The following is a 70,427-nucleotide window of genomic DNA, read 5'->3' as shown; positions in this document are numbered from 1 at the left end:
TGTCCCCACCACGGTAAAGGGAGCAAACCCCCCTGGCACCCCAACGGGGACAACAGCCCCTCCAGGTCCCAAAAGCCGGGGCACCAAGCAAGTCTTGGTGATGCCTGAGGACCCCCCAGGGCCAAAGAGGACACCCAGATGTGGCTGTTGGGAAGGACTTTGGCGATCTGAGGGGACAGGAGGAGCAGGGATGCTCCTGGTGCCCTGGGCTGTGGGTGAATGGGGAAAAGGGCTTACAGAGGGGCAGCACATCTGGGGACAGGGGCTGGTGTCACAGCCCAGCCAGGGGTTGTCACCCCTTTTTCCAGGGCCTTCTAGACCTTTTTCCAGGTCCTCTGAGAGCCCGAGAGCAGGAGCAAGTGAAGCCCTTCCTCCCACCCCAGGGAGCTTGCAGGTGAGGAAGGGTCCCATCCCATCCCACCCCTCCCTGGCAGGTCCCCAGAAGCCGGCAGGACACTCGGGGCCAGCATGGGGTGCATGAGCAGCACTGCACCCCAACCGGCCCGTGACCCCCAGGCGGGACGGTCCCCGCACGGGCTGCGGTGACACCGGGCTGCGGTGACACCGGGCTGCAGTGACATCTGCTGGGCTCCCGCTCCGGGAAACCCTCCAGCCCTGGGCTGGCTGCAGACCCTCCGGCACCGCACAGCCCCACACCACAACCAGGCCCCGCTCCTGCGCAGAGCCCAGGGGCTCCCGGCTCCGCTTTTCCAGCCCCATCCCTGCACCAGACCACCCTCAGCCTCTCCAGCTCCTGTTCAGACACCTCCACACCACGTCCTCCACCACCAGCTCCAGGGAAAGCCCCCAAACCACTGCAGCCAGGGGAGAGGCGCAGCACCCCTCCCCTCACCCAGGCTACCTGGGGAGGGGTCCCAGGTGGGGCCACGGTGCTCCAGAGAAGACCAAAGAGCTGAAACCCCTGCATTAAGGGAGAAAATGCACAAATTAGGAGTGGGGGTAGGGATGGGGGGGGGGGAGTTGTTTATCTAGAGCTGATTTTGATTTTCTTCTTTCAAATATCAGCAGGATGCTGAGCCTCGCCTCATTATGCAAATAGAAGCAATTAGAGCTCACCCAGGCTCTGCCCACGTGATGGGTTTATGGCACTCTCAGAAATCCTTCCTGCTACATGAGAGGAATAACAACAGCTCCCCTGCGCTGGCTCCAGCCCTGCCATGGCCAGGAACATGGGATGGTTTGGTAAGGGGAGCCCCAGAGCCAGGACAAGCCCCCTCATGACCACCCCCAGGGCTTTTGTGAAGCCCTTGGAGAAGGGCTTTCCCAAGGAAGAGTCTCCCACTCTTCCATGGAGACACCAACCCCGCCAGCAGCAAGTCCTCACTGGCTCCTGGGATGGGAGAGAAGGAAGGATGGAGGGTGAGAACATCACTGGGAGTGACTTGAAAGCCTTTTTCTCCACCAAGTCAGAAAGTCATCCCCAGCAGGGCATCATTATGCTTTGGGACTGGTGCCCGAGCAGACGTGCTTTGCTGGACACCAGCAGGAAGGAGCAAAGCAAAAAAATACCTAAATTCCCTGAACTGGGCTTAAAAAGCAAAGAAAACTCACCCAGACACACCAGCCCCAGTCCCACCTCAGCTGCAGCAGGATGCCATTACAGGGGCTGGTGGCGGGAGGTGCAGCGACTGCTCCGGTCCCCAGCAGGCACTTCACCTCCCCAGGGGCACGCACTGACCTGCAGGGACCAGACACAGGACTGTAAATCAGGCGCGACTCCCATAAATCCATCATCTTCTTCCTGATTTACATCAAGGTAGCTGGGGTGATTTATTCCCAGTACCTGCCTCAAGTTTCCCACCCCCAGAGAAGCATGTAAAAAAAAAAAGGCTCTTTGAATATCGATCTTTCTCCTAAATCTTTTTTTTTTCTTCTTTTGGATGCAAATGGAGATTGATGAGCCCAGGCAGGCAGCTCCTCACCTCTGAGGGCAATTCCTCTCTGTGTTCCCAGGAGGAGGGGTGAGCAGCAGCATGCCAGTGAGTCCCACTCTGCAGAGGCCATCACCCGTGGCCAAGGGAGAGCTCCCAGGGACCTGGTTCAGCCCGGAGGCACTAGGCTGAGGAGCAGGCTGAGAGACACCATCACAGACCGTTTTGTAGTGTTACCACATTTAAGCTAGCGAGCATCCCGCAGGACACCGCCAGCCTGCATCCCTGACCCCATCCCTGCACCGGCTGTGCTCTCCAGGGCTCACAGGTGGGAAGAGCACCCAGGGAGCCCTTTCCATCTCCCCCGACTAGAGCCGCTCAGGCTCACATGGTGAGTCAGTGTGCGATTGCCGTGGAGAGACATATTTCTGCAGCAACAGGATGGTTTGGGAGTAAGGCCCTCCTACCCACCCTAAAGGATGCGAGTACAACTTAAAGCTTTAGGAGCCACCCAGGCACCCAGCAGCATGGCTGGAGCTGACTTGGGGTACCCCCACATTGCCCACTGAAAGCGAGACGCTTGCTCAGGGCTTCTCCACGTGCTGAAAACGCTCAGTGGCACCATATGTGACACCAGACGCGAAGACCCTCCTTGGTGCTACCACCAGAGGATGGGGTCCGGCTCAGCCATCAGCTGCAGTGCTCCAGATCCAAGCTGCCTTTTTCTCAAGGACATGATGCTTTCCAGACCTTCTCCCTAAGGTGCAGACAGAGCCTGCGGGCAGGGATTGTAACAAGGGCACTGATCCTGTAGGCAGGATGCTTTGGAGGGACGCCTGCCTGCACAGGGTGCAAAACCCCGTCAGAAAGATGCCTTCACCTCCTGATGGGACTCGTGCCAGGGCTTGGCCACACCATGGGGAAGTGGGACGGCTCCAGCTCGGCCAAAAAAGATGGGTCAGGTCCCAACAACCCCGGGGCTTGGCACACAGACTCCTCTGCTCCACGCTTGTGGGTCCACAGAGGAGCCGAGGAAGCGCGCAGGGCAGGAGTCAGCTCCCCAGAGCCTGCACCGAGCGGTGCGGGCAGCAGGAGCCGCGGGCAGGCGGGCAGCGGGAGCCGGGAGCCACGGGGAAAGGGCTGAGTCAGCACCAGGAGAGTCACCCCCAGCCAGGCCATTTGGCAGGCAAAGGTTGGGAAGGAGCTTTTCTGCCGTAACAGGGCTGAGCAAATAATTCAGAGCAGATAAATAATTCACCAGGAGTTTAGCCTTCCTCTGGCAGCGGATTGTCTGTGAGCTGTTAGCAATTATCTCGTATTTATTTGTGATCCTGAATTTTTAGTTGAATTATTCAGACAAGACGTTGTTGGGCTGAGGAAAAGCCCAGGGAAAGGAGGCGATACCTGAAACGACAGGAAAAATAATCATCAGGATGAGTCTGTGGCTCGGGAAGACACGGTGTTGTTATGATTATTTAAGCATCTGTAGTGCAAGAAACACCCAGAGCTGCAACGGGCCCCGGAGGCGATGCAGAAGTGAGCGGATGGATGCAGAGGAGGCACCGGATTGTTGGATTTCCACCACTCGGCTTCACTTCCAGCCAAGAGCCCCTGGACATGCCTGTGTTTTCTGTTTCTTACCAACAAATTCATCTGCTGGGAGATTCATAGAAGTGGATGCTGAAGGAAAAACAGCACAAGCAAAATAAATTCACAATTCTGTTTGGATTAATACCTCCAAAATAGTTTTAACGACGTATCCCCTTGGTTCGTTCGGCAGCAGGACTGCTCGGTGGCTCTTCTCCAGCCACACAAGCCCATGTGGTGGGGACACTCACACGTCTTAACTCATTCGGAGTCATCAGCCCGAGGGCCTGGACCCTGCCTCCTGCTCACAGACCAGAGCCGGCTGGCAGTGACACACAGAGAGGGGCTTGGGAGGGAAAACCTCCCATATACTCCTTTCAAGCAAAAAACAAATTTTCTTGAGCAATGAAGGAAGAGGATTGCAGGGACACGGGGAATGAGAGGGGCAACAACCTCATGCTCCTGCTCCGGCTACTGGACCTGCTCCTGCTCCCAGAGGGGTTTCTCTTCCCTTGACCAGAGCAGAAGATCCTCCACAGCAGTGAGAGCACCAGCTTCTGGCCCTTGCCCAGGCAGTTCCATCTATTCTTCATTCCTAGAAGAGACTGATGAAGGAGAAGGCTCCAACCACACAAGGCAGCCTGCCACTTCTCCCAAGACACAGCCATGGTTGCTCAGCTAGCAGTCGGGCTGGAATCGCCTCTCTTCAACAACAGACAGCAATAACCCACCCCACTGCAAGCTACAGGACCCTAAAACTCCCAAATGCAGAGAAAAGCTTGGCAGGCGACTCCTGAAAACACCCAGACGTGCTGAAGAGTCTAATAATAAAAACAAATACAATCTCATAGCTGGATTTTTTTTAAGCCCATCTTGTGATTTTAAGGGTTTAACTCACGCTTACTGGCTCCTCAGGTCTAGTGACCCAGCACCCCAGGCCAGGTGAGTCTCCCGGCAGCATGACCAAGGGTCCTTGTCCCTCCCCGTGAGGGAGAGCACCTTTGGCAGAGCTGGCAACCACTTTCCTGCCTTCCCAGGGCCACTCCGGGCACCCCATAGTGCCCAGGGCCCAGAGCAAGGATGTCTCCCAGCTCCCTCGGAGGGTTGGTGTCCCAGCCCACGCTGCCACGGTCCCTGCTCACAGCACAAAGCATCTGCCCAAGCCAGGAGCTTCAGCAAACTCCCATCCTCCACCGACCAAGGCTTTGCAAGACTCCTGAATTAACAAAACTCTCGCTCCGTGAGCCAACTGCTATAGGCTCCAGATCAATGAAACAGGTAAAAAGAAGAAAAGCAAAAGAAATTTGCATGACTGTTCGCTGACAGATGTTTCATTACACAAAAGGAACACATCTCCGGCTGGGCTGAGATGCTCAGCAATAATAAGCATTTCTTCTATTTTCTCTTGAATTGCTGCTCATGCATGTAAAATTATTTAAAATAAAAAAAAAAAAAGAAAGAAAAAAGTGATCACCTAGGGAGATGCTAACTTGGAGGCACAGTCCCATGGAGAGGCGTACGGGGAATAAGGAGGTACCAGACCAATGCAAGCTGCTTCCTGGGCTGCCAGAGCCCACCCAAAGAAGGACAAAGCCCACAGCAAGGGTTTCCCTCTGCCTAGAAGGGACTTACCTGCAGGTGTCACATGCTGCCTTCCTCAACTTCTTGCTCCTCATCCTCACCTGGCTCCTGCCAGTTCCTGGGTGTTCAGACAAGTGCCCCTCAGCCTGCAGCTGTCTCCATCTCAGCTGGGACAGCCCCGACAGATGGTCTTGGTGAGTTAATCCATGCAATTTCACCCAAGTTTGATGGGGGAAAAATTTATTACATGCTGCAGACTGGCAGGGATGGCAGCACGCAGGCAGGAGCAGCAGCCAGCATCCCTGGCAGCAGGTGAGATGCAGCAGAGGTTTGGGCACAGGGAACGACCCTGGGGCTCAGGTTGGGAAGTCCAGGAGAGTTTTCTCCTCCCTGCTGAGGCTGCTCAGGTGTCTTCGTGGGGCGGGGGCTGGGTGGGAAGCCTGGAGGTAGAAAAAGCCATTGAGCACTGGGAAGGGGAGCCAGCAGCCAGGAAAGTGGGTGGGGACATTGGGGAGCCCCTGACCAGCTCACACCAAGCATCTCTTCAGGTATCAAGTGGGTCATTGGGTCATGCCTCTCCAATGCTTGCCTGGTCTCACTGTCCACTGCCTTGGCTGTATCCCCTTTCCCCAGGGTACTCTTTGAAGGAGAAAGAAGGCATCAGCATGGACTGATCTCAGTCGTGTTCCTTACCGGAGCCCGCTGTGGGAGGCGCAGGGGCATCCATCTTTCCTGGTGTGTCATCCCATATGATAGCCACCAGCTCCTGAGATCAAATTCTACCAAACCAAGTGGGTGTCCAGAGCTCAGTGTCCTACGTGTCTACTGCCGACAAAGGGGGAAAGCCCAAAGCACATGGTCAACCCGTGCACCCAGCAGGAGCTTCTGGGCAGGTGGCAGGAGGAGGCTTTCCTAACAGCAAGAAGGATAACCATTTCCAAAGACTCCTCTTTACACCGTCCTGTACAGATCAGACTCGCTATGGGTCCTTCCTGCTTACCAACTCTTCATTCCTCCACCACCCAAACATGATCCACCTCTTCTCCTGCAAAACTACCATCCCTCCTCTTCCTCTCTCCCATTGCACCTGCAGCGGCTCCTGGCACTGACCAGTGCTGCGACATCAGCCTGGGGAGCCTGAGCTCAGGGTCTGAACATCTTCACCCAAACCCTGCCTGGAAGGTTGGCTGTTTAGCTCCAGCACTGGCTCTCTGAAGGTCTCTGGCTGCTGCAAAGGCTGCCCAGGAGGGAGGACAAAGCAGCATCACAAGCTGTGGTAGTGGGGACATCTGCCTGGGGAACGGGTCAGGGACAAGACCCAAAGCAACCACAGAAGCAACTTCGTCACCCACCCCACCACCTGAGCCAGAGGCAGCCCGGCTCAGCCCTTTCCTGGGGCTGGGGTACCCTCTGCAGACTCCTCCAGGGTGGAGGCTCCCATCGATGCCAGCGGGTCCCAGGGGATCTGCTCAGCTGCCTGAATGCAGCTGGGGTGGGGGTTGGCACCCAGCAGCTCTTCTGCTGAGTGCAGGAGCTGCAACCAGGCACTGGCAAATAAATACACCATCCTGGAAGGAGCCTGCATTGTATGGGAGATCAGGCCATGGCCACAGGGAGACCTGCCCCACCCTACCCCATCCCATCCCATCCCACGGGAGCCAGCTTGCCAGGAATGCCCTGCATCAGCACTTTGCCACCGATAAGTAAGGGAGGAATGTGGCAGCTCTGGCCCCCAAGATCTGCCTGGCTTCTCCATCAGAGAGGAAAAATGGGGGCTCTGGAGGTGCTGGCACCCTCACCCCTGCCAAGGCTCCCCCTCCACCACCGCCAGCCCGGCGGTGACAGCGAGGGTGCCCAGAGCTGCCGTCTTGCTCCTGTCCCTGCACAGCCCTGAGGAGGAGGATGGTACACAGCAAGGCACCCCGAGACCCCCAGGATAGGGGGAGAAGTACAAACAAACAAAACAAACAAAAAAGAGCTTTTATACAAAAAGGAGATACTTCCATCCCTGTTGATGTACAAGAATAGGAAAGGGAGGGGGGAGAAAATCAGCAGCTGGGATTTCGGAGAACAATGTGGGGAGAAAAAAGGATCAGGGAGGAAGACGAGCGCAGTTGAGTCGCCCGTGGTTGTCGGCCCTTTTTGGGGGGAGGGCGGCAGGAAGGTTAGTGTCAGCCAGATCCAAAACCAGACAAAACTATTTCCACATGCCAATAAAAACCCGAGCACGAAGGGTTTGCAGGGCTCTGGGGCCCCCGTGCTGCCTCTAAAACAAAACAGAAGAGCTGGGAAGCTCATACGGGCAGGAGCTGGTGAGTGGAATAGAGCACAGTGATGGCATCTGACCTTTCCTTCCTCATCATCATCCTCCTCCTGGGCTGTCACATCTCACCCCTCCCAACATTGCTCTGTCTGCGGCAAAGGGACACATGGAAAAGCAACTGGGCAGTGCAGGCATTGCTTAGTGGGGCCGGTGATGCTCGTGCAGGAGGGGTCTCACCTCCCACATGGGTCTGAGAGCTGAGAACCTCAAACTCCTCTCACTTGTGTCTTCAGCAGGCTCCAACACGTAGGGTCAGGGATCAGAGGGATCATCCCTACCACCATGAAACCAGCTCTTCACAGCTGTAGAGCCAAGGCAGCCCCCTCCCCAGGGAGGCTGACGGGCCCAGCCCTCCCCATGCTGAGATGGGCACACTTTCCAAGCCATGGCTGAAAGGGACCTGCTCCCACCTGTGTCCTGCCACGCGGTGACCATGGCTGAGCCTTTAACTTGCCCACAGCTTAGTCCCGGCAGCCATCAAGCCTGCAATTGCCGAGACCTTGCTGGAGAGGAAAGCAGCTGCCGTCCTGAGCTGCTATAAATCACCGCACCAAAAAGCACGGCACCCACCTCCCTCCCCACTCCCTGGCTGTAAATCTGCAGGAGCAGAAACCAGAGTGCCTTATCAGGAGAGGCCACATCGCCGGCTCAGCCCTCATGCTGGCCACGTAGGTTCCCCCACCACCACCCTCCCACACCTCTCGGGGGAGAGGAAGAGGATGCCCGGTTAATATTAACTGCCAGCAGCACTCGCAGCCTTATCAGATGGACAGCAGGCACCCTGCGTCTGCGGAGCTTCGCACCACCCTTACGCTGGCTCCCACGCTCAGGGTAGTCGCTGCCTCCACGGCCCCCAGAAGGGAACCGCTGGTCCCAGAGCTGAGCTGTGGGGTGAGACGGGTGGATGCTGGGGATGGATGGCGGCTCCAGGTCATGAACAGAGCTGAGCAAACCCTTGGCACGTCCCCAAGCCTTCTGTATGCCCATGCTGTCCCCCAGACCTGGTGCTGTGTCTGTCCCTGTACCTACACACCCTTCCAGCCACTCAGGCAGATGATGGCCGGGACCCAAGCCCAGTCCTTCAGCCTGGAGGAAACCTCTTCATCCTTCGACAGTTTGCTCAACAAGCACAAGGACTGGACAACCGTGATGTTTCCCTCTTTGTTGCAAGAGTTTAAGAAACCTTGGACACCTCAATCCCGTGGGAACCTCCTGTTCTCTGGTGGGTACAGGCGCCAGCACCGAAGGGCAGTGCTTCCATCCCCTCTGGGCATGGGAGAGGCGGCCATCGAGGAACACATCCAAGGACACACTACGTATGGTCCTTGGGTACTTTGGGCACACATGGAAACCGAGGGGTTTCAGTTCACAGGTAGCCAGCTGGGAAGTCACTGCCACGCTGATCTGTGCTCACACTACCAGCTCCTGCCTCTCCAAGAAAGGCTTTGCCTTTGCTACATTAGTTAACAGCGCAGAAGGAAAATTGAGCGTGGGTCTGTGCCCTGCCCCATCATCCCATCCCACTGAGGCAAAACCATCAGTCTCTGCAGCTCCTGCTGCCCAGAGCCACTTCTCAGCCTCCCCATCCCAGGGAATCCACGGGTTTCACCAGAAAGCAACAAAAATTCATCTGCTCTGAAACGCCCTCCCCTGGTCTCCACTCCCTTCCGCGCTCATTACCTGGGTGCTATTCTGCTCAGGTCCTCCTGGCGTGCTCGTCACTGCAGCACCCCCACCACCGCCAGCAGCAACTAACATCTGTCGCATGTTTGCTCTTTCATCCTTGCCCAGAGGCAGGAAAGTGCCTGTGTGTGTGTAAACGCACCCTTCAACACACCAATGCAGAAACCTCGGGTTAAAGCCACCAGCCCGTTTTGGTGTAAATCGAGGCTTTGCTGGGTGTTTGCATCAAAGACAGAGTCTCACCCCGAGAGCGGAGGGCACTGACTTGGCCTTGGTCTGTGATCCCAAGGTGGTTTGCGCTCTTCCTCACTGAAGAAACGTCACCATCAGCATCACCACTGAGCATTTGCAGATGCCCAAACCTGCCCAGTGCGGCACCCAGGAGACCAAGTGACACTCCATGCACCGCGCACACCCCTCCAGCCGCAGCTCTCCCCGCCGCCCCAGCCAGCACCAGCACACAGGGCTCACCAACCGCCCAGACATCCATCACTCCTGAGCTGGCCTGATCAAGGCACTGGGTGATGCTGGCGTCAGCAGGGCTGCAGGATGGGAAGGAGAAAGCGAACGGGGAGCCACGTGGCATTTCCAGAGGACCACGTAGTGGGGAGACTCTGAGCATCCTGAAGTTCTTAAAGAAGCAGGTCCTGGCAACGTAAGGAGATAGTGCATCCTTCCGCCAAGAGGCGAGGAGCACTGCCTGCACCACCTTCGCTCCAGTCTGCCATAACTTATAAGTCCTTTAAGTCACGTATGCTTAAAGCTTTCTTTAAGTTTTTTAATGATTTATTTTTTAATCCAAGACTGTGAACGGAGCTGAGTTGCCGTGGTCAATCCAGCGCAGGGTCCGTGCAGTGAGCCCATCGGCTAACACAGCTCCATCGAGTCATCCAGTCGGCACCACCACCTCCACATCACGCACTGGGGTGAGCTGCAAGTTGCACGTTGGCCATCAGGAGTAGCTGGCTCTTGCAGCCCAGGGAAGGAGGAACGGACCCAGAAGGTCCAAACGGACCCTCCATGGTAAAACAAACGCGCAGAAGATCTGACAACCTCCACCTCCAGCCCAGAATGCGGAAGGAGGCGGCTCAAGGAACCGCAGAATTTTGATAGATGGTGTTGGCGAGATGTGAGTGGTGTCACAGGACAGGAAGAGGGCAAGCGCCGTCCCATCATTAGGAAAGGGGAAAGCAACTCAAGGGAGAACTGAAAGACTGCAAGGCTAATGTCAGCAGTAAATTGGGGCTCAGAAGCCCATTTAGAGAGATGCTGTGTAAAGCACAAATATACATGGAACCAACATTTTGTCACCTACATTTAAAGAGGGTAAGACCATATTGGATTTCTTGAGCAAGGAAGATCAGTCCTGGGATCACAACTAATCCTGGCACAGAAAGAAAAGTCTGTGGCAGCAGCTCCGGGAGGAGCCAGTTTCCCCTGGGAACTGGGCGGCCCTGAGGAGCAGCACGATGGAAGGGAGGTGGCCACCAGCAGCACAATGGGGAAGGCGACACATTCAGCGAGGACAAATTTTGGGTATAAGAAGGCAGCACTGAGGCAGGGATGGATCCAGGTGTGTTGGGACATCAGGAGCTGATTGAGATCCACTGATGGGTGAAAAGGTAAATGCAATTTTAAATTTGAAAAGGGTTTTCGGTAAAGGCAGAGGAATACAAGTGCCATTAGACCAGACACTGCAGGAACTTCATCTGAAAGGTAAATATTTCAAGGGGAGTAAAATCTTGAGAAGCACAGGAGACCTAATCCAGCTGAGGTCAGCACTGATCCAAGAAGAAGGCATAACTTAAAGATGGTGGGAATTTGAAGTCTGCTCCCAACCACCAGAGCAAGGAGATTCTGGCACACCCCTGCATAAGAAAAGCAAGCGTGAAACACCCAATTGCTCAAAGCAGAGCGGGATCCCTTCCCCTGACATGGTCACCAGCAATAACAGGAGATGACAGTCAAACCAGAGCCTTATCCCTGCTACAAATGAAGAGAGACACATTCCGATTAAAACAACCGGGTGCCTCTTTAAAGCCTGATTACAATAGGCTGCTCACACATTTGTTGACCAGCTGAGCCGTGCTCCTGTGGAGCTTGTAGGGCAGGGGTAGGATTACATTGGAAATGGGAACATTCCTCAAAATCATACATCCTGATCCTGACAGAGTCAGTCACCCTCCCCATGGCAAAGGAACCAGAAAAAGTCAATAGGACAAGAAGGAAAATGGTAATGAGAGGTTTGGAGTTTGAAGGTACCACTGGAAAGAAGGTCTTAGGCGCAGAGAAACATTACCCTGAGTTTTAAAAGAATAAAACCTGGTGCAAACATCAGAGCTTCTGCAGGAGGCTGGTGAAAGCCCTGCCCTCTCCCACCATGCTTGGCGGCCCTCACTTCCCACCCGGATAAACTAGTGATGTGCTGCACCCAACATCTGGAACCCATGGAAGAGCCGGGAGGCTGGATGCACAAAATACCTCTTCATCACACTTGGAACTAACAGCTACCACCAAGAACATGGTTTGTGGAGCTCAACCAGGCTCTTGTCCCTTCAGCTGCAGCAAGCCCATGGGCTTCTGAGAAGAAAGCTCTGATCCCAGAAGGGACCTCAGGAAGCCACCCAGCTGCATCCAGACCATGGCAGGATGTGATGCACCCCAGGCTTTGCTGGCCGGGGAGTACCAGTACGACAGCCAAGCTGAGAACAGCCATCCTGCAGGGTCACTGCCCCCCTCGAGGGAATGGAAAACACAGCAGGGTTTTACGATGGCATTAAACTCAGTGTTCCCAGCACTTCTGGTAGCACAGAACCTGCTCAGAACGGTTATTCCAGCCTCAAGGGCAGATTTACCAGAAACAAATCCAAATGCAGAAGCAGCCATGGGGCTGTTTGCACACCTTCTGCCAAGAAATGTTGGGGCCTCCAGCACCAGAGGGGCAATAACTTGTTTCTTCCTCTCTCCTTTTTTTTTCTTAGTAAATTAAAAAAAATAATGATAGTAAACTCCCCTTGGCTTTATCCTGCCCCACCAGAGCAGATTCAATTAGCAGCTTCCCTGAGCAGCAAAGGTGTGATTTACTCCCAGAACAGGACGCATTAAGATGTAGGGCAGTGGGAAGTTTCCATTTGCCCCCCAAACAAATTCCCCTCCCCATCCATTCCCATCACTGAAGATCAGATAAGCTTTCCTGCTTTGCTTCCTCATTAACAGGTTTGGGAGGCACAGCCCATGGTTTGGTTAAAGAAGCCCTGAAGACAGTTCACCTGCGGGACCTCACACCAGACTCCTTTCTTCACGCAAAGTGGATGCCATCACCCATCCATGGGGCGTTCTCTAAGTCCAAGCACCCCCCAAAACCATGTTGGTACCCACTAGCTCTGCACAAGCTGCTTCATAGCCCGAGCTGGCAGCTCGTGCTGCCGATAGCCAAAGTGCCCCAAAATATCCCAGGCCCAAAGTGAATTCCCACAATATTGGTGGGCAGCTGAAACCTTAACAGGTCCCGTATCAAAAAGGCCAGTCCCCAGCATGGGACGTGGCTGCAACCTTGTGGCATCCAAAGCACTCAGCTAGCCGGAACAGCTACAGCCATCCCCATCCCAGCACCGTGCCCCACACAAGGGGCAGCCACCAGACCCCCAGAGGACCCAGAAAAACACAGGCTGTTCCCTTTTCCACCCACGTATCGTCCTCTCGATGCTCTCAGATGAGTTTTCACGCTGCTTCCCGGAGCCAAGCTCCCAGCGAGGGCTGCTGTGTCCGCACAGAGGCTGGGGAGGAGAGACAACGATGCTCCATGCTGCTCACGTCAAGCCCTCCACATCCCACGATTTCTATTTGATTCCTTTTTAAAGGGGCTGTAACGCAGCGCATATTTATACTTCAAAACAGCTTGTTTGTGTAATTGCCAAAAAAATTAAAAAAAAAAAAAAAAAGACACAAAACAACCCTGCTACAATGACTAATTAGCTCGCTCCTGCCTCGTACCCTGTAAACAAATGTATTTGTAACCAATTTGCAAGCACTTTGCATAAGGGGCCCAGAACACTCGTGCCTGTTTGATGCATTTTGACATTAATTTGATAATAGCAGCTTAACAAGGAATCCAGGCTCCCCAGCTATAAATATGCTGCTTTTCCACTTCCTTTTATCTGCACAGTGAAATAATGTTGTTTTTCCCCCTGCTGCAATAACCACCATCCAAACCTTTCATGAATGCCCTTTATGTCCTTTAGCATTTTCAAGGCTTTTTTTTTCTCCTCCTCCTCCTGGAGAAAGTAAAAGGGTTTTATTAGTTGTATTTTTAATTCCTGTTCATTGAGAGGAAGGAGAAGAGAGGACAGCACTGTCACTCTGATAACGCAGCTTCCAGGAGACAGGGACGAGAGACTTGTTTGTTCAGAAATACTTCTCCATCCGTCTGTGCCTCACAGGAGGGAGAAAGCTCATCCTTCTCTTCTCCACTCGCTGTGGCTCTCCCACTCCATGCAGGCCTTCGCTGGTACACCAGAAAGAAAATTCAAGCACGGTGAGCTGGGGACAGGCCACTGGGGTCCACACTGACGCCAACCAGAAAGCCACCACGGCCCCCAGCCCCAAAGGGTGTCACTACAGGACCACCCCACTCCAAATCTCTGCTTGATGGGACAGTCCACACCACCATGAGAACCATCACGTGTCCCACAGGGACAGCACATAAACGCCTGGATCATGGGGACTGGATGGGAGCTACAGCTTGTCCATGCGCTGACACCACCATGTCTCCTCTCCTCCCGGTCCCTCCCAAGACTTTCCACCTATGCCAGCATCAGAACCTCGCTGACACACGGGTTCTCACTCACGCACGCATCCTCCACCTCTGCTTGCCTGTCAGCCCCCGGGGAGAGGTTGTCTCTGAGGCCTGGCAAGTAGCAAGCACAAAATTAGCACCTTGGAGATTGTCAGCTGCATCCCGCGGCCACAGACGAAGCCTCTGGGAGACAAAGCAATTTGGCCTCTCTCCTCCATGCTCCCTCTCCCCTGCCTCCACCTTGGAGCCAGCGATGCACAAGCTGCTCCCAAATTGGTCCGGGGGGTGAGAAGTCACGCTCAGAGCTCAGACCCAGAGGACATCTCCTCCTGCCACCCTAGGCCTAGAGGCCTCCCAGACAAGGTCCCAGCAGCTGGAAGAACAAGTGTTTGCCACTGTAGGCTGAGAGTGAGGGTCTGGGAAGTGTTTCAGCCAGCGCCCTGCAGACCTCCACCCTCTGAGGTGCTCTCACCCAAAACGTATCGAATGATGAAGAGCAGCAGGTGGGAGATAAAGGCTATGAAAAATAGATCAGGTGGACCAGCCCAGAAAGCAGCATTAGTGTTCATCCACACTTCCCATTTTGACCTGCAGTGCTCAGGTATCCGGTAGCAAGAGACTTTGCAAAGTGAGAAGACAACTGGATCTCCAGGCAAAAGAGAACTGGATCATCCGGTCCAGTTGAATGTCCTCCCCAAACCCTTAACTACAATTACCAGCCAGCTTCTTTCCATGGCTAGACATATTAACGATGCTTCGCAGCTGCGTCCTCGCTGATTCTCCAGGACTTCTTCACACCCTAAGTGCATCAGTCCCCCCACGCTGACCTTCCTCTGCCCGGCACGCACAGGCTGCACAGCTGCAGTGTCAGCCGTAACCTGCTGCTTTCCCAGCACACTGGTACTTGCTGCCCAGCAAGCCCAGTTAAACCAGGCAGTGAAAAAACAGTTAGTCAGGCAGAAAACAGAGGCAGAGAGGTGCGGAAGGGAGCAGGGGACAGCCACTGCCCCACTGCAGGGCTCTTTGGCAGGCAGGGGAAATCATTAACGACCCAGACCTGCACGTACAAGGTCTCCTTTCTCCGTCACACGGCAGAGACAGGCACAGCCTTGTTCTTCACCAGCAGATCCCGCCCTACCCTCTTCACACAGCTGGGTCTGGAGGACAACAAGGATCTGGGAACTGTCCTCCAAGGTCTGCGCATCCACATGCTGCCCTTAGCCCGAAGCTCTGACAGCCCGGGGACTGTCTCTGGAGGTGCGGGGCTCCAGCCCCGAGGTAACCCACCCCCACTGCAAGACAGGCAGGAAAGGAGAGAGAAAACCCACAGGGCAAGCCAGTAGCCCTCCCAGTTTAATTTTTTCTTCTCTTTAAGCACATCTTGGATTGCCATGACCTGGTTTGAGGCCCTTGCCCAGCCTCCTCCTTCCCACAGCAAGCACAAATGCCTCTTGCCCTGTCTCCCTGACTCCCCCTCACAGAGATCAATACTCTATTTGCCCAAATACTGGCTCTATAGGTGAGGGCAAAACCAGAAACAAACCAAGACATCCAAGGGGTCGTGGGAGATCTCTCCCCCTGCCAAGCTGACTCCTAAACCCTTTCATACCTCCGCTCCAGTTCCCCCTCCTGCAAACCAAGTCACATCCCTCCTTGCCAACAGATAAGCTGGCAGAGGGTACAAGATCAGTATCGATTGGGAACTGGGCTGCTCCACATGGGCCTTCCCCAGGTTTCCGCCCAGCAGCGTATCATATCGACCGTGGCTCTTTCAGCCATTTCCCCTTTAAGTCCTCTTCTAGGATCGTTAATGCTGAAACCCCGCAGCAAGCCCCGGCGATAAGTTGGGAGGCTTAGCAGAGTCCAAAAGCACATTCTTTCCTCAGCCTCCTCCCTCCTTATCTCTTTCCTCCCTCCCCCAAAACCACGTTTAGATAAAAGTTATTGGAACAATAAAATCCATAACTTAAACATAAGCGCAAGAGGGATGGAGGGAGGGTCTGTGCTCAGTGCCCTGGTGAGCAGACCTGCCAGAACAGAAAAACAGAGGAGAGCCCATGATCCTCTCCAAAATAAAACCTGGTGCAGGACCTTGGATCACTGCGGGGAGACCGCAGCACACGCGCTCTCCTGCAGCCCCACCAGAAGTCATGCATGGACTCACTCACCTTTTAAAAGCTGATCACACATCAATTTTGTGTCACCTCCTAGCGCTTCACCTACCTGGGGTGAGTCGGTTTAAGCGTGTTGGTACACGAGCTGCACTGTTTTCCCCCAAGCTGTTCCTGAAGCCCAGCCTCCCCCTGTATCGCTATCCTGCACCCTAGAAACAGCAACACAAGAGACAGCTCAAGAGAATGTGTATTTTCTTTAGCATTGACCAGCCTTTGCACGCAGGCAAGCCCAGCTGCTGGCGCTGCTCCAGCCATAGCGCGCACAGGGCTGTGGTCCAGCACATGGACCCCGCTCCCCTCCACCCCTTCAAGATTTGTTGGCGATGCTTTCAGCCACCACCACAGGCCCCCAGGATCCAGGGACCATGCGTCTGCCGTCGCTGCAAGGGCAGAACCGCTGCTGCCAGGGCAAGTTAATGCCTGCAGTTTCCTTCAGCACGGGCAGCCCGTGCTGCCTGCTTCCACCATACCGGCTTCCCCTTCCCACAGCCTCAGCCATCCCAACTCAGCATGTCATAGCGGCATTAAGAGGATTTTGGCCGCTCCAGTTCAAATTTAACCAGACCCTTGATTTCAGCTCTTGGTTTCATGCAAAGTAGTAGCACAGGTCCAGATTGCTGCCTGAGGGTTGGAGTGGTCAGAGCAAGGTGTAGGTTGTAGCCTGGGGCTTCACAGAGTGACAGATCTCTGCAAGTCACTTTGGTTCACTTACCCAGGGATAACGGTTTTGTCCCGCAGCAACACGGCTCAGCAGTTGAGTGCTCGGAGATCCACGGAGGAAAAGCATTTCCTAAACACAAAGTAGCTGCTTCTTTAACGTGCAGCTGAGCCCACAGCCACAAGCACCAAGGCACACAGAGCAGCATCCGCAAACCACAGAGCTGGGGAAACCGGGCTGTAAACCCCGTTAGCACTGCTCACCCCAGCATTCCCAGCACGTGACACTTCCACAGCTCCCAGTCCACACTGGAACTAACCCAGGCACATCCCTGCCCACACACATCTTGCCGTAACAACTCACCTCACATCGCTTGAATTTAAAATGTGACACCAAAGCCTGCCTCCTAGGAGGATGGCTTTGGTTTTGGAGGGAAATAAAGAGGCAGGAGGCAACAAGACAGACCTGGTTCAAAATCAGTTTCACTCTTTATTTGAAGTTTTAACATGCCACCAGCGTACATGAAAGTTGCACATTCAGAATTCAACTCACTACTAGAACAAAGGGCCAGATGCAAACACAAGTGTCAAACGAGAGCACAGATGGAGGAGCCCAAACCGAGGAGCTTGTCGGTCTTTGCGACCAGGCTGCGCCACATCCCAGTGGCACTTCGGGCGTCAGAGGCTAGCCCTTCAGCTTGGAGGGCAACCTCCCTTTGCCATCTCCAGGCCACTGGTTGTGACCTGGGTGTCCTCTCCCAAGGCAGCCCCGTTCTCCTTCAACAGGCTAAACAAGCAGTTTTGGTAACATCTCTACCAGAACTGAGGGTGTTTGGAGACCAACTGCCCATTTAATGCTTTTCTGAATTCCCCTTTCTATCAATGCCAGCAGTTTTTACAATGAGAAACAATTTCCACCCGCTGTTTATAGGGAGAGACGACAGAAATAGGGACTCTGACATTTTATTTTCAAAGAAAGTTTTGATAGAAAAACATTTTCCCCAGCAGCCTTGGGCAGGGAGTTGCAGCTTCCACTTCAAAGGACAAACTTCAAAAACAAATCCAGTGTCCTAATGGTTTTGTGCTACATTACTTAATTGTCATACAGCTAATTAGCAATGCCTGATTTCACATTCTCTGTACATAGATGAAGTTCACAAAAGAAGGGGCTACTTCAAACAATAAATAAAACAAGGCACCAGGCAGCCAGACTCCGACAACATTAACATAAAATGTTACACTTTACCATTTAAAAAACTGAAATAAAAACCCCATCATGATTAAACCTATATTGATCTGTCTTCCTTCAGATCTCAGAGCTTTGAGTCTCTGCAAGGAAGGGGGGAGAACGTGACGCAGGAAGCAGGGACTTAGCGTGAGCGTCTGTGTATGTATTTCGCCAGCGTGCAGCAGAGATTTTTAAAATTCTAATTATTTCCCTATCACCAAGTAAGATTGGGATCAATAGGTGGTACAAACTGACCCCTTTCCTTGAGTGTCGGGGGAAATTAAAAAAAAAAGAAAGGGGAGGGCAAAGCGAGAGCATCAGAGGTCAATGCCACAAAACAATAGATATTGATGTCTCCATTCATTTCAAACAGCGGAAAGGTCAATGCCTCCCTTGCTTCATGTTTTATGGCTGAAATCCTGCTGCTAACAGCAACAATGTTAGTAGTCAGACCTCATCCATCCTTTTTTATTATTATGATTATTTCTAACCAGGTTAGCCATTTTGAAAATTTGACGAAAGCTGGGAAGCAGCAGTGGGGGGCAGGGCAGGAGGAGAAGAGGGGAAGCTGCCCTGGAAATTAATGGAAAGGACGGTTTCCATTAGTTTTCGAGCCTGCCTGTCCCCCCACCTGTGCTCCAGTTTGTCCCTCGCTGCCCCCTAAAAAATGAAAAGGGCCTGAAGCAACATCCCTTCACTATTAATCATTATTCCCCGTACAACATCCCAATTGGTTTCTATGGAAATGATTCTCCTGCTAGAGTACCCTGGCTGCCTGCGCATCTAATCAAAGAGGCAGGAGAGCTGCAATGGAAAGAGATTTGCCTTTGCAATACCCAGCACGGCTCGCCTGGCTCCCTGCACAGGTCTCCCTGCAGGCAGGGGCGAGGAGCTTTGGCTGGACGCTCTCCGCTGGGACTGGCCAAGGAGGGACTGCATCTCCCTTAAGCAGATGAAACAACCCTCCTGCACCGATTAACTCTACAAATGGAAAAGGCCCACAGTTCTGTGGCCATGGGGGGATAAGCCCATCCTAAAAAAGGGCTGCTGGGAAAAAGCACCCAGCACCTCACAACGCATAGTCCCATTCGTGTATGTCACGCCAGGACTTTCATGCCTCTGAAGACCAGCAAGGCAAAGGGACAGATCCTGCTCTGCTCCCCCAGGAGTCTCACACACCTGGGTAGCGGAGGAGGTAGTCACGAAAATTAAAGTGGGCACGGTCTTTGCTACCTGCATTAGCAAACCCCTCCCTGCCCTCTCCTCCCAGGGGGGCATCACCTCGCCTGGGCTGGGGGGAGAGCGTTTTGCACTCCGGCAAGCTCCCTGCCATGAGGCAGGTCAGCCCTCCTCCCCTTTCACAAGCTGGGAAACTGAGGCCAAGCCTCACACTGTGTGTCCACATCAGACTCCTGCCCTGCCTCCTTTCACTCCCATCTCTTCTCCTGCATAACCATCTCCCCAACAGACGAGCAGCTACAACCCAAGCTCTCCTGAAGGGAGAGGCTGTTGCCACACAGCCTCCTTTCCAAACTGTGCAGTGGATACACTGCCATTTTTAATGAGAGCATAGAATCAGCTTTGCAAAACAGCTGAGGAAGCAAGCCTTTAACCTACAGTCCTTCTAAGAAACCTACCGAAACTCTGATGACTTAGTCCCACCCAATTCCCCAAACCAAACCCACCGTCACTCTTCGGGTCTAGACCCTTCCAGTCTGCAGGAACCAAATGTCACGTTGCTAAACAAGACTTTGGACATGAGCAGAGCAGCAAACAACTTCTGATTTTACCTACTAATGTCACTTGTCCCAGAATACCCTTCTCCCAGAGAAGCGCAGACACCTTGTTGGGTGGTCAAAGCCAAGATTTCTTCTGCAGTGCCCAAAGATTGGAGGTCTGATTTGGAGCGCAGCAAGAAAAAACGACAGCAGGGACTGGGAATCCTGCAGAGGCAGCCCCTGCGAGAAGGGCACCTTCTGTAATTGAATTCATTTATTTTAGACTATGGACAGTAGCATCAGCAGGCTCGGAGATCACCTCATTAGATGCTCACAGAAAGCGGGAGAGAGATTTCTGGAGAGATGGGGACAGAGACCAGAGAAAAGGAGGGGGAGTTTCACATTAAATAAAAGCTAGGAATGAAACACCCGTCTCTCCGTCCTCCTCTCCTCCTCTAACGCTGCACGCCGGAGTCTCAGCGCTGAGTGGGCTCCGAGTCCCATATATTGCTCTGCTCAGAACATATGGTGCTATGTTTAATAGCCCGGCTCTGCCAATTGGGGACTATTAGGGTGGGTTCTTTTCCCAGTGTAAATGTTGCAGAATATAAATTGTAATTAACACCGATGCCAAAATAGCACTTAGAGAAAATAAGCACATTATTAACATCTGGTGAATCCTGCCTGGAGTGCAGAAGCAGCGGAAATTCTCACTCACCATAAGAGGATCCGTAGTAGAGATATCCACCATTGGCCCAGAGTTGGGGAGTCGGGGGTGGAAAGAGTTTTTAGCTCTTTATCACTATTAGTAGTGCTATCTTTATTACCTGTGGGTGACCTTTCCCAGTCCTGATCATAAGTGGTAGCATTTGCATCAGGATTTCTGACCCACTTGCGTGAATACAGATGTCTAAACATCACACTCCAGGCAACAGAATAATGGCATTATAAAACATGCTTGATTGCCTGCTCCAATCTAGCAAACACAAGGCAGACGGGTATCACTTTGCCAAGCAAAAGGTAAAGCATGTTTCATCAGGTTACTCTAACCCCCAAGACCAAAGGGTTAATGCCACCATTAAGCAACAGGTGTTTTCTGCATACCACTGTCCCCCAGCCTGGATTTTCCAGCTGGACAGCAACAGGCAAGCTGGCGGCTCTGCCGAACTCTTGCCGCTGCTGCAGCATGTAGGTGGAGTGGAAATCCCTGCTGAGGGTGGGAACGGCCTCACTCCTGTAGCACGTACAAAACGTCGGGATTCCTCCACAGGACAAAACAAGTCCCCTTAGGCATCGGAGAACCGTCTCCATACCCCCAGCCTTTCCTCTACCCTGCCCTGAGGCGAGAGGCACAAGGAGGAGGAAGCAGCTTTGCAAACGCTGGCTGCCTAACCCTTGCTATTTACTCTAGGAAAGAAACCCAGACAAAATCCAGGCAGAGCTGAAGTGGTCTGAACTGGGCAGAGCAGTGGCCGGTGTTCCTGCCAAAAAGTACATCTGATTTGCTGAAGTGAGGGAGAAGGAGAGAAGAAAGCTGTTGGAGAGGGAGAGAGGGATTCAAATAGGCGAGTAATATGACAGAGGGTAGAAAGAACGACCTCGTCGGGAGAGCGGGAGAGAAAACAGTGGCAGGATGCCAAGAACAGGGCACCAGCTCCTTGTGCTCACCCGTGCAGTGTCTAACCCGAGGCAGGGTGTCAAATACTCCAGGAGTGATCGCAGCTGAGCTGCAGCCACTCTCAGAGCACAAGCCAGCCTCACCACCTTGTTACCAGCTGCAAACCAGAGACGGCTGCTGCCACCCTGTCCTGAGTGGGGAAGGGAGAGAGACTCAGGGCAGACGGCAAAAGCACTCAGGGGTTAGTTTCAGCAATGCAGACTTGTGCTAGTAGAAGGCTAACATTAACCTGCTCTTTACCGCCATAACCTATCTGAGCACAAGGGTTACTGCAGTCTGGCTGAAGATTTACAGCAGCAAGACAGATTCCCAGGCAGGTTCACACCTGACTGATGGGAAAGGAAGGAAAGTCCTCCAAAGCTGTGAGGTGCATTTGCTCTAAAATCTAACCTGTCGGACCAGGCTTCCTATAAACCACTGATCACTGAGCAGCATTTGGGAGGTGCCACCTTGTGTAGAAAATGCTGACAAGCTGATGGGGGGCATCATCTTTGGATGACACTGGGTCTCCCCAGAAGAGCAGTGCTCAACACATTAGGGAGCTTTTAGGAGGTTACAGGTGGAGGAGTTGGACAGCTCCAGTTGACAGCTCTTTTGCAGAAGACAGACCCAGTGTGCTACCACAAAATACTCCTGCAAAAGGGAAATCTGACTGCCACCCAGAAACGTTGCTCCAGGAGTTCATAACTTGGCTTTTGGTACAGCTGTCTGATGCTTTCAAAAGTGCTCAGTAAATAAGGCAATATGAAAGTGATCCAGACCACTACTAACGCCTGAGGAAGTTCTGTGGAGCAGAGAAGCTGACTGAAATCACACTGTGAAAATACTTCATAACATCTCTAAAATTAGCATGAGCTCAAGGCATGGGATCTAAGGACAGAACTGGAACATTACATTCCCATCTACACTGCAAGACAGACTGCATTTAAATCAGATCTGAGCCTCAACTTATTCACTGTAGGCACCATCTACCCTAGGACAAGGATTTCCAAAAGAGCTGAGAACTTCTTCCACCAGACCAACTGATGGAAACAGCATCAGCAAGAACATACCATGGTCAAGGCGTTAATTACCTTAATTTGTTATTCAGAAAATTTAAAAAACAAGAAGGGTCCTTGTGGTACTTCTCAATCAAACAAACCCTTTAAATATATGTGATTGCATGTGTGACTACAAATGCATATTTGTAACACAGAAAAGATGTGATGCACTTCAATTGAGCAACACATTTTTGTGCCTCTTAGCTGGCTTAGGCTTTCTACTTTGCCAAAAATTGACCGAAGTAAAGAATGATTTCCACCAACATCACAAAGCACACTGCCAAAGTACACAGGGGCCCTTAGGAAATACAGGCGACACACGGGAAAGAGCACTGTTAAGTCAGTTTCTCTTACCTTTAACTTCAGTAAAATAACAAAGCAATTCATATTAACTGCAAGGAAATAATCATCAGATTCCAGGAGCCTTTGAGACAGGATTTTCAGATGCAAGCAATATCCAACAGATGTTTCCCCACTGCAAAGGACCAGCTTTTTTTTATTTTGCAATTGCACCTATTTAAAGTGATTGTACAGCATCCAGTGAGGTGGCCAGGAGCTGAAGACGGGGAATCCAGGCCAACAAGAAGCTATTTCATGTGTTCACACTGACTGTCCTTTCCATGCTGTGACAGTCACCACCACAAGTTGGGAGGTTCCTCAGCCACTCTGCTTTTAAACAAGGTAATTTCATCCAAGTGCCGCATGGGGACATCTCTGATGACCTCTGTCAAGTCCTCATGAAGCAGAGGGAAAATGACGACATTTAATGCAGGGCGGTCCGCCTGGAAACTAAATCAGACACAGGTTATTAGCCAAGGAGAAACACAAATTCTCCAGTGCAAGGGAAGACGATTACAGGGATATAGATCACACAGCGGTGTGGGCAAGGAAGGGTTGTTCAGATGAGGCAGGAGGGGCAGCTGGAAGGCAAGGTCTTCCACTCTCCTGTGCATCAGCAGGGAGCGCAGGCTGGGCTTGCACGCCTTTCCAGTGAGACTGTTGAGCTGACACAAGCCCAAATGGGGCCGAACATGAGGAGGGAGGAAGAAGCTTTTAAAACTAAATTAATTAATAGATCAGAGCATACAGGTATTTCTTAGAGGACCAGAGATCCTAAGAGCTCTGCCCAAACTGCACAAGGTGCTCAGCGATAACAATTTAAACCACCTACAAGCCAGCGGCAAATTGCAGAGCCATTAACAAAATCAGGCCAGAGCAGCGCCAGGCATCCCCTCGGGGCTGAGCCTGGGATTATCACTTCAGGCTGGGTTGCTCTGCATGCAGAGTCTACACGCTCCGCAATTAGAGCAGGAGCAAGTTTTAAAAGCTCAGATCTGCAGATAAGCATTTAAGTGTGCGGGCACACACACACACACTGCAGCCTCCTTTTTAATCCAAGTTGCAGAAAACCTGTCCTGGCACCACAGGAATTTACCCTAACAGAAACACTCACAAGTATCCCTGTTTGCCATTTGAATTTTGGGTTCCAGTTTCTGAATCTACAGCCTTAGCCTTCTGGTCCACTTTTAGAGAAATCTACATTTTCCTCCTGCCCTCCCAGCTCTTCTTGCCCACATCACACCACTGGGTCTGCCTTCCAGCACACAAGCCAAACATCACAAGCATGAGAGAGGAGCAGCAGGGTTATAACTACAGAGCAGGGGAAGAGAACAGCAAAAGTTAAAGCCATATATACAACGTAAAAAGAGCTGTACAAAAAGAGTCCAAGATCCCATCAGCAAGTACTCTACATGATAGCAACCTGGTAAGAGAACGAGGGGGGAAGAGAAATAGTATTACTCAGTGTAGCATAACAAGAGTTCAGCCTTTTAAAGATGGGAGGTAAAGGGAAGTTATGCTGTAACTTAAGAGTTACACCCTTAAGATTAAAAGACTTGTGACTATTAGCCCCATGCCACCAAGATGCTTCCTCTGAACCGTGTGACAAGGGCCAGTTCATTATCACTCTAAAGGAGGCAGAGTCAAACTGGCAGCATCAGTCTCTTGAGGCTGAATCAAGTTGTGTTAGGTCGAAAGAGGAATTCACTGCTCAACAAACTTCTCATACAGATGCGTATCTGGAAAATTCCCAGCTCATCTCTAGTTCTGAAACGGCCAGATCTCTGTCAAACAGAGAGGGAATGGCTGGAGATTCGGCTGCTAGAAAGACACATGAAAATCCCAGGTAGCAACAGAGAGAGCTGACGAAGAGGCCGTGAGAGACTGGCATTGCCCAGGGAGACAGAAAGGACATTCCCATCCACAAACGATTTGGAGTACAGCTGCCAAAAATGTAGCAGAGAAACTCCCATTCCAAGGCTAGTTGCTCAGTCCTGGTGAGTAAATTAATTTGCCTGAACATAAGTAGCTGCAGGAGTAAGGATTTCCAGCATCAAACTACCCAGGGCAATTTTATATCTTTCTGCATCACAGACCTGCCCTTCAAGCCTCATGCCTAAGGGCTGGCAGAAAAGGACACTGCTCCTTGAGTGGATCTGGGGGCTTATGTAGGAGCTGCACGGCTTCTTACTTCCACAGCACTGCCTACAAGAAATCAACCACCAAATAACCGCTGATCTGGGAGGCAACTGGTAAAGTCTGAAGTGTAATCACATAAAATACAGCAAACGTCTCTTTGATAGTCCCTCCTCTGCCTCAGTTCTTCATGTTTCTTATCCAACACCACAGTCCTGCAGAGAAAATCATGTTCATAGACAAAGTTTACTTCAGTTCAGCTAAGAAGAAACAGCCATCTCCCCAAGGCAAAGAAACCTCTGCTTCTTTCTTTGTATATAGACTCTCCCAAATTAGATCTGCACGCTGCCTTCTCACCATATACAAAATTGTAGTTTATAAGCAGCCTTTACATGTAGCTATAAAAATGAGAACCTAGACAAGTTTAGATGACAATCTGCCACCAAGACAACTGAAATACCCCAACACAGTAAGTATACCTTCCAAAGAGGCTGGATTTATAGGAGAGGTTTGAACTTGATCTTTTTTTTAAAAAAAAAAAAAAAAAAAAAAAGAAAGCTTTGTAATTTCGCCCCCCCCCCCAACAGGAAACTGTATGTTACTGAAAACCTTGTAAATTCCATACCCCAGCAAGTTGACGCCGGAGAATTCTTTCCACATACAATTTGCGTGATTTAAGAAAAAAAAAATCAAATGCACATGGTTCACTATTATTCTCAGCTAAATGTGCGTGCAAAGCCTCTCCTTTAACTGCCTGTTAAAAAACACCCTGATTTTAACGAGCAGCTGTCATAATGTTAAACTGGGATTAGCAGTTCCCAAAAGCAGACTCCCTCTGCAATCTACGCTGCTTTAGTCCTTCCCCGGAAGGCAATTCCTTTCTTCATACACCTGTCCAGGTGGGCTAGATTAAGTGAGAAGCACTTAGAGCACTAGTTCAAAAGGCCCCGGGCACGGGGAGGAGATAACAAGAAGGGGAAGAGATTGAGTTAATGAGTTGCAGAATAGCTCCTGTAATCTTCTTGACGGTTCTTTCCTCATTCCACACCTGGATGGACTTCAAACTGGATCCACCTCTGCAAGCGCATGGCTTGTAAAATTAAAACCCGAAGGACAGAGAAGGATGTCGACCTGGGGAGACAAAAGAGCTGCAGTTTCAGACATGAAACCCTGCTTTTTTTCCAAGGGAAAGAAGCCAAGGATATGCTTGCTTGCTTGCTCTCTCCTACAAAATCTCCAGACTAAACTCATCATGATTAATTAAATGAAAGCAAGTTTTCTAGGCAACTGACTAGCAGCCCCTTCAAAACAGATCCTTTAATCAGAAACAACCACTGGGATAACAAAGAAAATACCCCCTGATACATATTTTCCAGCATAGCCTCTGGTCCAGCAGACTCAACGGCAAACCAACAACCACCCAGCGGGAACTTTTACAAGGAGGTCTCTGAAGCATCCTCGTTTGGATGTGGACACATAGCGGGCCTGGCTTCGGCAGCCGGCTGGAATCATCCATGGAGCTGGGAAACGAACAGCCGAAGCACAACCTGTGTCAAAATTCCTCCTGGTATCAGCAGAGGTATAACCTCACTCTACTCTATAGTCAGATCTTGAAAAAGTTGCATGTGGCTGAAAGGGTTAATGGCGCTTTGTTATTTGCCTCCAAAATTATCCCAGGACAGGTGGGGACCGGACACAGTAAGGTTATTTTCAAGTGAACAGCTTGGTAAATAAGCCTAACACTACGGTCTCAATTACTTCCAACTAGCGTGGCAGGATCCAATATGTAGGTCAGGGACAAAGTCAAAAAGAAAAAGTCTAAAGCAAGGCTGCACTTTGATCAGATTTCCTCGATTTTAGCAAGACAAAAGAGTCACTCCCTGGAATGCAGTTACCTCTTGGCAAACACTCTCAGCGTGTGTATTCTGACATACCTCTAGAGAGGCCACCGAGTCCCCAGGACTCCACCTGCTGATAAAGCTAAAGGGCAGCCCAAAGCCGTAGGAGAATCTCACCAGCCAGCCTGTAACCATGGATTATGCCCCCCTGCAATTCCCTGCACCTCAGACCCCAGAAGGCAACAGCTCTACTGCATTAGGTACTGCTCAAACTTACTTTCCCTTACTTGAAGGAAAGGAGAAGGCAGTATTTGGGACAGAAGAATTTATTTCCCCCTTGAGATTTCCAGAGAAACCTAAGAAAAGCCCTACACCAAATTCAGACATCTCAGCACATCACACTCCACAAGAGCTGGCAAGCAGGAGTAAAGGCACACAAGGTGGTATAATTAAGCACTGGAACAAAAGCAACACACACCAGATAAAATGAGGAAATACTGTGAATCAGGTGTGGATCAGGGCCAGATTTTTGAACTCCACAAACTGAGGTGAGCTTATGGGAAAAGAGGCTCTAGAGAAGGAATGTAAGGAAGGAAACCAGGAGAAGCTTGATTTGGAGGAACAGAGCACAGCAGAGGCTGAGCGGACGTGGACTCCGGTTTGCATGGCTCTAACAAACGCAAACCAATCTCTGCTGCAGACACACACCTTCTTCTTCCTCCTTTTACACTTCCCCCACAGGCCGGTGAGCTGCTCCTGGAGAGGCACAAGTTTTTCAAGAGAAGAGAATTCAGACCAACTCACTTTTTGCCCTGTACGCAGCTCTTTCACCTACATGCACAAAAACCCTGTTAATCCTCCGCCAGGCACAGCATAAGTCTGTTTTCACTGGAAAACTCTCACATCTGAAAGTTCAAATGTGGCATCTGTCTTGAAAGCTTCAGCCAGCAATACCTGAGCCAGGCTGGAAACTCCCATCCCTTAAGCATGGCACGGTGGAATGGAGGAAGTGCCAGGACAAGCTGGAGCAGCTGACAAGCGGCATGACCCAACATACATATACACACACAGACTTTTCTCATCTTTTCAGGGAAGGCCAGACATACGCTTAAAATTTGTTCCACTGGCCGTGCCCCGAACTCAGTACCAGGGAACTGCCAAAGCTCTCCTCGCTTACAGTGACTGCCAATAGTGTAGAATGAAGCTTCTCTAGAGCATCTTCCAGCCACACCAAAGAAACTGCAGGTAGAATTCCCCCAGGCCCCTTCCTCTGGGAGCAGGGAGGACCCTTGCCCCCCCTCACACCCCCCAAGAAACCTCCCAAGAGAGGTCCAAAGCCTCCACACACTGAGTCTAAAGCAGACACATTCCTTAGTGCCATTCTCACTTCCAAGCCTGCCAGAGTTCCAGCACTGAGCAGCCTTCATTTTCTAACCTCAGAAATGGACTTCAGGAGTTCCCAAGAAAACCCACTGTGATTCTTCAGGTTGCTCTTAACTCCATACAATGAGATAGTTCCTCCATAAAGGGTTTTCCCCTAAGGGCGTCTTCCATCCCCTCATGACAAACTGGCATTCTCCCAAGGCTTGTGATTCCCCCTCACTTTAAGTCCCACCACTGCAGCCTCCAACCTGAGATGCAGGGGCATAAATGGGACCCTGGAAGTCATTCGCACACAACCCTGCCAACTCTTCCATCATCTTCAATGCAGCACCTTCTGCCACTGCATCGTGTCATGTGGAAGGAGCAATACACATCAGACTCATCCTGAGTAGAGGCAAATTACATCCCTCTACTGTGGTTTCTCTCTGTAAGGCATGAATGACACTCCGCTACTTCTCCTGTGAAGTGAACCACTTGCAGACTGAGGTTCTTACATTATTTTGCCGGCTGAACTCTGCATCAGTCAAATGTGACCGGACGACTAGAGGGGAAGGGAATAAGAACCCAAAGAGCGATGCCAGAGCACCCAGGACACGTCCTAGGGGAGTGCTCTGCCAGAGCAAGCTGAAAGTTATTTCCTAATCTCTTCCACAAATTAAAAAGCTACTGCAATAACTGCTCAATTAGATTTATTTTACTATGGAAATGCTTTAAAGCTGCAGTTAATGCTTCCGTTCAGCCTTTCACACCCTCATGAAAAGAAAGCATGACAGTACTACTCCAATATTATTTCTCAGCAAGAGGGAGAGGAGTACACTCCTTGAAACCTATTTCATGCACAAACCAATCCACCCTCTAAGGAACGTTTCAGGACTGAATTCCCTTCAAAACACATGAGCTAGCAGTTACAACAAGCCATTTGGGTCAACCACAGGAATGCATTTAAGAAAAGGGTATGTTAGTGCCCCAGAAGAAGATACAATAATATGCCAAATTGAGGATGGTCCCACAAGCCGTGCTGGCTTGTAAAGTATTTGAACCCACCCAAACGCACATCCCTGCTAGAAGCAAAGGTGTCTGAGCCACACCTCAAGCAGAGTCAGCCTTCGCCAAGCCCGCCAACAAATTCTTGGGTAACGCAAGCTGACAAGGATGCAGTTTGTTATTCAGTCTGTGACAGAATGATTCAGGGGTTTCTAAGAGCAGGAAATGAAACAGACAATGAAAGCTGGAACAGGATGCTAATGATTCACTACACCAGCCTAGCGATACATTAAGTCTTCTGCAATCAGACGCAGGGCCTGAGCCCACAACATGCTTAGGCTAGCGGAGTGGGATTGGCAGCTACTGTGCTGCCTCTGGGATCCAGGAAAGCCAGCAGTTTACTGAGAGGGACTTTTTCAAGGTCAGAAGGAAGAGAAGGTGATGAAGGGATGCAAAGCCAGCTTGAAAATCTCAAATAAGCCCTGGGTGGTAATACCAGCTTTTTGCAGCGTCAATACAATTGCACCGGTCAGGTGGGCAGTGCAGGAGGGATGCTGGAGGACTCTGCTGAATTCAAAGATGATCTTGCACTTGCTTACTGCCCTAACAGCTCCCTCCCACCCAATCTAACAGTAAAAAGAATTACCCAAAAGGGGTTTTCTGAGGGCGAGCCCACAATGAGAATCCAGGCAAGAGGAATACTGCAGGGATATCCAGGGCAATAGCAACAAGGGAGGGTTAGCTCTGAGGTGAGCAAAAATTCATTTGTGATAGTTCAGTCCTGTGCCAAACACCAAGAGAGGGACTGGCTCACTCAGCACCTTCCAGTTTCATCCCCATGCTCCCATCTGGAAGCCCTATATCTGCAACTGAATCCCAGGAGGATGCTTCATCCCTTCAGTGAACATCACAGCTCTCACAGCCACACAGGGCCACTGGAATCAGCAGTTTAAGAAAAGGTAAGTTTCATCCAAGAGTTTCATGTTAAAAAAGGACAATAACAAGCAGGCGATAATTTAGGTAATGCTACAGAAGCTTGAATAGGAAGATCTAATTCAGACTGAAACAGCTATTCCTGGAAAGGGGCAGGAGTCCTGTTGTAAAAGTCACTTCAAACTAAGTGGTGCTCATACATGACACAGGCAGAAGAAGGAAGATTAAGTTAGTGTTTCTCTTTCTCTGGGTCCTGGATCCCCAGAACAGGCAGATTATCTTAAGATTGTAAAATTCTCTGCACTTTCCAGCAGTGGTTAACCCTCAGAGTCACCCAAGTCTCACACTCGCCATTTGCTGGAGACAGGTAGGCAGCGTGGCTAGAGGAACGGGGCAGAGAGCTCAAGGTAGGACTGCCAGCCCGCCACTCCCCACCCCACAGCTCCTGGGGGATGCTGCACCAGGGCCCCAGCCAGCCCCAGCCCTCGGCACCTTCTCCCAACAGCTATCCAACCCCAGGAGATGATGACAACGCTTTTGGGAGACATGAGCAGCTGAGGCCAGCTGCCCACCCCCCACCCCAAAACACACTTCAGCTGCACCACCGCCTTTTGCTTCCTGACCACGCTCTCTACCATAGCTTAGCTTGGATTGCATTTCTGTAAATCACACCTCACCTCTACGCCTTGACACTTTCCCCCTATGTATGAAGAATCCCTAATGACATTGCACTCAGTTTTTTTCTGTTTTGCTTTGGGTTTTTTCTTTTTCTGTTGCTTTCTTGATTTTTTCCAAGGTGTTTTTTCAAGGACTTTTCACAGGCTTGTATCATCTGGTGTTGTAGAGTCCTTGAAATCATTACAATGATAGGAGCTATCTATATACTTAAGCTAAAAATGACAAAATTCTGAAGGAACATACTGGAAAATAAAATCTGTCCTTGAGGCCAAGGGGCTATTTGCCAAAACATTTCCCACCCCCTCTTCCAGCCTGTTTTCTGCTGGTAAGCTTCACCAGGAAAACGTCTCCTGCATATTTGTGAAGTGCCCACTAACCATGCCATGTAGCTGTGCAACCCTGAAGTCATCCAAATTCCTTGCCCGCAAGATTTCTGGGGCAGAGAAATACAGGCGTATAAATACGATTATTTAGCATGCAACACATCAGTAAGCAGTGGGACACCTTCCATAGGTCACAGCTCCATCTACTGACTATTTCACAAAATAACAGTGTGGAAACCCTCGGGGAAAGCTGTTCCAAGCAAGCCCCCTCCCCTCAGACTGAGTTTTGGACACACAGCTCCTTGCAAGCATTTAGAAAGAATTCCAGCACAGCAACTCAGCCCAAAAGGGTGAAGCAAATCTCCCTTTTCTGCAAAGAAATCTCTTTGCACAGCAACAGGTCTGGGGTCACGCTTGAACCTACAACCATGGGTCCTCAAATTGTGGTATTTTAGTGTTTCTGGAATTACCACTGCAGTGGTTTTAACAGAAAAGTTATTTAAACAAAGACAACACATGCTTGGAGCGAAGCACTTTGTCTAAGTTAGGATCCAAGCATAAAAGAGAAAACACTGTGTTTGTTAGATCTACTACTATATGAAGTGCGGCAGCAGCTGAGCACCATGTGATAAGAAAAAAAAATGTCATTTTACAGAGAAACTGAGACTAGACCACTGTCACATGTGAAATCTGAGGAAGATCAGGGAAGTGGATATGGATCACTCAAGCCACATCTCCCACTCTAACCACTAGGTCCTTCTAATGTGCACAGCGTCTCCCTGAACCATGAAGATTACCCCTCCCATTCACATAGAAGAAAAAAGAAGAAAGAAAAACACTGCAATGATTTATCTGCCCAGAGGGAAACAGTCTTCTCTAAAGCTCAGAGGAGACCTTGCCCTTGCAAGCCTCTTGTTTGCTGATGAGGGCTCCAGATGAGTGCTGTTCTGCTTAGAGCGTTTCATTGCAAAAGAGGCAGAACTGAATCAGAGCTTTTAATGACTTAAATACGTAAACTAATTTGTCCCAAATAGCAGCAAACTTCAACCAGAAAGCTGCCCTCAAGAAAGCTGGACACCACAGGGCCTGGTTTAGAGCTGTCACAAGACTAACAGACATGAGAACAACTCTCTTTTTGGGCCAGTAGAACAGAAATACATAATACAAACCTTATTTTACTGTCAAAGGGAAGCGTTTGAGAATCAGTTCCGGCTTTAACCCATCGGTGTGATGCAGGAGATTTAATACCTAAGCTCCCATCACCACACCCTGTATATACACCATCTTCCAATACAACTCCGCAGCTGAAACCAGTCTGTTCTCTCCCAATCGGTCTCAGCCTCTTCTGTGATCCAAACCCTCCTGTGCATCCATGTCTCAAAAAGCATTGCACTGCACTAGACTGCATTTTCAAGCCCTCCCAGCCCTACCACCTGCAGCAAACTACCCGTGCACACCCAGCCTGAGGCCCTTCCAGTTCCCACTCGCATTTCTTCTCTTTTTAGAGGCATTGGGAGAATGGGAGTCCCCTTGGCCCCACCTCCCTGTTCAAAACCAGCAATCACTTGGCTGCTCTCAGCCTAAACAAGACCATCTCCATAGCCCTAAAACAGGAACTCTAACCCTTAATAGGACCCGAGTAATATGGATCAATTCCCCCAGCTCAAGAAAGGGAGCAAACAAAGAAAGGCTCACAGCCTTGCCTTCCCTGCTCTTGCCTCCTCCTTCCCACCCACTCCCCACGTTTTCCCCACACACAGTGTCTGCACACATTCCAAATAAAAAAAAAAAAAAAAAAAACAACCAACAAACCACCAACCAAACAATGGGATAAATCACCTTACTTCATTCTGGCACAAGGATATATAACTTCAAACTTGCTGCCCAATGGGCTTTTCCAATTTAAAACTCGGATTAAAGAGACGCTAGCAGCACATTTTTAGAGGAAGCCATGCTGTGTGAATTAGGGCCTTATCCACAGGTTTAAGCAATGAACTAGCTCACACACAGGCTTTACTGCATGTCTCTTTGCCCTTGGAGTAGCAGACAAAATGCAGTCAAGAGAAAGTCAATTCCTGACCCCATCTGAAGGCACATTTGTGCAAGGATGAGTGTGGGATCACTGGAAAAGACATGTGGTTAAAGACTCACTGATGGCTCGTGGAAGACTCCAGGCTTTGCTTACACATCATTTTCTGTATTTTGTTCTTTCCATTTTATTACTAGAGACAGTTGCATGAGAACGGGATCTTTGTTGCTTAGGAGAGCATCTGCTCCCACTGCTTATCCTCCTCCTGAAGTCATAATCTTACGTGACATCAAAATAGTTTCCAGAGCCACCAATTACAATGTCATAGAAGATTATGATTTCAGGTGTAGAATTTGCAGTGGGAGCAGATGCTCTCTTCAGCAAGAAAAAAAAAAAAAAACTACCACCACCACCACACTTCAAAAATCTTGTTTTCATACAAACGTCTCTATTAATAAAATACAAAAGAAGAAAAATAGCATGACAGCCAGAACTGTTGCTAAATATAAAAATAGTTTTTAATCTTTCCACAAGGCATCAACTGCTCTTTGGAAAGTTCCTAGGGTTTAAATTATTAAGAGGTACAGAATGGAGTGAAAATCCATTCACAACAGGGAAAAGGAGGGAGAAAAGACTGCAGAACAGCATATTTCTACTCAGGAAGCAGACATTAAAGTTTTGGCCAGTACTGCAACGGCATCTCAGAGGGGAGGGCAAAACACAAAACGGGAACTGCAGATTCTTGGTTCTTTCTAAGGATCCCCAAAGCACAACCGAAATCTACCCAGAAATGTTTTTACAGATATGAAGCCCTGTGAAAAATAAACTCAAAGACTGCTTCTTGCATCACAAGGAATTTACTTAGATGTTTCCAACAATCACTATCCCAGAAGGACACAGAGCCTTTTAAAGGCAGTACCAACCAACCTCGTGCGCAGTCTGGTAGGTAGCTAATATAGTCATAGGCTCTTCTGGATTTGATCCGCGGAAACAAGCCAAGTGTAATAAGTCAGTTTGAAGCTGGAGAAAGGCTGGGGGGGGGGGAGGAGCACCCTTTAGGATGCAGTAATAATGCCGTGTGATTTGAAATTTTTATTAGAGCTTAACAGGGCAAAGCAACAGTAGGTGACAAAGAAAACAGACTGAAGGCGGAGAAAAAGCCTTATAGAAAAAAAATAATAATGGAAAGTCTGTTGCATGGGAAATATTTTGTAAGACGACTGCCACTATTAGAAGATTTCAAAATGCCAAGCGTAATTAAAAGCTCTCTTTTCAAATGCAGTTCACGGCTCACACACAAACGTTTCCCACCACGTGAGCCTCAGAACACTGCAAGGGGCCAGGCAAAATGCATTTAAGAACTGCCAAACGTGCAAAGGCAGTTTGTACCAATTCTCCCACACGGACCCCCCCACCCCCGAAGAAAAACCCTTCACAACAACCCTTTAAAGGCTTTGAATTGCGCTGCCAGGGGATTATCAGTAAGTGACATTTACAAGTGATTAGAGGATGGAGAATTATCTTAGTCACTTGTGGGAAAGGAGGAAAGCTTCAAGGTCAAATCTCTCAGTACTTAAAATGTCGGCAGATGTTTTGTTTACACCAAAAGTGTCATTTGATTTATGATGGAGCTTTACATTCAGAACTTCAACTCGGCCAACTGAACTACAGAGAACATGGGTGGGAATGGAATCAAAAATTTATATAATACCTTCAAATATTTCACTGATTCACTTTTATTTTAATAAGAGGCTAGTTCATGTGCCAAGCGGTTACACAGTACCTATTAGCTTCTTGGAACAAGTGCTCCAAGCCATATAAACCTTGGCAAGCGAGCAAATGGAGATAAATCTTCAACACCTCCAGAAATCCCACATCAACCCCTTTCCGCACTCACCTCCGGACAATAGATTGCTGGAGATTTTTGCAAACGGTAAGAGATTCTCCCATAAACATGTGGCACATGATGACCTCAAGGCAGTTGGCCATGAATGACATCACTGCGTCAGACTGCAGAGTCCCACTCCGAGAGACGATGCAAAGCCGCTGGAGAGAGGAGCAATGACTCAGTGCCTGGAAGAACTGGGCGCCCGCAGAGAAGTACGGCTGTTCCAGCCTGCAAGAATAAACAAAAACAAGTCAATGGGCAATTCATGCTTGGGCTGCTTTCAGACAAGAGGGAAGACAACACATTCATGGGGGGTGGCAAACGGAGCAACCAGTGTTCCCCACTGCCTGTGTCACACATGCGATAACCTAACTGGCTGTGCCAGCAGTATGGCACAACAAACTCAGCACTGCAAGCTCAGACCTCTTGCTTGCTGGTTATTCTTGAACAGTGTGTGCTAAAGGACAAGGACACAAATAAGAAGAAAGGCCCTAAACTGCAGAATTCCAGCGCCCACGGGGAGAAACCCTGGTTTTGCAAGTTTTCCACAAAGCCTGTTGGGTAAGATGAGCCTTAGATCTGACCAGCAGATCCATTCTGGTCTTATGACAAGCACAGCCTGGCTTTTGCTACCTGACATCCACCAAGCAGCTGATGTGGATTTAGGGACTTATTGTTCCCAGTGCACCAAACACTGATCAAACCGGTCACCTTCAGTTTCCTGCCTAGAGAGGAGCAGGCATGAAAATCTCACAACCCACCCACACATGGTGATGCAGAAGTTGGGCCTCTGAGCCAGCAGTGACCACAACCAGCCCTTCCCGGTCAGGGGATGGCAAAGGATCAAAACTACTGCTCTCCCACTGGAAGAAGAAACATCATCAGTTCAACCTTTACCTGAAACACTTGGCCCAGAGAAGAGAGACAGGATCCTCTATCATGGCTATCCGCAATCTTACATCACAGCCCAGAGCAGGACAACAAAATGACATGGTGAAGCCAGAGCTGACCAACAAAGGGACCATGTTTCAACCAGCAGCATAACTGGATGAGTCCCTCACAGAAACCAGCCCGCAGGAAGCAGAACCTGCTTGGGGCTGGTGCCACCAGGGGAGTACGTCAGTTTAGCACAGATTTATTACAGGGCCTCCAAGTACTTGGGAATCCCAGTCATTGGGTCAGCAAGGCCAAGAGCTCCAAGATTAATCCATTAGGTGATAACAAGCTGTCCGTCCCAACCTGATCTGGATAATCTCTGCATAGGCTTTTGTAGTATGGGGGAGGGGGGGAGGAAGTATCTTAGCAACTTAATCCTGTTAATTGATAAATTTTGTTTTAGAGTCTCAGCCTGTAACTGCTGGCCAGGTAGCATTGCCTGAAGAGATCCTAACTGCCCACGAGCGCTTGGGTAATAGCTTAAAATTAATATTAAGGAGATGGGAAGCCTCTCCCAACTTTCCAACAGCGTTACTGGGCCCCTGCAACCTCACAGCAGGTTTCTAGGTTAATCTCTGTGACACAACAGACAAGCTTGCAATACTGCCTTTCGCCCGCTAGGTGACAATGTTGCTTTGGAATAGCCCCTTAAACTAGCTTCTCAGCCTGTAAAATGGGGAGGGGAAAAAGGGTAGAAGCAGCAGAGAATTAGTCAAATGAAAAAGAAACTGCATTATAAGGAGGAAGTGCTAAACATGAAAATCCCCTTAAACCTATATAAAACCTCAGATTTTACTCAAGAAAGAACAATTACAGCTTACATTGAAACGCCTGGCTGTTACAAGGAGACTCCCTTGTTCTTCCTTTATTCAAGGCTCTACGCTGCCTCTCATCTTTATTGCTCTTGGCCTCCATTTCAAAGTCTCTGGAAAGTACAGGGCCTAGACTGGGTGAAGCAACACTGCACACCCAAACGTCCTTCCTCAGATCTTAGCTCTTCCATGGCTATTTAGCCTCCTAAAGATTAACAACGCATTCACATGACCCAAGCCATTAAGCAACTGAAATTCCAACACCTGCCATCCGTTGGATGAAAGACCAACATTTTCCTTGCCTGTTATAAATGGGAAGTGGTGGAAAATGAAAACTCTCCTGAGGTGTTTTAGCCACCCTGGCTCTCTTCGCTATTGCAATGGATCAGGAACACATAGACAAACACCAGCCTTAGCTGATGAACAATAAATTTAGTCACACTGTCTTTGTGATCACAGGAGTGACCTTGCTGTTACTACTATTAGGCATTTTAGACCCATTTTGTGAACAGAGGATGATAACAGGACTGACAAGTCTAGCAGTTTCACCAACAGAAGCTGATTTAGGGGAAAAAAAGAAGAAGAAAAAAGCAGCTTTCTAAAGTAATAACATTTGGGTTCATATGGACTGGTGCACAGAAACCACCGCGGTTCGCGCCCTTTGCTTTCATAAGCACGTTTTGCCTACTGTGAAGCTCCTTTATTCACCCTTTAGGATCAGATCTTTGGTAGGATCCTTTAAATCCCACCAGGAGAGGAACACCAACAGGACAAACTCTACATTTGGAATGTTTGCCATATATTATCAAGAAAATAAAAATTTAAAAAAAATAAAGAGGCAAGATTTTAATACAAACCAAAGGCAGAAAAATATCTCGTTGGGAAACCTAAGGAGAGCTCTATGTTATCCACACATTGTAGCAGTCTCTTCCTTCCTGGACATTTGAGAGATGTACATGTACACAAGGCCAAAAAGTCAGCAAAGGCATATAGCATTTAACCCAGCCCTGACAGGCTGCTAGCTCCCAAATATGCAGCATCCACTCTTCCTTATCTAAAAGGAAGGCAGTTGCAGCATAGAGACTTTTCGCTCTTAAAACACAGGTTAAAGGGCATATCCTGAGCCCTCAAGGACAGCATGCAATGCCTTCCTGTTCTCCACAAATCAGGAAGGAAAATACCCAGTTTTCAAGCCATTACAGCTACTTTTAACCAGAACAGGAACACTTGCAGTTTTAACACCAGCCACAACAAACCATACACTACATTTCTGGAGATCCACAAACAAAATGGAGATGTTCAATGGCAGCCCCTCACCTGAGATCTCTCAAACACTTGCAGTGTTTCAGCATGTCCATGAGAGCCGACATATAGACCACTTTCCCCATCATGCCCAGGTTGGCCAACGAAAGAGTCCGCAAATGCTGGCACTGCAATCCAATGCTAATAAGCCCAGAGCCAGTAAGAATATTTGGCAGTTGTGCTAAGGTGAGGCTTTGCAAGTAAGTCAACTGGCTAATGGCAGCCACCTCTGAATCCCCCACGCTTTGCGCCCGGACACAAGGAGGCAATGAGTTCCAAATTGCTGGCTCGTTGCGGGGCATGGCAGAGGAAAAGCTGGACCCAATTATTTCCAAGGTTTCCAAAAATCGGAGGCTTCCCATCAGAGCCCAGAATACTGAAGATTCTACCTTCTGATTTGCCTGGTCTGCTAAGTTCCTCGGATACGTCTGTATCCCAATCCGCACTTTCTTTCCAAATGTTTGGGGTACCAAATTAGACGCTGTGGGAGGCTTTTCCACATTTGCAGCAACATCTGTGATGGAGCAAACAGGTAGTGCTAATGAGAGCAAGTGCTTTAGCCTGGACAGAAGCTGGCACAAGTGATTCCCTATGCTTTCTGAGCTGTGATGGTGAGCTGCGGAGAGGTTGAGGTGTCTCAGGTTGCAGCAAGACACTACCAGGCTTTCCAGAATGCTACTGTCAATGTCATCTTCCGCTTTTCGAAACAAGGACTCCGGAGCCAGACAGTGAACACAGCCACTGAGATTCAAACTGGTCAAGCTTTTAAGATCCTTCCCACCATTAATAACCCTCTGGATCAGGTGACCACCAGATAAGGTGCATCGGCTAAAGCTGAAGTAGAAAGGGTTGTTGAACTTCAAGTGTTGCAGGAGCCCAGAGCCATTAATCCAGGCTTTAGGCAATTGTAAAGCATCCAGACGTACATTTCGAGCCATAGAGTCCAGGAGGTTTTTAGTGGCTCCCGTCTCCGCAAAGCTACCAGGGGCAGAAATAAGGAAGGCATGAAGGTTCTCAGGTGTCCGATCACTCAGCACCGCCAAGTACAGCCTCACCACCTCCTGATTAACGTAGCCAGGAGCCAGCCTGGCATAAAAGACACGGAGGTTCTGGTAATGGGGGACATTGCTCTCCCCTACCATTAGCTGCCCAGAGAGCATAAAACCTTCTCGCGAGCGGTCGAGGATCTCAAAATAAAGCAGCAGTTTCTCAAGGCTTGTGCAGCACGGGACAACACCATATGACGGTGTGTAAAGGGTTTGCTTCAATTCCGAGACACGGCTAAGAGTGGCTTTACACTCACTGCTTAGCTGACTGGCATCGAAACCCGGATTTACATCTATCGCCAGGGAGCGCAGGTGCTGGAGCGTGGACAGCATCTTTGAGAGACGGAGAGAGGTGATGTGGCACCCAGACAAGTTCAGTTTTACCAGGTTCTTGCATCGTGTTACGTGATCAATAGTGGAGCTGGGCAGCCAATAGCACCCAGCCATGTTCAGCTGGTAAATCTCTTTTCCGATATCCCTCATCAGTTGCTTCACTTTGTCTTTGTTTACCTGTACTCAAACAAAACCAGATTCAATGAGATATATATGGCAATGGTGTGTACTGACTCAGTTTCCCATCTGAAGATGGGGTTAATCTAAGTGCTAACCACTGTTATGTGGCTCATCCAAAAGTCTCAGGATGCTAGCACAGTCTAAGAATTATTATACTGCTGGTAGCTGGCTTAGTCTGCCATGCTTTGGACCCTTAACATTACACTTCCTTTAGCTTCTTAGATTATGCAGTTCTGCATTACTGATTGTGAGGCCAAATCTGTTCAGCAACTGATAGTGGAATAGTGGACCATCTCCATTTTCTAACAGCAAAGCTATTTCAGCAGAGCTAGCTATCTGTGGAAACTCAAATTGAAAGGAGAATCCTTCCATTCTCCTTCATCCCGTTTCCTCTTTTGGAAATGAGTAAGAGAGGCTTCCCCTTGCCTGTACTTGGTGATACAGTCTTCATAAAACGTATCACCCTTCATTCCCAAGCTTTATTTTTGTTATAACACAGATACAATTTCTGGCTTAGCTGACTGCATGCCTGACAGCAATATGCACACGATTTTTTTGCACAACAACATGGAAAACATATTTTGAGAAAATTATAACTTTACACAACCACAGCTACAAATGGAAAGTCACATTTACTTTCATTTTAGTTTCCAGAAACACAGAGAAGATAGTTATATAAAATACCGTCACTGAAAACTAAGGGAGCACAGAGCTGTTCTAACAAAGCATTCTGGAAAACAAATGCTTTTATAAAACAGTTTATTGTTTATTTGATTTCAGAGTTCAAGAGCAGTTCATTTATGCAGACACATAGGAAAGTTCTATTCCTTGGCATTTTTTCAGAAGTCAGATTTGTCTTCATAGCTAACAGAAGAAGCAAGCTACTCTCCCCACCTTATAGTCTTTCTGAAGTAAAACTGTATGGGTTAGACTCTTGTCAAGGCAAAGTGTTGCAAGTTTCCTGCAGGTTCTCCTGACGTTCAGGACAAGGTCTGTGCAAGGGACGTAACTGAGGATGTGCAAAAGGATCTCATCTGAGAACTCCATCAAGTTGACGCCATTGCTTTCCTCCTCGCTCTCCCCACTTATGATCTCCTGGGGGGGGGGGGGGGGGGGGGAAGGGAAGAAAAAAAAAATAGAAAAGCTACTAGCTCAGAAATGTCAGCAAAGATTGTGAGAAAACAGATACCCCAAGTCTCATAAGGATTTATAAACTGAGACAAAACAGAAACACTTAAATCCTTAAGTATTTCCATCTGCAAGAACAAACCTTAGAAGACAACACGGAGGTAGCACAAAACTTCACCCAAAGCCACAGTACCTTCACTCATTGTTTTGCTGTTGGCTGCTTTAGAATGAGGAAAAAAAAGTTCACATTCATTCTACTTTTGCCACTTACTTTGCAATTGGCAAGCGACTGTCTCCGATTCTTTCTAAATATAATGCAGCAGTCGCTTTCCACATCTTTTCTCTAAGTAAGTGCCATCCATTTCAATAACCATAGGAGTTACATAATCATATATATATATATACACACACACACACAAAACTGCAATCCCGCATTGGATCACCCGTAGCTCTTCTGCAACATGCTTACACCTCAGCAATTGAAACCACATGACTGACAGCTGGGCTCCAAAGGGGACAAGAGAGCCCCTTTGCTCCCCATCCCAAGCTGCCTTCCGTCCTTCCTTCGACACCAGGGTGACAACAGGCACCCCAGCAACAGCACCCCAAACCCGCTGCGACCACCTGACAACAAGGCAACAGGGTGCGCGCTGCCTTGTGCGGCGCAAGGACTGGACACGGCCCTCAGCCCACCCCACCGTGATGATGGAGGTTTCAGGGGGCGGTGGGGACTTTATAAAACTCATCTTTAATAAAACTCAAATTGGCATTAATGCCATGGCATCCCCTAAAAGGAAGGGGGAAAGCTGATCCCACCTCGCAGCCCGCGTAAACCCCCCCACAGAGGCACCCCAGAGTGGGGCGATTCTGGCGCCCGTTAGACGGCGGCAGGCCCGCCTCAGGAACCGGATCCCCGAGGCCTCTCCCGGGCCGAGCCCCGCCGGCACCTCCTGGCCCCGCCGCCATTTGAGCCCCCTCACCGCCCCCGGGGCCGGCTCCAGCCCCTCTCGCCTCACCCCCATCCCTGAGGGGGGCCTGGCTGCCCCCAACCCCACACCAAGGAGACGGCGGCGAGGGACGAGCCCCGCCGCAGCCCCGGTTAACGGCCCTCGGAGGGGCCGGCGCGGAGGGAGAAGCGGAGGGTGGGAGGAGCCGCCCGCCGCCCCGACTCACCTCTCCACAGCGGAACATGGCGGCGGCCGCGCGGTCCTGCCGCCGCCACCGCCGCCTCCTCTGGGCCCCGCTCAAACCGGCCGCCTCCCGGCCTGGCTCCTCGCCGGCCCGGCCGCCGCACGGTTCTTCCGGCGCTGCCATGACCCGGCTTCCGCGGCTCGCCACACCCCCACCGCCCCCTGCGCCGCCATCTTGAGCGTGGCCCGGCGTGTGGCGGGAGGGGGGGGAGGCTTCAGCCGCCGCTCGGCGCCATCTTGAGAGCGGCGCCGCCATGACGGGAGTGGCGGGTCCATGTTGGGATGCCCGCATCAGCTGTGCCGTCCCCTTAACAGTTTAGACATCTCTGAGGGCGCCCTCATCTTGAAGGCAGCAGCTCTCAGCCCCGAGCGGTGCAGAGGCAAAACCCGGCTTGTTCAGAGGGCCTGGTTCCCTCACCTCTGCCCCAAGACCACTGGTTCTGAGGCATGGGAGACAGCAGGATCCAGGCAAGCGGCTGCTCGGCCTCCTCCGCCCTGGGCAGCTCCCAGCCACAGGCCCTCTGCCACCCCAACAGCTGACTCACAGCAGGCCTGCACCCCGCAAAGCCCTGAGTCGGCTCTGAAAACATAAATCCACCCTGCAAGGAGCCATGGGGCGCAGCTGTGACTCAGCAGGCGAGTGGGGGGGGGGGCAGAGGGAGCCCTGCCAGGCTGTTCTGCGGCCCCCAGGGTGCTCGCTGGGTTAGCACCCTTGTTTTCTGGGGAGGCAGCGGAGCATTTGGGAGAATGATCCTCTGCCGGTTCATGCCGTGGGCTGGAAGCAGCTGGGACATGGAAGACAGGACACCCATGAGCACTGAAAGGGTTGGTGCTAACAAGGGGACTGCAGGTACCACCCCCATCCTCCCAGGAAAACACTACATATAAACCCAATGGCATCAGGTTCACTGGTCACTTACGTAAGAATCATCAATCTGGGTGCTAACCAGGCTAAATATTCTAGCTTTGGCTGCAGGTGTGAGATACAACCCTTTGCTTCAACTGATGCAGAGAGGGCCATGCAAAAGTCATCCAGGGCTGCTCTGACTGCAGCCATTGCACACAGCAACGTCCAAGGGGAGCAGCTGGCTCAGCACTGTTACTCTTAGCTCCTCATCCCAAATCTCAAGTACAGACAGGACTGCAGCACTGGAATTTCCAGTTACGTGTATGCTTCGGGAATTTTGTTAATAGAAAAATGTGTTTTAAGGATGACCCGCAAAGGAATATGAATAGGTTACTGCTTTCTTCCTGCTTGATTGTTGCCATTTAAGGCCATAAATTAGATTAGGGGTAGACTGGGGGGTTCGCTTAGAAATAGCAAGTGCCTCAAGTCTTGATTACCTCCTTTGCTTCTAGGCCTGTGAGAAGGCTCTGCAGACGAAGAGGAAAACGCCTCTTAGCCCTTAGATGAGGGAGAGCCTCAGTAAGAGAATCGGTACCTGCTTTGTTTGTCATGTGTTTCACTTAAACACAAGGTAATGACAAATTAAATCCGGAGGCCCTTCAGTCAAGCCTGACTTGTTTGACATCTGGGAAAAATACCAGCCTACCATGTTTGCAGTCATCGGGGAAAGCAGAGACCAGGGTGGAGGAGATCTGCATTTCCAATGCAAATAGTAAATATAATCATCAGCAGGGCCCATAAGCAGAGTAAAAGCCCTGCCCAGAGAGTCAGATCAGCGCTGGAGCAGCCTGTGTTAGGACTAGCCATGGGTTCCCTCCAGCCCTTAGGTGTACATGGACCAGACAGCAGTTGACAACCCAAATAAGAGCTGGGAACAGAGATAGGTACAAGAACCTCCCAAGGAGAAACCAGGCTCACAGCAGTTTGTAAGAGGAGCTGCACTTGGACTTATGATCCACCAAATAAATGAGTAATGTGGCAGTGTAGATAAGACATGGAGGTTGAATACAAAAGCAGCAGCAGGACCTCAGATGGGCGGTAAAATAGGAAGGAAACTAACAGCTATGCTGAACTCTGGCATTTCTCTTGATAGTTGCTGGGAGGTGGCCAGACAGTGAGAGGAGAAACCCTCCCCGCTGTACCTCGCCTCAGGAACACTCTTCTCAGTGTGGGCACTTGGGAGCCTTCCGTGAAGATGGGTTCAGTTCAGGGCTGGGCCATCTCAGGGCAGACTTCGATTGTCTTGCAACTAACACACAGTTTTCTTAGCCCAAAGAAGGCAGGAACATACTATGCTGTCCCAGTCCAGGAGGGCAAACAAACAAATTAATGCTGGCATCAAGTTCAAGGCCAGACTCACCTGGGGATTTTATGGTTTTCCCTCTGGAAAGTCTTGGGTCATCTGTCTCCTCTGTTGCTTCTTAAGACTGATACAATCTGGACATCTCATCTTTTTGTCAGCATGACTAAAGCCCAGCTGGACTACAGTGGCCAGAGCACTTGGTAAGCTTGTATGAACTGCTAGCTCTGCTGCTGTGAGTGATTTTCAATCCTTGATACAGTTTAGTACAGTAAGGCCTGCTAAAGGAGATTACAGATAGGTATAATACAAGTCAGGGCAGGCTCCAGGTCAGCAGTCCTGCAAAGACCAACTTCAAAGACCAGGTCTCCTCCTGCCCCAAGCACCATCAATACCCAGTCCCATCCCTGAAGTCATACTTCGGAAAACCCATTTTCTGAAGCTGATGCTTTGCACCCTCAGAAGGGACTTCTGCAAGGGGGACAGTTTTGTTTGAATGCTCTGGGATTTCCTGGGACTTTTGCAGACAGCCAGCTGGCACCTCTCCCGAAGCAGCACATGGTTGCTAACGAGAGAACAGGGCCCCCCTAGCTGAGGACCGTTTCTGGTCAACACTCCCTAACACAGCTAAAGACAATGAGGCCGTTCAAGGCTAAATCCCGAGAGCTGCAACCGTCTCCTTTGCCAAGGACATCACTAATTCCTGGTGGTGGCTTGATTCCATAAGCGGCTCAGCAAGGTGACTTTCCAGGTCACCAGCTAATTGCAGGTGAAGTGCCAGTGACTGTCTCCAGCAGGAGTGAAAGTTGGGAGCTCTGGAAAAAGAAAGGGAGTAAAACATGTTTGCTCAGCTCCCTTTAGCTGAGCCAGCTCCTCCCGGGCAGCTAAAGGGAGGTGAGAAAGTGCTGGGTGGCTTGCAAGGCTCTGCGGCTGAGTCCCACCATTTCTGCAGCCTGAGAAATCCTGGTCCATCACTGCTGCTGAGCCAGACAGGGGGACACGCTAAGCCTGGCCCATGGGTGGCCGCTTTAAACCTCCTGGTCCCCCCACAAGCCCTAGCTATTTGTGTGCTGGAGAGGAGGCGGAGGTAGCCAGGAGACTGCTTATTTCCTACACGTCTTCTCCTTTGAGTCTTGCCCATGGCTGGTGGCTTTAAGAGCCAGAACACGGCTAAAACATCTCCTCTCCCGCCCTCCCTGTGACAGGCCCCTCGGCATTCCCCCACTTCTGTGAAACAGTGAGGGGCAAACCGAGCCCTCTGAAACGCAATGACAGAGAAACTGCGGTTAGAAAAAAAAATCCCCCCTCTTCCAGCGCCTGGCGTTCCTGAGGGGAAATCACTGCGGGCTCCCCCCTGCTTACCAGAGTTGGGAGCAGTGAGTAATGCTCGCAGGCTTCCCTGCCCGGCACCACATTCTTTTCTTCAGCATGTAATGGCCCAGAGGAGGAATAAACCGAGCCTTGCTGGAGTAGCCTACAGAGTAGCTGTGCACACCGTGGCCTTGCGCTGGAGAGGCATCAGGAAGGGCTGTGAAAGGCTCAGCCTCATTTTACTGGGAGGGCTGGTTGCCTGGAACAGCAAGTGAAATAGGAAGAAAGGAGAAAAACCACCCTGCAAAGTGTGAACTAATAGAAAGCTTTGCCTGCTACGCTGTGGAGCATGAAAACCAGCCTGGCTTCCCCACGCCCAGTGGCTCTGCAGCAGCCCATCGCTTGCCCTCTGCCTGGGTCTGCACTTTGCCCCACCTGAGCTGCTCTTGGCCCCCAGCGTTTTGCTGCTCTGTGGTTTCTCCCACACTGCCACCACCATCTCTTCTGTTCTTTGTGTCTCAACATATTTTTCCACAGCGATCAGTGACCATTTCAGGGAGGGCTGAAGAAAGGCACCTCATTTCCCTACTGCCATCATGTCTTCTTGCCTTCTGGCCTTTTTCCTGCCCCGCTCCCACCAGCTCCCTCCCTGACATTGCCTCCTCCTCACCCCATTTCCCCAAAACCTCAGGTTATAAGCCCAGTTTGGGCCTTGCTCCAACCTGTTTCACCTCCTCTGTTACAAACTGGTGCTTCCAGTAACTCGTCTGCCCAGCCCAGTGTCTACAGCCCTGCCAAGCTCCTACTGCACCCGGGGCAGCCAGGAGGGAGGCTGGGGAGATGAAGGGCAGAAACCAGCAGGTCCACCCTGAATACAGCATGATGCCGGGGCAGGATCAGGCCAGGCAGAGGATTAAAGAGCCACTGGAGCCTGTTCCCTGCCTTTCATCTGCTGCAAGCATGACACAATCACAGCCATTAGCTCTTCAAAGACAGGCAGGTTGGAGGAGCCTTGGGAAGTCAGCACACCTGTGAGCTAGGCTCCAAGGTCTGGTCTGCCTGAGTTGGCAACAGTGTCACCTAGTTTTGCTCTCCCTGATTGCTGACCTGGCAGCCTGGTCCTGTCTGTCTCCTTCCTTCCACAGCTGGCTCCAGTTCCCAGGGCCCACAGGCTTTGCTTGTGTCTGACAAGATCTCAGCTCCCAGCATGGCTTTGTGAGGGTCCCCGCTGTGGCTGCTCCTTTTCACGAAGCTGGAGAACTTCATCAAAATAGGCTAAGCTTCACAGAAGATTCAGAAGCCCAGAAGATAGGGAGAGAACCAAGAAGCTGTGCAAGCCTCCTTCCTGGCAGAGGCTGGGCTACAGGCAGGTATCTGCACTGCCCACAGCAAGTCCTGGAGCTGTAGGTGTCACTCACCATGCAAGAGCTTCCTCTCTCCCTACACCCTTTTCTCAGCCCCACCCCAGCCATGTGTAACATCCCAGTGGCCCTGCTCTCTGAAGTCAAGTTTTTTCCACTTCACAAGACTTTCTCCTGCCTTTGGAAAGCTGCTCCACCCAGCAAGCTGAACCCAGGCCTCCCTTCCCAGGGCAAACCAGGACCAGACCAGACAAGTTCAGGCACCTGGTGCAGGTAGAAGAGGGGACACTGGCCCATGGGCCATGCAGGGCTGCAGGCTGGCCAAGGAGCCTTGGCTAAGGGAGAAGCCAACTGCTTCAGCACAATGTTCACGGCATCACCACCCAGTTTGCTAGTTGTATCACACTGCTAAGGAGACACCCAGAGCAGCATTTCAGAGCACAGCTCTTCCAGCAGCTCACACACTGCAGTATCTGGAGAGCTCCACAGCTCACAGCAGCCCTGGAGAGCTGCAGGCTTGGCAGGATCAGCTTTTCCCCACTGTATCACCACAAGCCATGCAGCTTGCACACCAGCCAGCCTGCAGCACCAGCATCCACCCCCCATCAGATAGCTGACCCACACAGCCTGGCACAGCTAGATCAGAGCACAGAGCTACAGTCAAGAAAAGGCACAGAAGAAAATGATCAACACCAGTCAAGCCTCTATGGTGTGCACTTTTATTTGAACTGATCTGAAGTCAGTGTACAGGTAGCCCCTCCCTCCCCACATACTGGCACCGCTTCTCCTAGACCCTGCAGGGGAACTGTAAAGCCTTCATTCACATCTATCACTGGGGAAATACAGCCCGCTTGCTTGACAAATCAAAGAGATAAAGGATCAAGTGTGTTTTGTTTTTAAGGCGGAAAAATACAAAAAGACACTTGTTGGGTTACATAATTTACAGACAAGCAGTTAGATAATAACACCAGTAACTGGCATTGGCTCCCTCCGAGCTGGGCTGCTGCCTTCACAGAGGCGAGTAACTTCCTGTAACAATGCATTATAACAATATTTGGAATGACTATTAAAAAAACAAACAAATGTACAATCAAAGTCCTCAGATGCATTGTAGAACTTTGGGGGCGTTCACTCCAACATGTTTAATTTTAAGACCGCTGCTGACACCTTCACCATTCCAGTTTTTTAATCCTGAGTCAAGCGCCAAAAAAAAACAAGTAAAGCCATGCCAATCTCTTCTGTTTTATGCGCATTATGGGTTTTCATTTCATCACAAGGGTGTGGGTGTTGGTAACAGTCCGGTTTAGAAGCATTTGCGGTGGACAATGGAGGGTCCGGATTCATCGTACTCCTGCTTGCTGATCCACATCTGCTGGAAGGTGGACAGGGAGGCCAGGATGGAGCCTCCGATCCAGACAGAGTACTTGCGCTCAGGTGGGGCAATGATCTGCAGGGAAGAGGAGGAATCAGTCAGATGCACAGTGTCAATACGCTCCCTGCCCACGCATGGCCCTGCAAGACGGAGCTGCCTAATTCCCATATCTAGCCTTGGCATAGATACCATGAAGACCAAACAGGCTTAAGACACAGCCTCACACACCCACCTTCCTCCCGCCTTTGCGGCCTGTATTTACGCTAATCCCATTATTCATACAGTTGGGTGGGTGCAGCCTTGTCCAGAGCAAGGCCATTAAGGCTGCACCAGACATAGCAGTACGGTTTCTATCTTCTCTAGTAGTTTAGCTTCCCCTCCCTCTACACGCTCTGCATTTCAGCATTAACAGGGATGCTGAGAGGTTCCCCCGACTCCATCCTACCTTGATTTTCATTGTGCTGGGTGCCAGAGCTGTGATCTCCTTCTGCATCCTGTCAGCAATGCCAGGGTACATTGTGGTACCACCAGACAGCACTGTGTTGGCATACAGGTCCTTACGGATATCCACATCGCACTTCATGATAGAGTTGAAGGTAGTTTCATGGATACCACAGGACTCCATACCTGTGAGGAAGAAGCCGTCTCAAGTCAGCCAGGGCTCAGACACAGCCGAGGAAGCCTGAGGAGCTACTATGGGCAGCCAAGAGACCAGAAGCCCCTTCACTGGGAAGGCACTACAACACCATGGCCCTGACAGGCTCAGCCTCCTGTCCCACTGTCCCAAGTCCCTCAAACAAGCAGCTTTAGAGGCTGTGTGGAAAGCAAGGCTAACTGGTGGGACAGCACAGACCTTGCTGTGGACCAGAATAATATGGTAACTGGCTGCCATGGTCTCCAGGTGCCCCTTTACAGTCAGGAACATCGAGGGGGACACAGGGTATTCTAAAAGAGTTGGACTTACCCAAGAAAGATGGCTGGAAGAGGGCCTCAGGGCACCTGAACCTCTCATTGCCAATGGTGATGACCTGGCCATCAGGGAGTTCATAGCTCTTCTCCAGGGAAGAGCTAGAGGCAGCTGTGGCCATCTCCTGCTCAAAATCCAGGGCAACATAGCACAGCTTCTCCTTGATGTCACGCACGATTTCTCTCTCAGCTGTGGTGGTGAAGCTGTAGCCTCTCTCTGTCAGGATCTTCATGAGGTAGTCCGTCAGGTCACGGCCAGCCAGATCCAGACGGAGGATGGCATGAGGAAGGGCATAACCTTCATAGATGGGCACAGTGTGGGTAACACCATCACCAGAGTCCATCACAATACCAGTGGTACGACCAGAGGCATACAGGGACAACACAGCCTGGATGGCTACATACATGGCTGGGGTGTTGAAGGTCTCGAACATGATCTAGGGAGAGAAAGAAGAGGTTGAGTCAACAGCACAAAAACTAGTTCTTGCTACAGGTTTACACCAACTCCATGCAAGTGGTTTTACTTTTGCCTCTAGTAAGAGACTTCAATCCCCCTCAAAGTCCATGCTTATCTTGCCTGGTCTCCACCCACACCTGCCAGGTCAGAGCCAGAGCAGGGAAACCACCACAGACCCATCCACATGTCACAGCAAGGAACAAAACAAATGCCAAGTAAACTACAGTACAGTCACTCAAGGTTGGTAAATTGATTAGTGTGTCTAGTCAGAAACAGCAGTTAGACAAGTTGCTAGTTCAGTCTCAGAGAAAGCCAGCTTAGAAGAGCAAACAAAACCTGTCAAGGTCCAGCAAAGAGCAGACTCAGGTCAGGAAAGGAAAACCCTGTAAAGATGGCAAAAAGGGAGAATAGTGGTGAAGGAGGAGAGAGGACAATACAGAAGGAGAGCTGGCCTGCAGCAACATCTGCTGTAGCTCCAAAGCTCCAGAGTTTTGCATACCTGTGTCATCTTCTCTCTGTTGGCTTTGGGGTTCAGGGGAGCCTCTGTGAGCAGCACAGGGTGCTCCTCAGGGGCTACTCTCAGCTCGTTGTAGAAAGTGTGGTGCCAGATCTTCTCCATGTCATCCCAGTTGGTGACAATACCGTGTTCAATGGGGTACTTCAGGGTCAGGATACCTCTTTTGCTCTGGGCTTCATCACCAACATAGCTGTCTTTCTGGCCCATACCCACCATCACACCCTGCACAACAAAAAAAAAGGCAGTAAGCACAGCTGAAGGGCAAGGCCCACTCAGTGGGTAACCTGATTTTCCCCCGAGCCTGGTCTCCAATTACTGTCCCTCTGCTGTCATCACTATCAAGAAAGGCATTCAGCCAACTGCTCCAACACAAACTGCATAAAAGCTCTGCAGGAGGCTGTACTCCCCACCAGTTGTGCTGCAGCACAAAAACCTCTTGTGTTATAATGCCAAATAAAACCGCTTCTTGAAGCTCAGTGCCCCTAGGGGAACCACTTCCACCAAGAACTCCTCTCTCTTGTCCAAAAAGAGGCACCTACCTGATGTCTGGGGCGACCCACGATGGATGGGAAGACAGCACGGGGGGCATCGTCCCCAGCGAAACCGGCCTTGCACATACCGGAACCATTGTCAACGACGAGCGCAGCAATATCATCATCCATGGCTGACTGTGGAAGAAGAGAGAAAGAGACATGAGCACCACCGGTCATGCACCAGCCACCGAGCCCCGTCCCCGCAGCAGCAGGCGGGGAAGGGAAGGCAATGCCGCCAAGGCCTTCCCCACCCATTTCCTTCCTGCCGGCGCAGCACCGCTTCGCCCGGCGCCCGCTAGAGGGTGCGACGCCTTCCAGATTTCGGCGCTGCACGGATTTGGGACAAAGGAAGTCCCTGCGCCCTCTCGCATTATTACCATAAAAGGCAATGGATGGAGCACGCCGCGCCTCACCGGCCTCGCCCGCCGCCAGCTTTCGGGGGGACGCTGACAGCCACTCCCCCGGCTGCCACGCCCCAGCACCCCGCCGTGTGCCAGCCAGCAGGGCTCGACGCCTCGCCGGGCTCCGCACCTCTGCGCGGCCCCTGCGGGTCATGCACGATGCTCGCCCCGGTGCAGAGCAGCTCGGCGAGCCGGAGCCACGCCGAAAGCGCTCCTGCAGCCTCAGAGTGCCACTGCCAGGAGCTGCAGTGGGGCGAGCAGTAGCCACCTCGCCCAGCCCGCTAGCCAAGCGTGACCGGGGCTCTGCCCCATCAAACAGCAGCAGCACGGGTGGGATTCAAGCCAGGGTCTTATGCAATTGCCACCCGCCCCAGGGAGGGCGAGCTCAGCTCCGGCACCTACGACAGCACCGGTTTAATCCGCTAGCAAGGGGGGGGCAGCAGCTGCCGGCACATGTGCCAGCCCCGCACGGGGCAGCCTGGGAAGTGTAGTCGCTGCCCGCAGCGGGCAGCCTGCCTGCAGAAGGGCACCGCTGCTGCCCGGGCACACTGGGGGGGGGGCTTCTCCTACCCTCACCCCACCCCTTTGCACGCAGCTTTTGTTCCGATGCAGCTCCCTCGCCCTCGGGAGGGGGTGCCGCCTCCCTTCCCCTGCAAGAAAAAGCCACCGGAGCTGGTTGCACGTCTCCGGGGCGGGAGGGGACGGACCGCGCCCCTCCCCAGCGGGGGACAACGCCCCCAGGCCCAGCCGCGCCGCGGGCCCCCCAAACCCCCCCAGCAGCGGCTGGGGGAGGAGCAGACAAAGCCCCGCGCCCCATTCACACCCCCCCGCCGCTCCCCGGGACACAATAGCCGAGGCGCCCGCTCCACCACAGCCGCCAGCAATCCTCTTAGGAGGCGGATTAACCCCACGGGCGGCAATGGGAAGGGGGGGGCTGACCCCCACACAGACACGCAACCAACACCCCGAAATCCGCGTGAAAGTACCGCCTCTTTTCACTAAAATATTATATGGCACATCGGGCCGGGCTTCCCCCCCCGCCGAAGCAAACAAAGGCTGGCCCCTGGGAACGTGCAGTCCATCTTCTAACAGGCTTAGTTAACTACATACTAATAATAGCAACAATTTAACGGCGAAGAGAAGCACCCCCCTCCCCCCGGTTCCGCTCACCTTCGGGGAGTTACGCGGTCGGAGCCGGGGCGGGCGGCGCGAGGCGGCGGCGGCGCGAGGCGGCGGCGGGAGTGGGGCGCGCGCACGCGGAAGGCAGGCAGAGCTCGCAGCGGCTCCCGCCCGCCGCCCGCCCCGCTTTTTATTGGGCCGCCACCGCCGCCGCCTCGCCATAAAAGGAAACTTTCGGAGCGCGCCGTTCTGATTGGCTGTCGCCGCACCTCCCCGCCTCGAATCGCCACGCCTCCCCGCCCCGCCCCGCCCGCCGCGCGCGGCAGCGCCCCCCCCGCCCTGCAAAGAGAAAAAATATTGGGGGGGGGGGGAAGCAAATGTGGGGGTGGGGTGGGGGGTGCTGTGGGCGCAACCCCCCCCCTCAGTTTCACGCTGCTTTGCTGAGGAAGGGGCTTGTTGCCGCCGTGCTCGGTGTGTGTGTGCATGTGCGTGTTCCCCCCGGGGTTCGCGGTGACGTCCGTCCCCCCCTGCTGTGGTACCGCCGCAGCCCTCACACAAAGCCCGCAGGTGAGGGGGGGGCCCCGGCCCGTCGGCCCCGGGGCCGGAGGGGGTGCCGCGGGCTGCGCCCCCAGGCGAACCCCGGCACCCCCGGCGGGTCCCGGCCTGGCTGCGGGGCCAAGTCCGCTGCTGATGTCAGCAGGCAGCGGTGGCACGGCCCCTGCCAGCCCGCCGCCAGGCCTTCGGCCCTTGAACCTGCCCGGGGAGCGGCGTCGCGGCCGCCTCCGCGCACCGCTAAGGCCGTGTCCCCGCGGTGGCGGCACCTGAGAGGAGGCGCTCCCCCGGCCCCGACTCGGGCGCGGAGCCAGCCGGGGGGCTCAGGTCCTCGTCCCCGGCCCGCCCCGGCCTGGCTGGGGTCGCCGCGGGAGCAGCGATTTGGTCCGATTTGGGCAATACTTGTTTCTGTCCCCTTTGATCCAAAGCTCGCCGGAGTGGGAGATGCAGCCGCTCCTGCCCGGCCTGCCTTTCTGCTATTCCCTCTTTGGTTGTTACGATCAAATACCGGTTGGAAATAAAGGCAAAGGCAGCGTCCGCGGTGACGAGAGGGCTTCGCGTCTCCAGAGCGTTGGGCAAACGCGGGCTGATTGATCGAGTTAATTAAGCAGCCCTGTAAGTAAAGTAGCAGCAGCCACTCGCAATCTGTTGCCGGTTGGAAGCACACAGACTTTGGCGTGGGGACCCTGTGTGTCTAATCTCAGGGTTTGAAATAAGCAATGACAGGGAAAAAAAATAAAATCTGGGGGAAAAAAAAAAAGCTAAAAACGCCTGTTCTGCACAGGACACCCCTTGTCCAGCAGCGCAGGGGTGGGCTGGGGGAGCTGGACCTGCCATTGGGGTCTTGCAGCTCGTGCCAGCAAGCTCTTTGTCACCGGGGAGCTGCGGAGATCGCGGTGAGGATGAGGATGGGGCCTGGAGGATGGGGCTCCCTCCCCGACCTGCCAGCTGCCCTCCCCAGCCTGGGGTCTGGCCGAGGGGGGGACCCAGGAGCTATTCATCCCGTCCGGCGTTGCTCCCTGCTGTGGGACAAACAAAGGAGAACAGCAGAAGGAATCTGCTGCTGAGATGGCGATTTGCAGTTACCTGGGGAGGGGGGCAGCGGGAGGAGCTGAGACACCAGGATGGATGGGGACAGGAGGAGCTGCCCTTTTCCATGGGGTGGCATCCCCTTCCTCAGGAGCACCTTGTTGGGATCTGGCAGAGGTTCTCCAGTGCCCGCCACCACAGCTGCTCCCAGATGGGTGCTTTGGTGGGGATGGCGTGGGGAAGAGAGATGGGAGCCCTGTGGGCTCTGCTAGACCACAGCAGGGCCATGCCTCACGGCACAGAGGTGGCCATGGTGACGGACTTGCCCTGCCAGGGGCTGTGGGACCATGCCATCCCTTCTGCGCTGGAGGTGGCCATGGTGATGGAGCAGAGATGCCCCAGCACATGGGGACTGTCCCCATGGGAAGCCCTCAGTGGAAGGAGACCCAGCCCGGGCGAGCTGGGCTTTCTGCAGGGCCGTGTTGGAGCAGAGCTGCCTTTGCACCATCGTTTCCCTCGGGTGGATCGTGCAAGATCTCTGTATCGCAGCTTCCCTTGCAGTAAAATGGGAGTCATCGCTGTTAATTACCTACCTCACAGGGAATTAATTAATGTTTGCGCTCCAATTTGAAAAGGCTGATTATTAATTAGAAGATTATACGTCAAATAAGGGGAGCCACAAGGCATAGGTACAGCTGGTGGCCCTTGCGGGTGTAAAGTGTGATCTACAAATGCGCTGATAAGGGGTATGCAGAAAACAGCGGGAGGAAAAAGTCCTACGGAGCACCAGGGTGCTGGGTTTTGGATGGGGAACGTCAGCAGAAGGTCAGGAGCGGGTGGGGAGGCCACCATGGCTCATGGGGGTTGTGGCCAGCTGGACGGGGACCTGCATCCCCGGGATGGGATGCTCTGCTCCGCTGCATCCTGGTGAGTCGGTCGGGTGGAGCGGGGCTGGGGAGCCATGGATGCAAGGCAAGCCCATTAGGCAGGGAGGGGAATTACAGGGCAATTAGCGTCTCGTGATTATTGGACTGAATCAGAAAGCAATCAACCCGCCAGCATCCGGCAGGCAGTAATGCTGGCCCCGTGTCTCCTCTCCTGGCTTTTGGGGTGGTGGGATTTGGCCTCGGTGCGGACAGCAGGATGTGGTCCACAGCACACGGCCGGGCGCCACCGCTTCCTCCCAGCCTGAAGATGCTTTGGTAGCGAGGCCACCAGCCATGCACCATGTCGACCGCCCAGACCATGCATGGTGTGACAGACCAAGCTGGCTCTGCTGGCCGTGGCTTGGGGCTCTCCTCCTGTCTCTCCTGGGGTGTTGCAAGAGCTAAGAGGAGAGGAAGAGGAACCGAGCAAAGAGGTCCCTGGCTGTCGTGTTACCCTTGGGCAGACATCACAGGCTCCTGAGTTTCCCTGTTTTGCTTCAGTTCTCCCTGCTTGTCCTTGGCGCTCGGCTCACCCTGGCTCCGGACAAAACTATCCGAGGGAGGATCCTCCTGCCCTTCACTGGCTGATACGGCTGGGCTTTAATTTCTGCACTTGTGGGACAACATGTGAGCTCTCCTTTTCCCTTGCTTCTTCCAGCCCTTCCCCTAGAGCAGAAGCCCTTTGCTCATGTAAGGACGGCATCTGCTGCTCATTTGAGGAGAGGAAAGCTGGGGGGGGGAATAATCCCAGCAGCTTTTGGGGTTGGCTTGAACTTCTGCACATCCCCTTCAGCTCCTCCATCGCTGCCCTCACCATGCGCTTGGGCCTCCACTCTCTCTCTCTTTTGCGGTAGTGACAATGAGAAAAAAGGTGGAAACTTCCAAAACCAGACCAGTTGCTTTAAATCACCCTCCTGCAAAAATCAGAGAGGTTTTTTTGAGCACTGCCTTTCCCCTCCCTTCCCACTCCCCAAGGGGAAGAGGGAAAGCCGCCGGCCACATCCCCTGTTTTGCAGGCATGGGGACCATCCCAGCACCTTCCTCTTTTTCAATTCACTCTTTGCAGCATCCACTCCAACAGGAATTTGCAGGAGGTAAAATCTAAGCAGAAACCCCAGGCCCATGTCCCCATTTGGAGGTGTTTGGGGGCCTCACTGCAGCCCCCACCTCTCCCTTTACAGCGGCAGGTTCAGCGTTAAAACCTGAAGCAAAACAGCCCCTGACATTTTCCTGACTCGTTGCGTTGCATCCCCGACGCTAGCGCATCTCCAGCAAGCCACAGACTCTCCTCTCCCCCTTTAAGCATCACTCCCCACTCTCATACGTCCCTCCCCGAGGTTCCTGCTCCTTTGTATTGATCCTCAAGCTCTCTCTGATTTATCAGTGCCTTTTGCAGAAAGAGATGAAAGCCTTTCCCTCTGCAGACCTCCGTGTGCAAGGGATCGTTCTCCCCCAATATGCTGTGTCTGTGGTGCATCGAGCATCTCCCCCATCCACAATGGAGGTAAATCATTATATTGTATCACGCTGGAAAACTGTATAAATTCACCGCTTTCCATCTTCGGGCCGCCGATAGACATCCTGTGCCAGGTTTTGCCAAAGGTGTTGGAAAGGGCACAGCCCTGCCCAGGTAGTGGAGGTAGTAGAAGGGGACACGTGCCTGGTTTATAGCCTGCCATCCCTGATAACAGGACTTTGCTGGAGGGGCTGAAGCCCTGAGCAGGGTTTTTTTCCCCCCATTTCCCCAGCCGTGCCTGTCCTCGCTGCCTCCAGCCCCATCTCTCTGCGCCCCTGGTACTTGCCCAGCCCCTTCCCTGTGTACCCCCGGGCCGATCCCTGCGCCAACATTTCCAGATCGTGATGCTGGCCCCAGGGTCCCCCAGCCCATGCAGGCAGCAGGAGGCCAGGGCTTTGCTCCCAGCCTCGCAGACAGCCAGGGAAGCAGCTGGACACCACACTGGCCAGGGAACCAGCCAGTGCCGGGGCTGGGCATCCTCTGCCCGGCTCCATCCCGGCCCCCAGCAGCCGTGGGCTCCCTGGGCTGAGCCGGCTTGGCCAGAGCAGAGCAAAGCCCTCCCTTCCCCCACCGGTTAAATGTGCTGCTGGTGCTGTCTTGGTTGACCTTGACAGAAAGAGCCAATGAGGCCCAAGCGTTGAATTGTTTTTGGCCCAAGGTCATTCCCCAGCACAGCACGATTACAAAGGCACAGTCAGACCCCTGGGGTGATGCTAGCCGGGCTCCCAACCTCAGCCCTCCCAGCCACCCCACACATATTTGGGGTCTGCTTCTCCCACAGTGATGGGACAGGTAAAATGGCCTCTTCCCCAGTGAAGAGAGCTTCCCCACAGGGACTGGGAGTGCGGAGCAGCCCTGCCCCTCTGGCCAGACCTGGCGTCAGCTTCAGGGGATATTTCCTCCAGCTAAAAACAGAAGGGGAAGAGAAAAGCTGATTCTCCCTGGACTTTCTCTGCAAGTCTCAGCCCTCTGGCCCTGCTCACCCCACCCACATCACCTCCCAAACACCACTGAATGACCCCTCTGCTGTGATGCAGCCCCGGAGGGGTCTTTTCCACAAAGGATGCTCCTGGGTTTCAGTTACGTGGCCTGGCAAAAGGCTCCCACACATGTTACACAGTGCTGTGCCGAGCCGTATGGTGTATTTTCAACTGCTTCTTAATTACTTTGAGAATTGATTTTTCTCGACTGCTGACGATAAAGGCAGGGAGGCAGCTGGATGGAGTTTTCCGCTCATACCGTACCTAGGAAATGAAACAGATCCTGGGCTACCCAAGCATGCCAGGAAATTCACTTTGATCTCTGCTGGGTTAATGGCACTTTCCATCTGGGGGCTTCGAGCCTTTGACAGAGGTGACCTGACCCACCTTGGAGGGGGAAGGGAAGAGTGCTGCCTTTGTTTTCGGTGTGGGAAATGAGGTGCAGAGAGCAGGGATGCCCATTGCCCCTGCTCGTGAGGGCTGTCCCACCCATGGCAGGTGATGTAAAGCACTTCTGACTCTGCAGGCAATTCTTTGGGTTTGGGGGTGTAATCCCCATTTATCTCCAGCAACGGGGGTCACATTGGCTAGCGGTTAAATGGAAGAGAGGGGTTGGTGACAGCCATGCTGTGCTGCTGTGGCCGGGTCAGCCCTGATCACCCACAGATGGGGACCCCCACCCAGCTCCTCCATCTGCGGGTGCAGGGATGCTCAGGGAATGGGCGGGCAAGGTGGGGTTTGCCTGTTCCTAGAAGGCACCCGCTGGCGCCACCCTGGACCCCGTCCCAGCTCCATCCCTGCCCAGGCTGGCTCCCAGCTCTGTTTGTGCAGCCGGTACTGAGCCCTGACGCAAGCGTCTCACCCCAGGTGGGGAGCTGGCAGTGGAGGAGGGGGTCCTGCTGTGGTCAATGCCCCATCCACTCCCCATGCTCCTCCAGGTTGAAATAAACCCTCAGGGGTGATTCAGCCTGTACAGAGCCTTTTCACCAGAGCCACCAGAAATGAAGCCCAGCTGCCGTGCATCTTCCCCCACCTTGGCTCCCCGACGAAGAGCGGGTGCAGGGGAGGAGGACCCAGGAGGTCTTCACCTGGTGCCAGGCAGACTGGAGTTGCTTCTAGTCCCCATGGCAGGGGTAACGGCGGGGTGATGCCACTCATGACGGGCAGTTGGTGGGGGAAGGAGTGAGCCCGTGTGCTCCGTGGGGTGATGCCACTCCCAAGCAGCCCCTCTGGTGCGGCTCTCATCGAGATCTGCAGCAAACCTGAGTGCAAGCCGGCGAGCTTGCAACGATATCACCCCTCTGATATCATCCACACACAAAATAGGGACAAAAGGAAGCCACCACCACAAAGCCTGTGTGCAGAGGCACCCATCCCTGCTGCATTTTATTACCCTCTCAGCCCATTGCCCCTAAATTTCCATCCCTCACTCAGACAGTATTTCTGTGTGTGCTTTGTTTGGCTCATTTCACACATTCCTGCTGGCAGGAGATAAGATCTCAAGAGAAAGGCAAACAAAAGCCGTGGGTGCCATGTGCTGACTGTCACTCCCCTGAGCATTAAGGTACCTTGCCTGCTCCTCACCAGCTCTGACCTGGGACTAGTAAGGACACCCCCATGTTCATCCCACTGCAGGCTAGTCCATGGGATGGAGATCTGGAAGGAGAAAGTATGATGGGTCTTGGGTGGTTTTGTGACTTGTAAGGTCCCTCCTTTCTCCCAAGAGGACATCAGAGCTCTGCTCTCTCCTGGTGCCAGGGTCCCTTTGCCACCCTTGGGTCCCCTCTCCACTGTCCCATGCAGATGATGTGTGCACGGGTGGGCGTTGAGTCTCTCTGGGGTGGTGGAGGTGTTATCAGCTCTGAGACTATTTGAAAAATGCACTTAAGTCCCATTAAAACCTCGAGGGCTCACCAGTGGCACTCACCAGAGCAACGGCACCACCCTGGGGACTCCCCACCTGCCCTGGCCCAGGCAACCCCCAAGAGACCCCATGCCGGCACATGCAGGATGGTGTATGAACACATCTCTCCTTCCTCCAGCCCCTAATGATAAATGGGGTTGAGACATCCATGTTCCTGATCCCTTCCCTTCCCCACACCAGAGCCAGAGCTGTGCAGGGCTGCAGAGGTGGCTTCCAGAGCTCCTCCATTACTGGAGCACCACAGCCAGCAGAGCAGCAGAGGCAGCCAAGCAGATACAGAGGCCACCATGAGGCTCAGATAGAAAATGGGCTGAGACACAAAGGGTAGCTGTCTCTGCAGCTTTTCGGCCCAAGGAGGAGGCAAGCCAGCAAGCAGAAAACCAGAGAGTGATTTTCCTACAGGGACGTCGCAGGAGACAACCCCAGCCTGGAGGTCCCTTGGTCCCAACACCACTCCCTGTGGCTGTGAGATGGCTGCATGGCACCTTTCACTCTCTGGGAGCCCTTGTTCTTGTTTTGCAAGCGCTCGGGGAGGGGGTGGGGGAACACAAGCAAGAGGAAGACGCAGCAACCAGCTGCGGTGCTGGGAATGAGGAAGCGCTGAACATGGGGCAGCTCTGGCCCCAGCTGAGCCTGGGCTCAGTCCTGGTGACAGCCTGGCAGGGCAGGGGGTGTTCCTGCTTCACCCTGTCATTGCCCAGCTCCAGTCCCTCACTTGGGGCTGGCTCGGTGGGCAGGGGGGCTGCTCAGCCAGCCCCATGGGACTGGAGCCCCCTGCCCTGGCCCTGCAGCTTCTGGGACCGGGAAAGGTTTTCTTCTGCCCATCTAACACAGGGCACATCGCTCTACAGCCAAACCCAGATTGCTTCCCTCGTCTTTTTCCTCTACCATGGAGGTCAGCGAAAGGAGGAGATGTGGGAAGGAGGGAGGTCAGGATGGCGAGAGTCCCCCCTCCTCACTCACAAGCACCCACCCCTCTTGGGGCACCTATTTTAACTAGCACAGAGTGGCCGGTGGGACCGACCTACCCAGCAGCTCTCACCACAGCTGCCGGCCTGGGGAAATAAGCCTTAAATGGCAAAACCTGGCCCTGCCTCTGTGCAACCAGCCAGAGAAAGAGGCAGCGGAAACCGGAAACCAGAGAGCTGCTGAGGCCCGCCGCGCCCCCATCGCTTCATAAACCCTAAATTCACCAGGAATACTCCTTAGAAATGATCCCCTTCTTCCTCTGCCCCCTCCGAGTGGTGGGGGTGCCCTCCCGTGGGATGGGTGCCCCAGATCATCCTGCATCATCCTGCACCCCTGTTCCCGGGGCAGGCACGGGGAGGGAAAAGGTCTCCCTATTTCCCCTCCCTTGTGCATCAGCTCGAGGAACAGCAATGGATGAGAGCCCCCCCCCCCGTTGTTATTTTTGCAGTTTAACTTCCAGCAGATGCCAGGCCATGAGTTGCCGAAGTGCTGCAGGCCTGTGCTTGCTTCCATAACTCTTCATGCTCAGCAGTGAAAATATTTCTGAGCTCCCAAAGTCTCCATGTACTGGGATGGGAAGGAGCTTGAATTCTTACTCACGTCCTGAGGATTTTGGGGTGCCCCTTCCAGTCCAGCTACCCGTAAAGGACAGCCACAGATCTGCCGGCAGCCTGAGTCCCTCTGCAAGGTTGGTGTGCTCCACTGGGTTGTGGGCAAGGTGGGTCTCACAGTATGGAATCGGCCCACAGCATCATGGCTTCCTCCTATAAGCCACCAGTCCCACCTAATGAACCCTGCACTGGTGCCCGGAATGCCAGGAGCTCCCAGTAGTTGCTTGGGCCAGTTTATTGGCCATCACATTTATTTTTGGATGAGCATATTTCTGACAGTTGGTCTAATCACATCCTGATAGCAAGCAGGCAGCGGACTGTCAGCCAACCACTTCTGGTGATGCTGGGGCGGAGAGCAAGGTCCTTCTCCCAGCTGCTCCCATGGACTCCTGTCTCTGGGATGGGGCAGGCAGCCCGGAAAGCTGCGCAATCCCAACTCTGGGACTTGCTGCCTTACCATTTCCCAGCACATCTCTCCACAAGCGCTCTGCCAGCAGACTCGTTAGCAATGGCATCTCCTTGGGGGAATTGGCTTGCACACATGAATGCTGGTTTTGGTGTTGTCCTTTTCCTCCTCACCTTCAGATGGGAGCGAGGACCAAGCGGTGGGAGACCTGTCCGTTGGGGTATGTGCAGCAACTCCCCTTGCTGCAAGGGAAAAATCTGCAAAGGGAAAGTCAGAGGGAGAAGACTGCACACATCAAAAAAATAATCTCGGCAAAGTCACGATTATTTAAAAACCACACAGACAGTTGCCTCCCTACAGCTTTCATTGAGTCTGCAGAGGAGATGGGTTTCTCCTGTGCCAGGACCGGTTTCTGAGCTCACCAGCCCAGCAGGGATGAAGCTTTGCTCGCCAGCCCCGCTCTGTCACAGGGTCCCCACCCTAGCTGGCCATGGGACAGGGAGTCACAGCACCTGCAGCCCCTGGACTGGGAGCGTTTCTTCTTGGAGAAGTATGGAAATGACCTGGAAACTGGCTTTAGGTGGATTTAATCCTGTCTGATTTCCTCTTCTGTGAGCTTCAACCAAGTCTTTTGAAATTGTTTCCACTCCTAAATAATAAGAGATGTTTCCAGCGTGGGATATGGTCTTCTTCATCAAATAGGGAAGCACCAGCCCCTTCATCTCCCTCTGCTACAAAAGTCCTGAGGCTTAAATTAAATAGGATACAACCACCCCTGTTGGGTAGAGACCTAAATGCCGTAATTCTAAGCCCAAGTTTAAACAACAAAATGGGTCTATGGGAGACCCGCAGAGCAATTCAACCCTCCAGCCGTCCAGCACTTTTGTCCAGAGTGGTTGATTTTCACCATTAAAGGTGATGCCACCACCAGCAGTTGGCTGTTGTCCTGCACCACTGGGTCACCTCCAAGCTGCTTCCCATTGCTCAATCTAGCAGAAAAAAAAAAAAAAATCACATAAAATCAGGCTCTGAGGACAGAGACCCGACAGTCTGCATGGGAAGGGTTTCCTCACCTCTGGTCCATGCCTCTGCTGCTGGTGGTTCAGCCCAGGATTTCTGCCATCGGTCACTGTGGCCACAGAGGACAAGGTGGTCCCTTCCTCTGCACCTTGCCCAGTTGTATCTCCTCTAACTTCTTTCCTCCAGACGGATAAGGCGAAGGGGAGGTTCCCTGCAGCCCAGGCACTGGGGATCCTCAGCACATTTCTAAGGCAGGCAAAGCTTTTTCCAGCTCATCACAGCTGGGTTTGGAGCTCAGGTCTCCCAGCCCACCTCCACCCTGATTTATTTCTAATATTTCACACATGGGGGGGGGGTTGAGCATGACCAGCTCAGTGAAGAAAAACAAACACAAGAAAGTTTTTAAACCCCCTTACCCTATTTTTTTCAAGCCTCAGAGAAGGTCAGCCCCTCTTGACATGAGCTCCTGGGACAACCTCATTGTCCCTCCAATGCAGGCAGCAGAACCAAGCCATTAAAAAAACCAAAAGGACTCCAAGACCCTTCTCCATGGTTTAATTTTTCTGCTGGCAGCTGCCAGAAGCAGTCATGCTGCTCAAGGAGGTCGGATGGTATTTTTTCCCCATGGGTTGATCTTGACCCGGGGTTGAGCAAGCCCTGCCCTCCAGCCAAATCTGGCTGCCAGCAGCCACAGCCGGGCTGGGCACCCGCAGGGACCGCGGAGACCGTCCTCCGTCACACTGTTCCCACAGTCCCAGCCTTCGAAGGTTTCACCTTCTCCGAGGTGGAGCAGTGCCTAATGACAAGTGAAGGATGGTGCCACACCTGCAGAAAGCCATTTTTGGAAGGACACCTGGGGAAGAAATGGTTCCCATGTTGCTGCTCTGTAATTAGCATTAATTACTGGGGCTTGTGAAACCTCTTCCCCATTTACTCCAGGCAGCACCTGACGGAAACTGTGGGAATCCCATCCAGCTGAGTCAGCCAGGAGCCAGGGAGGGGATGACGGCCCCCTATGGGGTGCAGGGCCAGGTCACCAGGGTCCCTCCCTCTGGCCCCCTGCCCACAGGGACAGGGTTTTGGCCAGGGTGCTGCAGGGGTGGTTAAGACACCAAGGGACAGCCGAGGCTCATCCATCTCACTCTTCCCAGGTGCCAATGTCCTTCTCCACCCTGGTGACAACCTGGTGCATCCCAGGGCTGGGGTTCTCACATGTGCCCCCCCTTAAAGCATCCTCGCTCCCCAACCCTGCCTAGAGCAAGAGGGCTGTCCCAAGCAGCACATTTCCATGGGTATTTGCCTCTAAGCCAGCTCACTGCCTTCAGCAATACCCCGAGGTGTTATTATAGACCAGGGGAAAATCCACCCAAAAAGCCTAACCCCAAGCAGCTGCTCTGTCACCACCAAATGGCAGGGTACCACTGCCTGAGTCACTTCTACTTCAGACTTTTTTTTTTTTAATATTAATATTTCAAATGAATCAGGACATTTCATCATCTGGAGCAGCTTTGGAGTCATCTCACCCTGCCCCAGTGACTCCTCAGTGGCCCCAGGGCTGGGGACATAACCAGCCCCCCCTCCCCCCCAGGGGACAGGCTGCAGCAGCCTCACCCCCAAACCAGCAGTGTTTGGCTTCAAAATAAAATGATAAAACAAAAAAAAGCCTCTCCCCACCCGGAGGGTCTGTTTTCTCCCTGGCTGCTTGCAGCAGCTCAGTGTTCTCCAGCATCCTGGGGAGGTACCGGGGTGACCCCAACCATCACCCTGGGTGGGGGTCCCAGTGGCACAGGGCATCACAATGGGGGTACCAGAGGCAGTGCCTGGGTGTCCCCCAACTTTCTGCACACCATCACTGCTGTGACCCCCAGGGGTGGCCACGGCCCCTATTCCCCACATGGGACCCCCATCCCTCCCCAGGGACCCAGCCATCCTCTCACTCTCCCATTTGACCTAACCTCCTGTCCATAAATGGAGAGGTTTGAGAGCGCGTCCCCGGGGTGGAGGAGGAGGAAAAAAAAGGAGAATAATGCCAAGAATGCAGGACACAACGTGAGGAGCCCGGTCCTGGCCCCTGGGCGCAGGCTGGGGGCTAAGGGGGTGGCTGCCCCAGGTGCTGGGGAAGCCCAGCCAAAGCCTGGCCCCAGCCCCATACATAAGCCACCCTGGCTGCTGGCAGCAAAGGTTCTATTTTTGTTTCTCTTTCTCTGCATTTCTCACCAGCTGGGGACTTTCCAGCGCTGGGCTGCCCCATTTCCACTTCAGCCCCAAGGAGCAGCCCTGGGGAGCCCCCTCCCCCAGTGTGGCCCCTGTAATGCTGTCACCCTGCAGCAACCTGTCCCTGTGCAGATGATGCCCTCACCCCTGCTGCAGTGTCCCCCTGCAGCGAAGTGTCTCCCTGAAGGGACATGTCCCCTCGCACCCTCTCTCTCCCCCTCACTCCAGTGCCCAGAGGACCTCCAGCCTGTGGGAAAACCACACCAGGATAGCCGTGGGATGGAGGGGTGGCCTCAAAGGTGGGTGGCACAGAGGGTGCCAGCAGCTGTGGCTCTGGCTGGCACCATGGGCTGGGCCTCTGCTCCGGGCCGGTGTCCAGCTCCTTAGAATAGAAAGTGAAAACATTTGGGTGCTCCATCCAGACAGGGAGGGGGGGGGTCCATCCCCACCTCCACCAGCCGCACACTGCCCCGGCATCTCGCCACACACCCTGCTCCCCACCCACCTCCAGCCACTCTCTCCCTAACCCAGCAGTTCCCGTCCCCAAGGTCAGGGTGGATCCCTTTGGGTTCCCTCGGAGAATTGCTCCAGCGGCTTGCTCAAATCCTCCATAAAAGGAAAAACAGCCGGCAGGTAGCACTGCCAAACTTAGTCATCCCCAGTCCGGCAGTGCTCGCAGCTCCGTCAGCAGCAATTTCCTCCCCGCACTCCCCTCTGCGCGGGGGGGACAGGGAGGAGCGGCTCTGCCTCGGCAAACGCCCCATGCCGAAAGCACCCAGCGCCGGCCGCAACACGCCGCGCTTGGCCGAGGGCCGCTGCCGGACTCGCCGCGCTTCGGGGAATGCTGCCGTGGTCCCACGCAAGGTCCCGGCGGGGTGGCAAATACACACCCTGGGGCAAGCAGAAGGCTTGGCACCTGGTACAGTGGGACTGCAGTAGGTCAGGCACCAAAATCTCAGTTTCTGCAAAGAATTTGGTCTAGAGGCACAGAAGCGTAAACGCACCTGGGAGCATCTTAAGGCACCTGGAGTTTGGTGGGCGAAGCCTGTTTGCTGCCCATGGGACAGGTATCAGAGCCCACCAGAAATATAAAGGACCTCCAGCCTGTCCAGAGCACAGGGACCGGATCCTGGTCCCATCCTCACACCGAGGGTGACGCCCAAGCTGCCCATCCTTCCCCAGCCATGCCCAGAGCGGGATGTGCCACATCCCTGCATCTCCCCCACCCTGCCTTCTCCAGCCCTGTCTTTGCCTCCGTGTCTCCACAGAGGAAGCAGAGCTGATCGCCTGCTCGCCCCGGGGTGGTTTAACAACCAGGAGCCGGGGCTCAGCTCCACCACAGCTCAGCTCATCCCTGCCCAGGGTTACATCACAAGAGCAAATGCCCCAGGGCATGAGGGAGGAAGCGGTGTTTTCTCCCATCACCCTGGGAGGCAGCCTGGTGTTGGTCCCAGTGGCTGTCACCCACACATCCCTTGTCACCTCACCACAAGGACATGGCAGTGCCTGCAGTTTAGAGCCTCCCCCTGGACCAAGGCCTTGGGAGGGGATCGAGGTGGTGGCATTCCTGCCTGCGTGATGGGCCAAACACCCCAAAATACTGGTGGAGAGGCCAAAGCACCAAAGGGGCAACAGCTGACCCTGCAATCATCCCAGCAGTGGGATTTCAGCAGGATTCTCACTCCAGAGTTTTCCCAAATCCTACTAAACAAACCTACCCCAGATGGGCAGTCCCAGCTCCAGGAGGCAGCAATCCATTGCACCCGCTATTCTGCTCATACCCTAAACTCCCCTTCTGCAACCAGTTCCCGACGAGGGGCAGAGGCACAACGATGACCCCTCAGCTCACAGCTTCACTTGGGGAAGCAAGATCTGCCACACCCCCCCCCATCCTGGCTGTGCTCAGCTGGCACCAGCTGTTACAAGGCTTTTGTAGGCAGCCTGCCTGCCCTGAACCGATTCACCCCAGCGATAAAAGTCTGGGGAGATGTTCTGGTGACATCCTACAGCATCAAAAGTGCATGCAGGGCCATGGGGTGTGCAGCATCCCGGGGCCAAAGGGAGCCCCCAGGGCTGGCCTGGGCTGCTTTGGAGTTGTCTGTGCTTTTCTAGTACAGTTTTCCTGCATGCTTTGGTGAAGTGTGAACAGGTCTGTGCTGGGCCAGGTCCCCCCAGCCACAGGGAGCAGCTGTGGGGATGACGCTGAGGGCATCGTGTGGGGTGGGGGACTTGGGGACACACAGCCTCTTGTCCCTGCACCAGGTACCACAATTTGGATCAGGCTGTGATGGAGTGAGCTGTTATACCATCATTTTGTGAAATCACAGCTCAAGGCAAAGCAGCCCAAGCGATCAGGCTGGAGCCTGCTGTCAGCAGCACCGTGCCTTTGGCTTCATCGGTGGGAATTGGCTGGCACTGGGGCACCCAGTTCCCCTGGCTGAGATGCTCACTCCTGCAGCACCAGCAGCCAGGCTCTAAGAGTGCTGGTTTGTGTTCGCAAGCGATGCCCACAAGCAAGGGATCTGCTCCTGGAGAGGTGCTGCCTCCCCAGGGTGGATCAGAGGCACCCCTCTCTCCTCCTGGGGTTGCAGGGGCCAGAGGGGCCCCAGCAAAGCCTCTGCGCTCGCTCCCCTTAGCCGCTTTGTTAGTCTCCATATTGTCCACCCTACCAAGGATTTCCACGAGCTGCAACAGCCGTCCGACCCACTGCAAAGCTCGGCCGGGCTGCTGGGTGGCAGTGTTGGGATGCACACTGCAGCGCGCAGAGCTGCACGCCGGGCCGCGCGCACCCGGACACGCTGCTCGCGGGGCGGCGCGCGCCGGGATGGGACTGCACCGATGCACCCCGGCGTGTGTGACCCCGAGGCACAGTCACGTGTACCGACGTGCACACCGCACGTGGGATGGCACACACCAACACGCGTGTTGCACAAGGAGTTGCACCCACCCAGGTACACGCTGCACGTGGGATGGCACACACCAACACGCGTGTTGCACAAGGAATTGCACCCTCCCAGGTACACGCTGCACGTGGGATGGCACACACCAACACGCGTGTTGCACAAGGAGTTGCACCCTCCCAGGTACACGCTGCACGTGGGATGGCACACACCAACACGCGTGTTGCACAAGGAATTGCACCCACCCAGGTACACGCTGCACGTGGGATGGCACACACCAACACGCGTGTTGCACAAGGAGTCGCTCCCACCCAGGTACACGCTGCACGTGGGATGGCACACACCAACACGCGTGTTGCACAAGGAATTGCACCCACCCAGGTACGCGCTGCACGTGGGATGGCACACACCAACACGCGTGTTGCACAAGGAGTTGCACCCACCCAGGTACGCGCTGCACGTGGGATGGCACACACCAACACGCGTGTTGCACAAGGAGTTGCACCCACCCAGGTACGCGCTGCACGTGGGATGGCACACACCAACACGCGTGTTGCACAAGGAATTGCACCCACCCAGGTACACGCTGCACGTGGGATGGCACACACCAACACGCATGTTGCACAAGGAGTTGCACCCACCCAGGTACACGCTGCACGTGGGATGGCACACACCAACACGCGTGTTGCACAAGGAGTTGCACCCTCCCAGGTACACGCTGCACGTGGGATGGCACACACCAACACGCGTGTTGCACAAGGAATTGCACCCTCCCAGCTACATGCTGCACATGGGATGGCACACACCAACACGCGTGTTGCACAAGGAGTTGCACCCTCCCAGGTACACGCTGCACGTGGGATGGCACACACCAACACGCGTGTTGCACAAGGAGTTGCACCCTCCCAGCTACACGCTGCACGTGGGATGGCACACACCAACACGCGTGTTGCACAAGGAATCGCACCCTCCCAGGTACACGCTGCACGTGGGATGGCACACACCAACACGCGTGTTGCACAGGGAGTTGCACCCTCCCAGGTACACGCTGCACGTGGGATGGCACACACCAACACGCGTGTTGCACAAGGAGTCGCACCCACCCAGGTACACGCTGCACGTGGGATGGCACACACCAACACGCGTGTTGCACAAGGAGTCGCACCCACCCAGGTACACGCTGCACGTGGGATGGCACACACCAACACGCGTGTTGCACAAGGAGTCGCACCCACCCAGGTACACGCTGCACGTGGGATGGCACACACCAACACGCGTGTTGCACAAGGAATTGCACCCACCCAGGTACACGCTGCACGTGGGATGGCACACACCAACACGCGTGTTGCACAAGGAGTCGCACCCTCCCAGGTACACGCTGCACGTGGGATGGCACACACCAACACGCGTGTCGCACAAGGAATCGCACCCTCCCAGGTACACGCTGCACGTGGGATGGCACACACCAACACGCGTGTCGCACAAGGAGTCGCACCCTCCCAGGTACACGCTGCACGTGGGATGGCACACACCAACACGCGTGTTGCACAAGGAGTTGCACCCACCCAGGTACACGCTGCACGTGGGATGGCACACACCAACACGCGTGTTGCACAAGGAGTTGCACCCACCCAGGTACGCGCTGCACGTGGGATGGCACACACCAACACGCGTGTTGCACAAGGAATTGCACCCACCCAGGTACACGCTGCACGTGGGATGGCACACACCAACACGCGTGTTGCACAAGGAGTCGCACCCACCCAGCTACACGCTGCACGTGGGATGGCACACACCAACACGCGTGTTGCACAAGGAGTTGCACCCACCCAGGTACACGCTGCACGTGGGATGGCACACACCAACACACGTGTTGCACAAGGAGTTGCACCCACCCAGGTACACGCTGCACGTGGGATGGCACACACCAACACGCGTGTTGCACAAGGAGTTGCACCCACCCAGGTACACGCTGCACGTGGGATGGCACACACCAACACGCGTGTTGCACAAGGAGTTGCACCCACCCAGGTACACGCTGCACGTGGGATGGCACACACCAACACGCGTGTTGCACAAGGAGTTGCACCCACCCAGGTACACGCTGCACATGGGATGGCACACACCAACACGCGTGTTGCACAAGGAGTCGCACCCTCCCAGGTACATGCTGCACGTGGGATGGCACACACCAACACGCGTGTTGCACAAGGAGTTGCACCCACCCAGGTACACGCTGCACGTGGGATGGCACACACCAACACGCGTGTTGCACAAGGAGTTGCACCCTCCCAGGTACACGCTGCACATGGGATGGCACACACCAACACGCGTGTTGCACAAGGAGTTGCACCCACCCAGGTACACGCTGCACATGGGATGGCACACACCAACACGCGTGTTGCACAAGGAATTGCATACTGAGGTGCACACTGCACGTGGGATTAAACAGAGCAAAGTGTACGCTGCAACATGGGATCAGGTGTACCAAGGTGAACACAGCGCATGGGATTGCATACACCAACATGCATGTTGCACAAGAAATTGCATGCTCTGAGGTGCCTGCTGCACATGGGATCATGCACACCAACACGCATGTTGCACATCTAACTGCCTGCAGCGAGCGGCACACCGCGTGTGGGATTGTGCACGCTACACGTGGGACCATGCACTGATCAAGGACTTTATCCAGCTCCAACCCCACCACACTGACGTGGTCCCTGTCCCATTCCCTCTCCCTCCAGCAACCCTCCAGGTGGCTCTGCACAGGGGACCCAGTGCCTTCCCCGGAGTGCAGGAAACCCAAACCCCAGCCTCGTTTTTGGGGTGCACACCCATGCCCAGGACCGGGGAACCGCTCTGTCCCCCCAGCCCCACATCATCCAGGGTTTATTCTCCTTCTCGCCTCCATTTCCAGCTGAAAAGCTCTCACACAGCTTAACGCCAGCTGACAAAGGACCACAGGAGGGGGCTGAGGAAGGGCCCTTCATTAAGGGGGGGGGGGGGGCGCACAGGCAAGCCAGACCCCATCCCCACCACCCCCGTGGATGCAGCGCCCCACGCCAGGCAGTGCAGCCGCCCCTCCCCGGCCCGAAGCCGAGGGGCCTCACGGCTGCAGCCGCCGCTGGGCCGGATGCTGAGACCCAGGGCCCCCGTGCCGAGGTTTTGGGTTTCAGCGGCGGCCCCCCGCCCTGCATTCCTGCCTTCCCGGGGGCCTCCCTGCAGCCAGCCCAGCCGCAGGCCTGCCGAGAAGCCCCCCCCGTGCTCCCTCCCCGCAGCCCTTCGCCTGCCGATAGAGCCAGCTCGGCAGTCCCTGTAATGG

General features: G+C 53.0%; 2 protein-coding genes across 2 annotated transcripts; both read right to left on the bottom strand.

Moving 5' to 3' along the window:
- Positions 1-17,157: 17,157 nt before the first annotated feature.
- On the bottom strand, positions 17,158-41,989 carry FBXL18 (F-box and leucine rich repeat protein 18). The gene is made up of 5 exons (XM_064461532.1): positions 41,798-41,989; positions 40,391-40,591; positions 37,953-39,493; positions 34,897-35,115; positions 17,158-23,145 (listed from the first exon to the last, which is right to left on the bottom strand). Exons 1-5 carry the CDS (start codon positions 41,936-41,938, stop codon positions 22,989-22,991), a joined length of 2,259 nt encoding a protein of 752 aa, XP_064317602.1. The 5' UTR covers positions 41,939-41,989; the 3' UTR covers positions 17,158-22,988.
- A 5,409-nt stretch (positions 41,990-47,398) lies between these two features.
- On the bottom strand, positions 47,399-52,249 carry ACTB (actin beta). The gene is made up of 6 exons (XM_064461531.1): positions 52,110-52,249; positions 50,545-50,673; positions 49,988-50,227; positions 49,030-49,468; positions 48,511-48,692; positions 47,399-48,140 (listed from the first exon to the last, which is right to left on the bottom strand). The coding sequence occupies exons 2-6, from the start codon at positions 50,665-50,667 to the stop codon at positions 47,997-47,999; spliced, it is 1,128 nt and encodes a 375-aa protein (XP_064317601.1). The 5' UTR covers positions 50,668-50,673; positions 52,110-52,249; the 3' UTR covers positions 47,399-47,996.
- Positions 52,250-70,427: the final 18,178 nt, after the last annotated feature.

Source organism: Phalacrocorax carbo, chromosome 10 (assembly GCF_963921805.1).
Source record: "Phalacrocorax carbo chromosome 10, bPhaCar2.1, whole genome shotgun sequence".
NCBI lineage: Eukaryota > Metazoa > Chordata > Aves > Suliformes > Phalacrocoracidae > Phalacrocorax > Phalacrocorax carbo.
Note: the sequence above shows the minus strand (reverse complement) of the source record. Positions and strands in the feature narration are given on the sequence as shown.

Bases quoted from the DNA above. Each gene is read 5' to 3' on its own strand.
- ACTB (XM_064461531.1), bottom strand. From the start codon at position 50,667: ATGGATGATGATATTGCTGCGCTCGTCGTTGACAATGGTTCCGGTATG. The intron at 49,469-49,987 runs GTATGCAAAACT...TTCTCTCCCTAG, and splicing joins ACAGAGAGAAGATGACACAG to ATCATGTTCGAGACCTTCAA. The intron at 48,693-49,029 runs GTAAGTCCAACT...TCTTCCTCACAG, and splicing joins CTTCCAGCCATCTTTCTTGG to GTATGGAGTCCTGTGGTATC.
- FBXL18 (XM_064461532.1), bottom strand. From the start codon at position 41,938: ATGGCAGCGCCGGAAGAACCGTGCGGCGGCCGGGCCGGCGAGGAGCCA. The intron at 40,592-41,797 runs GTGAGTCGGGGC...CCCCCCCCCCAG, and splicing joins CCATGTTCCGCTGTGGAGAG to GAGATCATAAGTGGGGAGAG. The intron at 23,146-34,896 runs GTGAGTGCGGAA...TGTCTGATTTAG, and splicing joins CAGCAATCTATTGTCCGGAG to TTTCCAGGCGGACCGCCCTG.